Source organism: Helianthus annuus, chromosome 10 (genome assembly GCF_002127325.2).
Source record: "Helianthus annuus cultivar XRQ/B chromosome 10, HanXRQr2.0-SUNRISE, whole genome shotgun sequence".
NCBI lineage: Eukaryota > Viridiplantae > Streptophyta > Magnoliopsida > Asterales > Asteraceae > Helianthus > Helianthus annuus.
In genome coordinates this window covers 161,330,162-161,402,250 of record NC_035442.2, presented here as the reverse complement: position 1 = coordinate 161,402,250, position 72,089 = coordinate 161,330,162, and the positions used below count along the sequence as shown (strand labels likewise).

At 35.2% G+C, this 72,089-nt stretch overlaps 5 protein-coding genes, 2 long non-coding RNA genes and 1 other non-coding gene across 10 annotated transcripts; 5 read left to right on the top strand and 3 right to left on the bottom strand.

Annotated features, from left to right (window-relative positions):
* Positions 1-1,134: 1,134 nt before the first annotated feature.
* On the top strand, positions 1,135-4,004 carry LOC110886265. Its single transcript, XM_022134040.2, has 7 exons — positions 1,135-1,406; positions 1,554-1,590; positions 1,959-2,029; positions 2,265-2,359; positions 2,491-2,558; positions 2,636-2,746; positions 3,600-4,004. Exons 1-7 carry the CDS (start codon positions 1,211-1,213, stop codon positions 3,730-3,732), a joined length of 711 nt encoding a protein of 236 aa, XP_021989732.1. The 5' UTR covers positions 1,135-1,210; the 3' UTR covers positions 3,733-4,004.
* Positions 4,005-5,882: 1,878 nt separating this feature from the next.
* On the top strand, positions 5,883-5,964 carry TRNAS-GCU. The gene has a single exon. It is a non-coding gene; the product is annotated as a tRNA-Ser (tRNA).
* A 13,014-nt stretch (positions 5,965-18,978) lies between these two features.
* LOC110883197 lies at positions 18,979-19,802 on the top strand. The gene is made up of 3 exons (XR_002560399.2): positions 18,979-19,202; positions 19,289-19,507; positions 19,622-19,802. It is a non-coding gene; the product is annotated as an uncharacterized LOC110883197 (long non-coding RNA).
* A 1,603-nt stretch (positions 19,803-21,405) lies between these two features.
* On the bottom strand, positions 21,406-22,542 carry LOC110883198. 2 transcript variants are annotated; one of them, XR_002560400.2, is made up of 4 exons: positions 22,471-22,542; positions 21,967-22,018; positions 21,839-21,881; positions 21,406-21,693 (listed from the first exon to the last, which is right to left on the bottom strand). It is a non-coding gene; the product is annotated as an uncharacterized LOC110883198 (long non-coding RNA). The 2 variants fall into 2 exon arrangements; XR_004869861.1 differs by having other exon boundaries at positions 21,425-21,693; positions 21,839-21,878.
* A 12,773-nt stretch (positions 22,543-35,315) lies between these two features.
* Positions 35,316-37,669, bottom strand: LOC110883199. 2 transcript variants are annotated; one of them, XM_022131014.2, is made up of 4 exons: positions 37,202-37,669; positions 36,794-36,868; positions 36,286-36,717; positions 35,316-35,975 (listed from the first exon to the last, which is right to left on the bottom strand). In XM_022131014.2, the coding sequence occupies exons 3-4, from the start codon at positions 36,608-36,610 to the stop codon at positions 35,713-35,715; spliced, it is 588 nt and encodes a 195-aa protein (XP_021986706.1). In that variant the 5' UTR covers positions 36,611-36,717; positions 36,794-36,868; positions 37,202-37,669; the 3' UTR covers positions 35,316-35,712. The 2 variants fall into 2 exon arrangements, with proteins under 2 accessions (XP_021986706.1, XP_021986705.1); XM_022131013.2 differs by having other exon boundaries at positions 37,231-37,666.
* A 281-nt stretch (positions 37,670-37,950) lies between these two features.
* Positions 37,951-43,881, top strand: LOC110883200 (guanine nucleotide-binding protein alpha-1 subunit). Its single transcript, XM_035978729.1, has 14 exons — positions 37,951-38,096; positions 39,003-39,173; positions 39,261-39,333; positions 39,430-39,467; positions 39,563-39,652; positions 40,390-40,467; positions 41,144-41,251; positions 41,319-41,420; positions 41,555-41,610; positions 41,851-41,985; positions 42,539-42,632; positions 42,726-42,785; positions 42,869-42,948; positions 43,445-43,881. Exons 2-14 carry the CDS (start codon positions 39,087-39,089, stop codon positions 43,620-43,622), a joined length of 1,179 nt encoding a protein of 392 aa, XP_035834622.1. The 5' UTR covers positions 37,951-38,096; positions 39,003-39,086; the 3' UTR covers positions 43,623-43,881.
* Positions 43,882-55,261: 11,380 nt separating this feature from the next.
* LOC110886255 lies at positions 55,262-57,226 on the top strand. Its single transcript, XM_035978728.1, has 3 exons — positions 55,262-55,978; positions 56,060-56,240; positions 56,403-57,226. The coding sequence occupies exons 1-3, from the start codon at positions 55,620-55,622 to the stop codon at positions 56,694-56,696; spliced, it is 834 nt and encodes a 277-aa protein (XP_035834621.1). The 5' UTR covers positions 55,262-55,619; the 3' UTR covers positions 56,697-57,226.
* A 549-nt stretch (positions 57,227-57,775) lies between these two features.
* Positions 57,776-59,832, bottom strand: LOC110883083 (protein FAR1-RELATED SEQUENCE 5-like). The gene is made up of 4 exons (XM_022130935.1): positions 59,552-59,832; positions 59,207-59,465; positions 58,520-59,083; positions 57,776-58,381 (listed from the first exon to the last, which is right to left on the bottom strand). Exons 1-4 carry the CDS (start codon positions 59,830-59,832, stop codon positions 57,776-57,778), a joined length of 1,710 nt encoding a protein of 569 aa, XP_021986627.1.
* Positions 59,833-72,089: the final 12,257 nt, after the last annotated feature.

The window sequence follows — 72,089 nt, the reverse complement described above, 5'->3', positions numbered from 1 at the left end:
ATTTCAAACTAAAATAAAATAAACAAGCCCAAAACCGTTACATATTCTATCTTGCTCTCTTTATCGTCCTTGCACGCCAGCGATCAGAACATCAACAGCGATAACAGTGAACAGTCAGCAGCCGCATACCACCATAATCAGCCACGGTTAAGTTTCTTTGTTATTTTTGATGATTTTTGGTTGGTTTTTGGTTTATATTATCCACCTCCAGCGGCCTATTATAGCCGCATACTAACCATAGTAGACATGTGCTTCGTTTTGTTTTCATTATGTTATGGTGGGTTATATAAATTAAGTTCTTTTGTTTTACATGACCCGACTCGACCCGAACCGACCCGATACGAACCGATTTTTTATTTATATAAATTGGGGCCTAAAATTTTTAAAAATGTTACGCACCCCCATGGAAAAATTCCTGGGTCCGCCACTGAATACGACACGGAAAAAACACAGGTCTTGGGTCGGCAAACACGACCTGTTTTATTAAGCAGATCAACCCGAACACGACTTATTTAATTAACAAATTGACCCGTGCATAACCAGTCTAATAGGTAGGTTAACTTATCAACTCGTTAAAGGTATTTTTTTAAAGTTATATATTTGGCTAAGCTTTTTAAAATAACTTATTGACTTATTGGCTTGAAAAAGTTAGTATGGAGTGACTTTTTGGAAAAAGTCATTTTTCCCCTCACATACAAGCTCATTGCCAAACATCAATAAATTGTTTCAAAGAAAAATTGTTAATAGTTAAACTTATATATTTTAAATTACTAAGGCTTTCAGTAGTGGGGCGGCATAGTTGGGCGGTATGCCCTCATAGCGCCGGTATAGCGCCGGCACACCGCCCCCCGGGGCGCCATCAATCGATTTTTTGGAGGTGGCGTGATAATTTTCGCGGCGCCATGCATTTGGTTTGTGTTCTCTCCACTCTCACATATATATATACATACATATATATATGTATAATTTAAGGGTTTATTAAATAATTGGGTAATGATGAGGTAGGGGCGTTATGACTACGGGCTTAAAATGCATAAGGCCCCATAACGCCCACACGCTGACGTGGAGTGCCACATGTCGCATAACGCCCCTTTGAGGGCTTTATCACTACACATGGCCTAATAAATAGCGAATAGAAGTAGAAGGGGTTGCTGCTATGCAACTCTTAAAGGGATAAGAGAATCCCTCCCGCGAAAAGTAAGAGAACGAGATGGGGACAACAACCACCAATGCGCAAGTTAGCACCAGCCACTTCAACTCCAGGTTTCGCCTGAATAGTGTGCCGCAGTTAACGCCGGGGAGAAGGTTAACGGTAAGGTGCGCAGTGTTCCCCCATGAACAGAGGCAAAGCAGGCGATTGGTCTCCATCTCTCTCGTCCTCTTTCATTGTCTATCTATCCCTAAAGGTACGCAATATATTATTGCTAATTTGCGCACATCTTTCCTCAATTAGCACAAGAAACTATACTAATTTGACATTTTCTTGTTGCAATATGCAATATGATCGTTTTTACCTAGAATTTTTAATTGATTGAGTTTGAATTTGGGTGCAGATGCTGTTGCCAGCCCATTTGATAAATACGTGAAAAGGTAAATGATTTTGACTTTTGGTCAAATACCTTTATCAATAGTAACTACTATGAAGTAAATTGCAATATTGCATAGATGACATGACATAGCACCTTCTACTTTAATCAGGGCTTTTTGGTGTTTGGATATTTGGTTATAATCTTTTAAGTTGTTAAACAGGTTAAGCCAAAAGATTAACTAAAATGAATACGGGTCAAACGGGTCAAGAGTCATATGATGTTTATGCAAATGCATAAAACCTCCAAACTATCTTGATTAAAAAAATAGATCATTACTGCATTTAAATCATATTTAACCCATTAACTTTGTTGTATGTAATTGAATCATTGTGTTTGATCTTAATCATTTCACTGAAACGTGTCGAATAGGAAAAAGCTTGAACCTTTGGAGGCTTATGTGCCTGCTATTATCTTGACAGAAATGCAGATTAAAGAATTAGGTAATCTTAGTTTCTCTAGCTTCACCATTTTTTATTCAGTTGCTTATGAATGGGCCTTTTTCGAGTTATGTTTTTTCTCTTACACGTATCATGAGTTAATAAAGCAATTAGCTTTATAAATATAATACGGTTTCTGTAATCATATATGACACACTAAAGGTTCACTGAACTTTTTGACAAAAAATGGTTTGCTTCAACCCAAATAAATCAATTAGCCTTATTGAATTCTTTATAGGTAAAACACTGGAAGCAGACCAGCCTCAGTATGCTGCATGCAGGAGTCTTTTACGTGCGGGCCCAGCAGCATCACTACGTATGAACATTCGAGCCGTGAGTCCAGACCCTTGTGAATCTTCATAATAGTTTAACAAATAAATCTAAATAGTCGTGAACGATATGTGAATGATTACGTATTCATGTAAGAATTTGTGTATATATGAGGTTTTGAAATGAATGTGCAGGTAGCACAGTATGCAAATGAAGTTGGCAATGATCAAAAGGCTTCCGATGATGTGGATCAATGTCTCAGGTACCACTTTCGTCACAAATTTAGTATTTATATATTCTTCACATTTTATTTCTGACTAATGGATTTCTTCCTTTAAGAGCTTTGGAAGAACTTGACTCACTGTTGCTACATGCATCAAGAAATGAACCAGGAGCTTCGGTTAAGTCAATGAAGTCAAATATCGGCATAGCTGTTAATGCGTTAAACAGGTTTGTTTTTTTGAACTATGCAACTGAATCAATCTGTGATCTTTTGTTATACTTTAAAGTAGATAATATCTACTTAAAAATAAAGTCAAATATAATTTTGTATATGTTTATTATAGGCAAATTGGAAAATAATAATCCCATCTTTCTGAAATTGGCTGATAATAATCCCAAGTCAGTTATTAGCCAATAATAATCCGACCTCGTCCAATTTTTTTGTAAAATAGACCACCGTTAAAATAAGCTTAACAGAGTTAAGTTTTTTTTCCGAATTACAAACCGATATTTTAGGGCTTTTGATCAGAACGAGGATACGAGTCGATTGATGTAAAACTTACCTCGAAATTGTGTTCGAAATGGCTTGAATTTTGTTATTTGGAAGTTAAACACACGAATTGAAGCACCGTTTTCGTGGGTTGGGGGCAGTATTTTGAGGTAAGTTTTACATCAATCGACTCGTATCCTCGTTCTGATCAAAAGCCCTAAAACATCAGTTTGTAATTCGGAAAAAAACTTAACTCCGTTAAGCTATTTTAACAGCGGACTATTTTACAAAAAAAATTGGACGAGGTCGGATTATTATTGGCTAATAACTGACTTGGGATTATTATCGGCCAATTTCAGAAAGATGGGATTATTATTTTCTAATTTGCGTTTATTATATTGGTTGTTTACTTGTTTATGGAAATCGAAAAGACCGTAAAGAAAGAGTGACAATTAACAAGTCATTTGATACTTTCTTTCCTAAAATGACCTGTTTTGACCCGAACCCAGTATGATCTGTTATCCGTCCCGACTGTTATGCCGGTTTTTGTAAATATGCAACTGTCTGATCGACCATATTTTAAAAATGCAGCCTGCTTCAAACTGTTCCGACTGATGTACTGGAAAAGGGAAAGGCTATAGCTGATGCATACAACACTCCTGAAGAAGATTATCCACCAGAAAATTTAGATCCAAAGTTGAAGCAGCTGGAGTCGATACTGTGATGACGTCAACTGAATTTGGTGTGTACCGTTTGTGATTACAGCCATGCAGCCACCGTATTTTTGTAATTACGGTTGGGATCAATAATATGTTGAGGCGAAATAGGTACATATGTAACTGTACTAGCACACTTAAAAATACGTCGATTACGTGTTTGTAATTTCATGATGATATATCTTCTAACATTGTAAGTTTTATTGATGTTCAATCACTTAATTTCCATCATAAACTATTGTGTGAGAAGTTCTATTACTGAATATTGTTTTGAAGCACATTTCTTATTCTTTATAGACAAACAACTAGTTGGAAGTTCCCGCCGCGTTGCGGTTCGGGGCTTACAAAGTTAAGACTGCGACTCGGGCGTTGCGGTTCGGGGCTTACAAAGTTAAGGCTGCGACTCGGGCTTACAAATTAAGACGTGACATATATAAATTTATAAGCATGTTGCTCCACTTTATGTATGGAGATCAAAATTAAGACGTAATATAATGTCAATATTATGTGATAACATCCAATGTATAATCTAGAGAGACTTCCAATAGATATTTGAAAGTGATATTTTTTATGAAACTTCACCATTTCTATACACATTATCAATTTTAGACTTGCATCAAATTAAAATTAGAGTAAATTTCCATTTTAGTCCCTGAGTTTTGGTCTAAATTGTCATTTTAGTCCAAATAGTTTTTTTTTCTTCTCTGGGTCCCTGACTTTTTCTTTTTCTTTCCATTTTGATCACATTGCCTAACTTAGTCAAAAAACCAGGTCATAATCAGGGGTATTTTTGGTATTAAATTATTATGAGGTTTATAAATTATGTTGTAAATTGCCCCTGGTTATTACTACACAACTGTTATGCCAAAAATACCCCTGGTTATAACCAGATTTTTAGACTGAGTTAGGCAATGTGATCAAAATGGCAAGAAAATGGAAAAGTCAGGGACCCATAGGAGAAAAAAAAACTATTTGGACTAAAATGGCAATTTGGACCAAACCTTAAGGTCATCATCATCGACAAAAACAAAAGCATAACCGATAAAACCCTAAATCGCAACAAACATCGCTGCCGATCTAAAAAACGGTGGAAAACCTCAGATGAGTGTTGCATCATCATCATCATCGGCTCAACCACAACAAACGTCGTCACCGTTAACATTGTCACAATGTAGAAGGCGTCTCAACTCCGTTGTCTTCGACGGCTAACATGAAGATCAGCCGGAGACAAAGAGGAAAACGCCTTAGATTTTGCCGTAAAAGACAATAAAGCTACCGGCGGTAAAAAACGGTTGTAAAACCCTAAATGGTATAATAGATCTTTACAAAGTAAAAAGGAGATAGAGCTTATGAGTTATGTGACGGTGGTGGGGTTATATACCCCTACAAAACCATCTATCAGAAAAGTAGACCACAGTTTCAATCAAAACCACCGTACAAGCATATATTACGCATTGTACAAACAGAAATGCACACAAATGTTGAAAATTAGAGTGTTATATAATTGAGTATACAATCAAGCTCACTTAGCGGCCCGCACAGATGATGGTTAAACCATATTGATCCATTGGTGCATAAGTAACTTATTAGATAAAGCATGTTCCTCATTGACAGTGTTAAGGTTTAAAGTTTAAACCCGGGTCGCTTCTTAAATTCTCAGTATCTAAAACCAACTCGGCTACACGAAGATGTTGACATAAACATAATAGTCAATGTGCATTTGTAGCAAAATGTAAACATATTAGGCCGAAACTCTTTTAGGCTCATAGAGCAAAAATGTATAGGCCCATTAGGTAAAAATGTGTTATGGGCCTCTGGCCATGTTTGAAACTTCATTAAACCCGAAACACAATCGACACAAAAATCTTATATGGTTCTGCTATTAGATTGTATGTTGATTGCTCAAAACGCAATCTACATGAAACCCGAACCAATCAACATCCTTAAGTCCCAATGTAGACCTTAACCGAGGTAGGCCACACGAACCCGGTTCATTTCCACCAAATACACAAGTTCAAAAGTTTCAACAAATAAGGAATTGTCTATATTTATCCATAATGAAATAATTAGGCCAATTTAATACTGTAATATGTTTGACGTAAATATAAATAACACAGAAACATGATATATCTATTATTTATTAGTTGACGACAACAACGACGCTTTGGCCGAGTGGTTAAGGCGTGTGCCTGCTAAGTACATGGGGTTTCCCCGCGAGAGTTCGAATCTCTCAGGCGTCGTTTATTTTTTTTATTATATATATCATTTGCTTTTCTAACTGGATTTTTATTATATTTAAATCAAACATAATAAATCGTAAACTATAAAATTCCTAGCACAGGTCCAATGGTTTTTTTTTTTTTTTTTTTCTAAGAAAAAAAAAAGGTCAAGTTTAATTTTATTAGGATTTGAATTTAATTTTGTCAACAGCTTCTTGTCACGTTTTTATCGATAAACATTTTAGGTATTTGTTAAAGGTTCAAGATGTTATTTTAGTGATAATACGTTAATCCAATAATGTATTAAAAAAATATCACATAAAATCCCATTTGTTGATTCATTTAGCACTTAAGACTCCAGGTGAAATGTATTTAAGATTTTCTATTGTGTTAACAAGTTCTCATCCTATTTTTTTTTAAGATTTCACACACACGCATATATATACAAACAAACGTACCTAGTAAAATCTCACCACGAAGGAAGTAGGGTATGGAGATGGTGAAATAGAGGCAAACCTCTACCCAAAAGAAAAGAATCATCTTTAATCTTATCCACCATTGCACGAGACGATTATTAAGATGGGCTTTTAAGCTCGCAAAGAGATATACTTTTAAGATGGGCCGTATAAGATTGTGGTTTAGAAGATTCTAACAAGAAAGATTTGGTCAAAAAAGAAAGAAATGCATATGGGTCCTAATAATCTAAAAATGCTTTAGATCCAAGTAAATTTTAACCTTTTTTTATCATATAATACTTAATTATATATATGAACTGGCCGAGTTACATCAATATCGCAGGTAAGCGAGCAACACGCTGCGCCGCTAGTCCGCTACCCCTTTCTGACCGAGTTACATCAATTTTAACCTGAAACCAAAGTGGGTTTTTCCATTATTTTTAATTTTCTTACAGCAACAACGTATAACTTACTACTAATAAAGATGATCGATGATAGGATATGATAATTAGTTAGTAAGAAAAAAACCAATATTGTATAAATTATGAATACTTTATGATGGTCAATTAAAATTTTTGAATACTTTACAATATAGTCAATTAAAAGACCAATACGTATATGCGAAGTCCACAAATGAGTTGGTGATTAGAATTTGGGACCATGTTTGAACATGTTACTACACCTTATGTATTCAATGTAATCAACTGATTTTAGGTATGTTTGTGCTTTGGTTCAACTTGTTTTGATGAAGATTTTATGTTAGAACTACTAATTATGATTCTAGAAAACGAAAAGACAAACTGGTCATGCTGATTGATCGGTAAGACACAAAAAACGAAAAGACCAACTGGTCATGCTGATTGATCGGTAAGACGCAAATTAGTTATATAGTTTTCATCTTAAGTTAGTTATAACAAGAACAACAATAACAAAACAACAAAAAATATATTTTTATTAATGTTTACAATGTTTTTAAATCTAAGACAGGCTTCAATAAAATACACTACATTACAAATTTACAATAAGTCAATAAAAAGGAAAGTGGTTAGTTGGTTATTGCCATGTGTTAGATTAAAAAAATTAGTAAAGTTGGATTTTTTAATTTATCACTTTTAACCGGTGATCGGTGCATCCGGTAAAACAATACTAAACAATTAACGCATCTGCCCTTTCGTTTTAATTGATGGAAGTTCATGTAACCCACAGCCGACTGAAGGGCCAGCCAACTAAAGCCTTTCCTTTAGGCCACCCTCTAAAGGCCTCCAATTTGAAAAAAAAAAAAATTATGTATTCATTTTGTATTTTTGGTTTATATAAGTAACCACTCACCACAGCAAGGAGTTTTAAGGAGGAGAGAAACTTATTTTTTTAATAAAATAAATATTTCATTTCAATCACCAGAGCAAATTACATAAGGATAACAGGTAGACGAGCAACAAACTGTGCCGTCATCTAGGGTTGTAAACGAACCAAACGTTTAGCAAACAATTCATGAACCGTTCGGCGGGAAGTTAGTTTATGTTCGTTCGTTTAAAACGAACGAACATGAACCAGAAATTCCGTTCGATTAGTTAAATGAACGAACATGAACAGAGGTCTCGTTCGTTCGATTGTGTTCGTGAACGTTCGGTAAGATGTTCGTGAATATTCGTTCATTTGCGTTCGTTTATGTTCGTATGTTTGTGTTTAAATTAAAGATTTTTGTATTTTCATATATTTTATCTATAATTTTTACATTATTAAACTCAGTGGCGGACCCAGGAATTTTTCCATGGGGGTGCGGAACATTTTTAAAAATTTTAGGCCCCTAGGTATATAAGTAAAAAATCGGTCGTATCGGTCGGGTCATGTAAAATAAACGAACATCAAACTAAATTTATATAATCATCAAAAACATGTCAAACCTTGTTACAAACATAATTAAAACGTCGGCGCCCTACGGGTTTCATTTTTTGAAATCTATCCAAAATATCATTTAAAACAAATTTCTTAAGCAATTCTTTCTTTATATAACATAAATTCATCGCTCCATAACATAATATTTCAATTTTAACTTTCAACTATTCAAGCCCTAGAAATCATAACGTAAGTTGTAATCACCCTAAAAATATATAAACAACATAATCAACCTAAAAATATATAAACAACATAATCACCCTAAAAATCATCTAAACAACCATAAACAGCGTCAAAACACATAAAATTTCAAACCTATTTAACAACTTTATTACCATTTTTTCTCCTATAATATCAACCAAAATCATCAAAATAACAAAGAAACTTACCCGTGTTCGGATTCCGGTTAGATTTGGTGTCAAACGACGGTGGTATGGTGGCTGATTACGGTGGTTGTCGGCTGCTGGACTGTTGTCGCTGGGTGATGTTGTTCGTTGGCAGTGCAGGGACGCAAGAGAGAGAGAGAGAGAGCGGGAGATAATTTTTAAAGGTTTTGGGCTTTAATTATTTTATTATAGTTTGAAATATTGTTGGGTTTGGTTAATGGGCTAAGACTTAGTGGGCTAGCTAGTTAGGAATTATAAGTAGGTAAAGGTATGGGTATTTGGGTTTAAAATATAAATTGATAACACTTTTTACCTAAGGGGTGCGGACGAAAAATTTCAAGGTTGCGGTCGAAAAATTCCATGGGGTGCGGACGAAAAATTCCAAGGGGTGCGGACGGGATTTTCGACGGAATTTAGCACTAATTTTTTTTTCCCCGGGGGTGCGCCCGCCCACCTTGGGTTGACTTTAGGTCCGCCCTTGATTAAACTTTTATTTATTTTGTTACTCTAACAATTAAACTAGGAAACACTCTTTCACATTGTTTATACATCACTAGGTTATAACCCGTGAATACTCACGGGTTGTTAATCTATCTTTCTAAACAAATAAATATATACATATATATTAATAAACGAAAAATTCTATGATGAATAAGGTGTATGAATAAATGATAAAACGGTATGTGGCTAATTAACCTACAAACACATGTAACGTAGACAAAACAATTAAGAATATATATATTATAAATTATCAAATTAATTAAATTAATTTTTAATTTCAGTCATAATATATGTTGATTACTTGAAAAACATATATGAAATAAAATCAATTGTAATAATATATGCTTATCAATCATGTGATAATATATGATTACTTCAAAAACATAAATGAAAACACATACCGAAACCTTATCAACCATGTGATAATATATGCTTATTAGTTTAAAAACATGTTACATAATCCATGCTAATTAGTTACATAAACAACAATGTGATGGAGAATATATATATAGATTGGTGACATATAGTAAAATAGAACAAATAAATGTTATTACAAATCTTTTAAAAATTTATATAATAATTATATATTTCCAAATATGTATTGATAGAAATCAATTTTAATTGTTTCCTTATAATTTGTTACAATTATGTGGAACATTCCAAAAATATCATATCAATACGAAAATAAAACGATTGTTGAAGAATCATAATAAAAGTCAAATGTTAAGGAATTTGAAAAAAAAAAACATATTTCTTCATAATCAACAATATATTTAGGTTTTAGTTATTTATTTTCTATTATATAGGTTATATGGTAACAAAAATTGAATTTCACACTAACCACATCATAAGCATATCAACAACAAATACATATTACCAAAAGTCTTGTCTAACAAACCATCAATACTATCCCCAAGTATCAAAACAAACCAACCATAAAACGACAGTTAATATTCATGCTTAACCATCTAACTAAACATAATAACCAACACTCACGAACGGCGTCTTTTCTTTGTGATCTTGGGTACGACTTTGGTCAACATCAAACGCTGAGAAGACTTCACGTACGTAAAGAAAAGAGTAGAGCCGAAGTCGATGTAATTCAATTTCAAGAAAGCTGGCCACTTTTTAAAACCATACCTGAAACCCTTCCCAGACTTCTCGCCTCTAGTGCCCAACTTAAGGAGTTCACATTTTTGGTTCTGAACTGTAACATGGTGCAAGTTGTCAAGAGAAAGACACAGATGGCTTGAAACATCAGTCGGTAAACGCTGAGAAAAAAATAAAAGGATTAATTACCTTTTTGATTAATAAGTTATGTGTCTTGTATTATGTGCTATTAGAAGGAAAAAATATTATAAAGTATACCAGTCTGCTTTCGGCTTTCTTGGTGAATTTAATTACATCAGTTTTTTTAACTTTTTTGATGTAGAGCATTTACGGCCAACTTGAAGGGCGGTTGATGTCGTGGATCTGAATGACTTAGACTTTGGTTTAGCCTACATAATTGAATAAGACACAATAAGTGTAAAAACCATATACATAAAATTGTACAACAATAAGATACACGGTCCTTTACATAATAAAAGTAACCATTCATGGTTACGGTATCTTACTTGAGAGACAACGTGAGAAGACAGATTTTGCTCAGAAACAAAATCAGTTGATTTTTCTTTTCGTTCAACCTAAAGAAAATAAAACACTTAACATATTGATACAGAATGAAATAATTAAATGGATTATATACTAATTAAGCATGTTTTTATACATGTAATGTGTTGTTTGGTATGAAAAAAGTATTCAAAACAACATCAAACTGGATTTTCACATTAACAAAAATGAATCTTCAAAATATTAATTATTTTTATAGAAAAAAAAACATCAAACTATATTATCGAATCATAAACAACCTTTGTCGAAAGCCCTTTATCTCCAACATAAAACTTTGATTTGACCTTAGGATGAACCTACAAAACCATAAAAGATTTAACATATTACAATTAAAAAAAGTATTCATTAAAAGGATTACATATTGGAAAAGAAAAAAACCGAATAGAATAAAAAGTTTATTATATGTATTGAAAATAAGTATTAAATTAAATTAGTATATAACAAACAACCTTTGGAGATACAGTCTCGTGACCAAATACAATCTTTGACTTTCCTTTTGGGTCATTCTACATAATAATGAACGATAAACATATAAGTATAGAAGAAAGTAGTTAGAAGCATTATATATAATATATATAAGGCACATTGTGAAACACTTACATGATACTTGTAGGTCCCTCGGAGGTTGAGGATAAACCTATTCCTTGTTATGTTCAACACTCTAGCAAGTGCGGAATCCAAGCTAGAGTGCAAACCGTAGTTTAGATGAAAGCAAAGATTACAAAGAGAAAGAGTAGACAAGCAAGTATCAAAGTTTTCTCTTGTATTTCAGTGGACACGGTTACAGACCTTGACCAAACTGAAAATGCTCTCTTACAAGACTTGGGTTCACACACAAAAGCTCTCAACAACTTACACACACTTACACAGAACTTCTACTTGAAGTGAAACCCTCATGGGATATATATACCCATAACAGACAACCATGCACGAAGGATCAGGTATTCTGGTCGAAGGATCATCTATCGACCAGAAATACCATCGAAGGATATCGAAGGATCCAAACATACTTCGAAGGATTGTAAATCCTTCGAGGTCCATAAAGATCCATAGAAAGACATCTTTCGAAGTCATCGAAGGATACATAACATCCTTCGATGACATCCTTCGAAACACATTATCTTTCAAACACTAAGTGTGGATGTTTGGCCAAGTCAAACCAGGAGGATGGTTGACTTGGTCAAACACACATTCCAACACATAAACAACATAACAAAGACGTAAACACAACAGACAAAAGACATCGTTTTATACATTACAAAATACAGACAAAGTACAGACACAAAGTGCACCAACAATACTGATAGGCATCAAAGGAAGATGAAAGGCGGGTAGATTTACCAAGTATATAACCACCAAGATCTTCATCAACATCACTTTCGTTGGTAATCACCTTCTCTTTGTGTTCCGACTAAAAAAACATAATATTCAAAAACACCGACAATGTTAACTTCAAGATTAACTAATTAGCTCGTATTATGAAAAAAAAAAAAATATATTATAAGGATAATAACACTAACCGCAAGCAGTAAATCAAATCCATCATCTCCGTAAATAGGATCATCCAACACAACAACGTCAACCTTTTTGAAATACATTTGAGTACCAGTTTCATGATTAAAAACGGACAACTCAAAAGTCTCATATATAGCCATTGTAAAAATAAAAGTAATCCGGGAATCTAATGCAAGATCCCTAATCAAATTAGACCATCCATCAGTGAAAGCACATTTGTCGGACAACGCCTCCATCTTCACATTCCAAAACCTATCACCGACATAAAGACTTGCTGATCCACCTTTATAACTGTTGCCGTAAAACTGTCCCCAAAATTTGTCCGCCATAAGCTGTATTTTTGTTAACAATTATGTTAAAGAAAATATGCACACAAAAAAATTTGACATAAAAAAGTAATTATTTTATAAATAGCACTTACAATAAAATCATCATCAACTCTAATGAAAGTGAAAAAAGAGTTATCCAAAACACATGACTTAAAGATATCAAGATACCATGTAGATGGTCCAAGACTGTTGAACAACAGATAGTCATTTTTTTGTAAACCACTGTCCGTAACGACTTTACCAAACCCATCACCTAAAACAGGACCCAACCCATATTTTTCAATTTCAACAATCCATAAGTTGTCAGCAGCAAAAATTTTAATACGATCACCATATGGGAATTGTTCTCCCCACAGTAATGTGGCAAAATCATACGGTATTTCCTATAATTTGAAACAATAGACATATAAGTATCAACATAATTTTGAGTAAACATAATAAAAAAAATACATACCACTTTTGTAGGATGATGAACATCGACTAACTTCAAGAAAGAACAACTACTTCTTTTTGGATCCATATCTGTAAAATTACCATCAACATTTTTTAGAGCAAAAAATAAATTGATAACATCACAAAATAAACACATTCAAAACAAAGAAAATATTTTATTCTTCCAATTAACAATGACTAAAGTTGGAAAATTATTACTGATAAAAAAAGAAAGTATACATATAAATCAAAAGTACAAACAACAACCAAATTTCACTAACCTATTATCTGTGAACATAAATTTTAATCACATTGTTATCCAATAATTACGGTTTAACATGAAAAAGGAAATTAAAAAACATAAATAAGTGGGAAAATCTTGTAAAGATAACATCAAAATCGGAATCGGATTGTTATTAAAGAAAAATGTGTATAACAGTTGATTGAACATAAAAACATTGGATATTCATTTGTATTGCAAAACAATAAGAAGAAAACTTCTCAATATCCGGATTCAAGATCAACAACATACCTTCTTCGGTTGATTGTAGTGTAGAAGATGAGAATAATGAAGATTGAAACCCTATAACAATGGTGGTGAGGAAGCGAGAACCGAGAGAAGAGGTGAAGGATTTCTTGATGGGTAATGATGTTGCAGGTGATATGATGGTTTTGTTTTGAGTTGCATCAATTTTGAAGTAAATAGAATACAATTACATATTCACCCCTTATAGATTTCTAACTGTTACAAAAGTTTATAAATACTTACACTAACAACTTAATATAAAATAAGAGTTTATCAAAAGTTTATAAATTGTAATATTTATATTTCAAAAATATTTTACAAATTCTTTAAACAAATAAAAAATATGGTAGGTATACTTAAATAATTTAATTTAAAAGTAAATTACAATTATAATAAATCAAGATGTAAAATCAAATCAACACTTTATATATAAAAATAAACTTCAAAACTTACAATTTGAAAATAAACTTTAAATTTTCAACTATAATTTTTCAAATATTTCTTTGTAAACAACATTTGCAGTTGTATTCGTTGGCCTTCCATCTTTGTCAAATATTAAAAGCTTCACGCCATCTCTGGTCTTTAGTCTCGACAACGCAACATAAAGCTGACCATGTGAGAAAACGGGGTCTCTTACGTACACCGTCAACATAACATGAAAGTTCAAACACATCATGTCGAATAGGTTTGAAAAGCAACAGTGAATCCTTTGACAATTGAAGGCCTTTAACAACTGCTGCCCAACCATCAGCCAAAGCCGGTCTAGACTCTAATGTTTTCATCGTTATGGTCCAAGACTTACCACATTCATGACGGATCTGGAGATCAATACGTGGCCATGGTCGACCCCAATGGTTATAAACAAAAGTGAGAGGTAACTCCTGAATACAAAGATAGTACTATTAAGTATATAATGAATATTATATGAATTAGGCTATTAAACATCAGATTATTCAGTCAAACATAAATAAAATCATACCAACTTTAAAGATTTTGGGTCTTCTAGAATCTTCACAAACGATAAATTCATGATTTCACCTAAATTAATAACATAGATATATTAGATCTTACATTAAATAACATACCCAATCGAACTGAAAGGTTAAGAATCAAAAAAATTACAGATTCTTGAATTATTATTCATATATCAAACAAATAACACATCTACAAATCAAAAAATACTTTCAGCTTCATGGTGGAAAATAATATTAAATATATTTATAAACTATAATGGATATCAAAATCGGCCTAAAACACCAACGAAATTCCATGTGGGGAAGTACACAAACTCTTATTGAACATAGAAACTACACAAACTCTTCAAAGAAAGAAACATGGAATTATACAACATTCATACTTGTGGAAGTAAAATTAAAGATAAATATGGTTCATTTACTTTGTCTATCTATTACAGCTTACAGTTAGTATATATACATGTTGATTTATAAATGTAATATGGCAATAAGGATAGAATTGTTAATTATTATCAAATTTGGATAAAAATATATATCATAAATAACATAAGATGATGGGTAATAAAAGTGATAGTAAATAAAAATGTTACATATTAAATCACAATAAATTTGATACGAAAAACATATTAATGCTAAACTGTAGGTGACACAACGGTCTCTTCAAAAGATGCTACGTTATATAGTCCTTGAAAGGTCTCAGCGTCTTGTAAGTATTGAAAATCTTTGGTGCTAATTTTTATTTCAATCATACTACTCCAGTCGGACATAAAAGACCAAGTTTCTCCTCCTTTCTCAACTAACTTCTTAAGCCATGACTCAAATGAAATTGATTTTAGCTTTGTAAAAGAAGACACTTCTGACCATCCTTGATCTTGAAATTTAAATAGCTTCACATTTATAGCATGGGTCTTTACGACAACAAACATATGAAGTGTGTTGCGGATTTTGAAAAACCTGCTTTGGCGAGCAACAACAAGAGTACATTGTGGTATTGAAACCTTTGAGAAAGTTTCATAAACCACATCAAAAGCAATCATATAACTTTTAGCAGGCGCCCAATAGTGTGGAGATGCAAAATATAAAACATTTTTGCATAAAGTGCCGGGAGACCACAAATATAACCTTGAAGCGTAATCTGGTCCTGTGAAAAAAGTTAAAGTTTTCCATTGATGTGTATTCCGAGAATACACACGAGGTACCACATCATCCATACGATGTTGGAGATGTAATATTTTAACATCGTTAAATGAGTCTAGATAAATCCCAACTGCATCTGCCTTGATATCGAAATAACTTTTAGGTTTATTATGACACAAATTCAAAAATTTATTGGTGGTTGGATTCCATAGAATCAATTGGTCTGAAGGACCTTGGATGCACATCAGTAAAAGACCATATTGAGAAGCAAGAATCGTTAGATTGGAAATAGGGGTATCAACGGGGAAGGAAATAAAGTTCCTTTCAGAAATGTCTACCTTTCCTCCAATCAAGTTGTCAATATAAATCGATGACATACTCAACGTGATTAGCTTACGATGTTCACAATTAGACATACGGTGAGAGTGAATAATAGAAAACATAGGTGAAGACAATTCATAACGCCATTGCTTGCAAACTGATTTAAATCGTCCAACACATTTACTTGGTAGCCTTGATAGAATTTCATGAGCAAACATTTCAAACTCAAGAGGTTCCATCCTAAAAAAAATCATATGAAACAATTAATGATATGATTTATGTATATGAAGTTGTGAAGCAAGCAACCAAGAAACATTAATGATCTACAAACATATAACAGAGAAATAATGAATCGTATAAAGATGAATGACAATTTAAACAAAAATACCACAATAATAGATACAAAAGCAAACCGAAATTCCGAGTTGGAGATAATAACCTCTTGTGTAAACACATCTAATCTGACCCACTAACAAATGCTTTATTTATAATTCCATTTGAAGGTAAATATTTATAATTAGTGAAGATATTTTATTTTAAGCATGAGATGTCAAGGATTATATAAAATTTAATTAAAATGTTGACTCCATAATTAGATAAAACGGCCATACATCTATTTCATTTTATAATAATTTATAAGTAATTAGGATACTCTATTTTTAGCATGAGATGTAAAAGATTATATAATTTTTTATAAAAATAGTGACACGAAATTTGAATTTTGAAATATTTATAATTAATGAGAATATTTTCTTTTAAGCATCATATGTAACCGATTATATAAATTTGAATGACAATATTCAATCCATAATTAGATAAACTGAACATAAATCTATTTCAATTTGATATGATTGATAATTGATAATATTGATAATAATAAATATAAATAATAAATAATAAAGAAGAATGAATAAAAACGGTCAACAGTGTGCTTGATTAAAGGAAACAAATAAGAAGATTGATAATTGATTTATTATTCGTAAACTTAAAAAATAGTCAATCATAGCAAAATACAAAATAGATGAAGAAAATGAACGCCCATGCAGGTTCTCAAATGTCAAACGGAAACGGATCTGGAAACATGCCTTGTTCCAATAGTTCATCCTGTAACAGATATGAGAATAATATAAATGGAATGTTCTTTTATGTTGTAATTTATATAAAATGATATTATAAATGGAATATTCTTTTATGAAGGGAAATTTAAATTAATTTTAGTAAACCGGTTGGGATTCACATATGATAAGCACATTCTTGTATAAATGTAAAGAATTGTTAAAAATTAATACATATAATACTATCTGTAAGTATACACTCACTGGTGATTTAATTATTTATTTAAAAAACCCAAAAAAAGTTGACTAAAATAATTTATATACTAAGAATGTTATTATAATGTTAGGTTTATAACGTTATATTTGGATTGTACATTGTTAATTTTTATGAATAAATAAATAACACAATTAAAAACATTTGTACATAAAATTTAAAATATGCAAAGAATAATTAATAATAAGTCTTTATTTATATTCAATATCAAGAACTACAATCTATATATATTTAAAAATTTAGTTATATGAACTTTTTTACAACCTTCATTATGAGCCTCTTAAATACATTTTTTAAGGTTCATTAATTTAGATATATCAACTTTTTTACAACCTTCATTTTTTAAGGTTCATTAATGATACTATATTTAGGTTAGCCACACAACTCTAAAATATGTATTTAAATCAAATTAAAAGAATTAAACTTTTTATAAATCATGTGGTGTCCAAAGCCATATAAATGAACCATCACATTCATAATTAATAGTGTACAAGTGGTAGGTTATAAAACATTTCCCAAGGATACTTGCAATAATTAAGTAATTACAATTTATAGTGCTTATGGTACAACACTTAATTACCTTAGTCAGGGGGCATAATTGTCCTTCTCATTATCTTCTTTAAGGGCCATAAGTCCAAGTAATTCAAATAATTCACATAATAGTAGTTCATTAATAATTCAATTAATAAAGGATGATTTATCTAATCCAAATAATAAAGACAATGACATCAACCATCGTAACCGAACCTTCAAACAATACTTCATTATCCAAATAATAAAGACAGTGACATCAATCATCTTCTTCATTAATGGTAACCGATACTTAATAGGTTGATTAATGGCTTCAGCTGATAAATCGGTATAAAATGCCACTCCGTAACAAACACGGGAACCTTTTCACACTCATACCCACTCACGAGTTCGCTTCTTGACTCGCATGTGTTTCATCAGAATCTAATCGGACTTCAGAAGTTACGACTGAATTCAAATAGTCCATTCTCTTTTCTAAAGCAGGTACCATTTTTTTCCCTTAGATCGTTCCATGTTCAATTTTTAGTGCTTTTGATTTATACTATATTATAAAGCATTTCATAAGGATGACATTAAAATTTAAGTATTTGCAAGTTTTTATGCTTATAGTACAATACTAAATGAGGTTAATTTTTGGGTAAAATGGTCATTTGACGTGAATACTATTTTAATTTTTTACAATTTATTATAAATTTAAGTTAACACAAATGAGTTAATTAAAATAATGGAATTAAAAGAGTTAATTGAATTAAGACGCCAGAGAGTCACACCTTTGAACTTCATTCCTCTTCATATTCCCCCATGGTTTATGAAGCCAATTAAACCAAAATTGATTACAATCATCCTACATATAAAAACCAATTCAAAAAACTCTAACTACAAGCTAGGAGACCAAAAGTCGCTTTAAAATTAATTAAATTGTATTGTTTTATTTTGCCTCTTTGAATATCCCTGTCATTTAATATCATTCATTAGGATATGATTAATTTGTAGACAGTTGAACGGTCTTTGGTTATGTTATAAGATTGCCGGCTTTGTTATGTTTGTAGGTTCATAGTTTCCTTTCCTCCTCTATTGCCATGGCCAGCCCCCTTAGTTTGCAAACGTCCGACGGTGGTACAAGCAGTCATATGTTCCTTAGTGAACTCCGTGAAGGGAGCACCGAACCTATCATGATAATGATTTGTAGAAAATGGGACGTGACACGTGTTAACGGCAAGTACATGAGCACCGACTATATTGTCACTGACATAAAGGTAGTTTTTTACGCTCTGCTATCCCACATTCTTACGCTTTTCTACTTTTGATTCTAAAACAAAAATCTTCGTCTTTATTTACGCAGGGAGGTGTGATGCATTGCACCGCAAGGAATAACATTGCCCACTATTTCTTTGACAAACTCAAAGAGGGCGGTGTATATTTGGTCAACGGTTTCGCCGTGTAATTGTGCATATTTATTTTTGGATAACCGTCTACATAAATGTTTCGTGTTTTTCCTTCGCAGGCCTGCTTATGCATATTCGGATTCAGAAGAAACAGTTGACAGTGACCCACATGAAAGGTATACCGTCTGCACTTAGTGTTAGTAATGAAAACCCGTACTACTTTCCGATGCATATATACGTAAACATAGTATACCATTTTTAATAGTTTTCTTTAAGTTATTTCACTGCAGTCAGTTGGCTGGTGATGGGATTGGGGATGACGGTGGCATGCGTTAGCTAAAGTTTGGTCTATGTGTTATCCAATAAGATAGGAAGGCGTGCGAGACTTTATGCGTTTTTCCTTTTTTCTGTTTCATGTTTTTTTTTTCTTGGAAGACATCTTTTTTCACTTCTTTTTGGCCGGCAAGTTTTGTCAAGGAAACAACTTATGGTCCATGGTTTAATAAAATTTAAGCACGCCCCTTTGTAGGCGTATTTTCTTACATGTTATGCACCGGCCGTGTCAAACGTCTTACCACAAACAAACAATAGCTATTATGCATGCCGTGCATCGCACGGGCTTTCTCCCTAGTAACTATAAACATAATTACATACAAAAAATGCAAAGCCTGATAAATACTATCATCTTCTATGGATATATAGATCACAAACCACAATAAAGTGATTAACAATAATTTCATGCTATTGATATGACAATGCAAAACCACAATAAAAATAAAACAACATCGATGTTGGGTAACAAACTAACATGACGTCAACGCATTAAAGTATTGAATTTCAATGTAATAAAAATAAAAGTTTTTAATGCTAATGTAATAAAAAACGGCGTATAATAAATATAACATGATGTACAAAAAAAATACAAATGCTAATTAATAATAGCATCTCTTATTGATATAACGATAATAAACGAAAATCAAGATAAATCGCAACAAACATTGAGTAAAAAGCAACATCAAGTACTGACACAAATGTTCTGAATACGATTGAACGAAAAAAAACATTGAAAAGTTGTTTGAAGACACTGAGATGACTATTAGATTCTGCGACTACTTTTCCAGTTTTGGATTCAAAAGACCAACCTTCACATTCAAACCTTCATTGTTCTCACAATCACCCTTACGCGGTTAATTGAAGACTGAGATGAACATAAATCCACATCATAACCGGCATCCAAATTACGCTTAAGTTCATTCTCCAGCATCTTCGAAGAACAACAATTATCCGCTCCAGAGAGTGTAGTAAACATGCTATTGTTCAAATTGGACATCGGCGTGTCGTCATCACCGTTACGGGAAACATAATCCTGTAAAATAAAATTAAAAAGGTAAAAAAACAGTTAAAAAAATAAGGTGAATGACGAAATATTGAAGCATTAGAGGACTAAAGAATTTGTTTCACAGACCCGGATTTGGATGTTAACAGTTGGATTTGAATCAAAAGGAACAGCATTTAAAGGTTCATCATGAGCAGGCTGTATTTATTTCATATGTTTCAATAAATATTGTAATGTACTCTAAGTTTTTTATAACAAAAAGTAAAGCTAACGTATAGAATAATTTTCAAACCTGGAAAGCATCAAAAATATGTCTTTTATAAAAAGTAATGAATCTTCTAATACCAAACCATGTTAATATTTAGGTAAGATAATTGATTAACAACTGAACCGACGAACTTGTAACCCAAATCTGCAACAAACAACGAATAAAGGGAACAATTGCCAAATGTTAACCTACTTCGACAAAAAAAAAAAACACACACAAAGAATGAGAATATCATATTACCGATGAAAGAAAATCAATGATTCGGAGCATATCTTAGAAACCCTAACAACACAGGCAGCCACAACCAGAACCATTGCTAATATGATATTCTCATTCTTTCACACAAACCCAATTCCATCAATCCGTTCAAAACTATACAACATCACATAACAATAATGAAACTCGAAACCCCAAATGTGCAGAAATAAACGAAAAATAGAGCAAAGATTATAACTGAAAATACAAAAGAATGTATGAACATTCCATATAATAATGTGAGTTTCTTTTAAAGAAAGTTCTATATTACATGCCTTAAAGTTAAAACCATGTCTATATTCCACGCATAGTTCTTGAGGTAAACTTCTATCCTCATGTGTGGTAATACTTTTTCTTGCAGCTGGAGTGAAAAGTAGAATCTTTTACTTATAATCGCTCGTACCAGCAACAATGGTTGCTTCATGAACCACAACATCAATTTCATCAGTGGTCACACCAGGGCTCACAACATGTGCACTTGCATCCTAAACTTCTATTGCAATCTGTAAAAATATGTGTCATTACTAATAGTAAAATGATATAAAGTATTGTATTTCTATACATATTTCAATAGAAATAAATGAATTAAAAAAAAAGATAAAGTCGGTTAGTTTATCTAATTCTCGTAATTTTATCTGTAGATTTTACCTTCAGAAGCAAAGTACTTGAAAAGCGAACTAATTCACAACTCCTCAAAAAAGAGAAAAAAAAATCCAGCATAGTTAATAAGAATATCTTAATATCTTGAAGTAAAAATAAAAATTTAAAAAGCTTACTGAGGACTCAAGAGAACTTGAACCATGTGGCATACTCGTACATATAACATACCTATAACAAACAAAACAAAAAATAGGCTTAAAATAAAAAAAATTACATTTTTTAAACATCTATGAAATTCTTTAAATGGCTAGAAATAATGTGATTGTTTGTTTTCAATAATTGTGTGTTCAATAGGCTTGTGCGTCAACAACCGAACCTAGTTTGACATACAGAGAGGTCATTTAGGTTTAAAACAAATGCTATATAGCTTTCCAAATTCTGAGAAACTTGAAAAATGATGTGATTGTCGAAAATTATGGAAACTAACACAAAATTTGGAAGCAATTAAAACTTTAATATAAGTTATCTTGATAAATTTGGAAATACGTTACAATTTAGACAATTTTGATAAGTATCCATAATTGCTATCTATTTCAAAAATTCAAATTTTGAAATAATCAGTCAATGTGATCCATAATTACTTAAAATATGATTAGTAATTAGAAAACCAATAAACGTACCAAAAATATTGGGTCATCTTCCTCAATAAGCTTTAAAAATGAAGGACTGTTGTTAATGTGATCCATATCTGAAAATTAAAAAACACAATCAATATCAATATTCCTGAATAAGCTTTAAAACTTAATGTAGTCATGGGAGAAACTTCAAAAACCAAAAATAAAAAGGAACGGTTTCAAAAAAATTTAAAAACTATTTATTTTTAGAAACACAATCAATATTCCGAAAACACAACATTATACCGGATGAAAAAATATCAAAACACTGTAAATCATCATCAACAACAAACTAAAAGACTTTAAATAAAAATCTCAGTAACATGATAACACAATCAAGACATCAACAAAATATCAACAATAAAAAAATCAACACTGGAATATTAGTTTGGACCATACTCAGACTCATCCACAAATCACTTACGAACTCGAATTAAGAATTAATTTGACGAACAATAAAAAAATGCAAACAAAATAAACGGTTAACACTTACAATATTATTGAATATGAATGTTATATTCACTAATTTCAAAGTGTCATGTTCTGCAATTTGTCAAGATAATCAAGCTTGAATATACCTGTGAGGCCATATCTTCAAATCTTCTTCGGTCGGCTTTAGTAACAAATCAACAAAAACCCAATTGGTGACCTTGAATGTATCTTGAGATGGTTTATTGTCTATGGTCCAGAATCTGTTCCTAGCAAATCCATGTGATTGAAGTGAGCCAAGATTTGAGAACTGCATACAAATTTATGTCAATAACTATAATAAATGAATAAAAAACCAGTGAATTAACCAACTGGAAAGATGATGAAACTGTTGATCTGGTATCAATTCAAACCCTAATTTTGTTACTTTGTTTCTTGTTTTATCATAATCGATTGCATACAATGATGAATCGATGAGAACAGATGAAACAGGTTTGCGATTTTGGGATTTAGGGTTTGAGAGAAGTGAGTTTGTGATTTATGATACGAACCTTGGATGATCAAACCTGAGATTGAACCAGAAATCAAGTTTTGCGATTTATGGAAGATGATTTCCTCATAAACGCCCGGAGGTAATCAGAATCAAGGGAACAACGAAGAAGAAATTAAAAAAAAACAACGAAAAGATACGCGTACCTTGATCTTTAGACACGAACAAGCTAAGCTTGAAGAATTAATGTTTCCGATGTATCATGGAGAAGGAGCATGTTCTACAATCGGGTTCACACATTGATGGAGGAGCGCATAGAGATTCAATAAGAAACCCTAATTGTGTTTGTGTTCTGAAGTGTGTAAAGCCATATAAAAAAATTAATTTATAGTAGATCCAAATTCATAGACCCGACCCAACTGCATTCGGATCCCGCCTCTTTTTTATTGAAATCGTGATTGTAGAAGGCATATGTGATTTCCCTCCTAAACTCAACACAATTAGTTGCCACATCAGCAAAAATGGCCAAATTCAAATGCCACCTAGCCCACATCACATCTCATATATATATATATATATATATATATATATATATATATATATATATATATATATATATATATATATATATATATATATAGAGAGAGAGAGAGAGAGAGAGAGAGAGAGAGATTTCCCTTTCCTTTCTCATTGTTTACATCGGCGAATACGATTGACCTCCGTACCACAATAAGGGATTCAAGTTCCAGTGCTACTCTATGGGCCATCTACCTTTATCCTTCGTCGCGTTCGCCAAATTTATTTGTGTTCGTGAACCGTTCGCGAACACGCTCATTTCCTTAATGAACGAACACGAACATAACATCTCGTTCGGTAAGTGTTCATGAACCATTCGTGAACACATTTATTTCCTTAACGAGCAAACACGAACAAGGCCTTGTTCGTGTTCGTTCGGTTCGTTTACAGCCCTACCGCCATCCCTTTCTGAATAGAAAACCCTAATCTACTAAAAACAAAGCCTCGCCACTGAGGGGTCAAAAGGTTAATTTGAAAATAAAATAATTCATATAATAATATCAACATAATTCAGTTCTTTTTATAAAACATCACCATAAAATATAACAATATCACCATATATTTAAAACAATACAAAATAATATCAGTTAAAAACTAGAAAGGGCCTCACATTTAGAGTTCGCTTTAGGCCTCAAGAAACATTGAGCCGCCCCTGATGTAACCATACATGATCTAAAAGTTATACGACAAAAGTCAAAAATCGAATGTGTTGTTTGAACATTTCTTCATCACAAATAAAGTAAATGTGTTCATGATTTGAGATGGCTCGATTGATTAAAAAAAATATGTGAAATTGTTAGTTATAGTTTGAGGAAACGATAAAATCAAACCAGTCGAATTCGTTGGATTAATCAGCCGGATTAAAACGGCCTCGTCACATGGTTTGAATCACAGACTGTGCCATATAAATCTCAAATTGACTGAACTAATTGATCGCTTCATCTTAATCAATTTAACTGGTGAGGAAACACCGGTTCTAATCCCCATGGGACAGAACTATAATGGACCTATGGTAGTCTTGATATGGGGTTATCTTCTAAATCTCTTCTTCGATCGATACATCTTGGAAATGATCTGCAAAACTAAAATCATTGTTAGCTCGTTAAGAGGAGAAGGTGGGTTCTTCTCTTAACCAGACTCCAACGTGAGAATAAGTCACCGTTTTAAGGGAACAAAACAGTATGTGTGTTAAGAGTAAGAGAGTGAGAAATTGGATCTTTGAACATTTGGTAGAGATTGGTATTTATAGTTGAAGAATCAGAAAAGGAGATGGACCGATGGCTCATGGGTCAAACGTCGCCATCAAGGAATATCCACGACATATAGTGTCTGCAGAGGAGGAGGGATGTTGGCGCATCGTGATTGGTTACATGTAGCCTGCCAAATGTTCTTATCTTCACATCTATCATTAGCTATGAGTGGAGATTATAGAGCAGCGAGTGGCGCAAGCTGATTGGTTACACGTCACTGTCCTTTTGTATTGTTTGTCCCCTGCCCGATTAATCATAGTGGGGATTGACTGTGACATGACGTGGCGCATGCTAATTGGCTGTAGGTTGCTGCTACTTGTACTGGTTGTTCTTTTATGAGTTGTCATGGCTATGCGTGCGCGAGTGGCCCCGCGCATGAACCCTGGTACCAGCTAAGTGTTTTAGGAATTAAGTGTGGGTATGATCCTCCGCACATAGCTTGTCCGGCATTTCAAACCATACCCCTTCGATTGATTTCAACAAAACAACAATCAAAAGCAAGTACAATAAAAAGGATACGCAAGTGTTTTGATTTATATTTACCAAGAAAAAGTGATTGTTAAAACCACTAGACACATTACGGGTCAATTGTGTTTGCTTTACGTTGATTTAGAATTAATGAAAAAGCAATAAATGTTATTGAGTTGTCTTGTTAAATTTGGGAAATGACTTGTTGAAGAGTCTTGAGATTCCTTCAAAACCGAGACTAAGGAAATACATAACAAATATCTTTTTTAAGTGTTGAACTTAAAAATAATAATCTACTTTCATTTCGTGTAAAATTGATTTTAACTCATAGACCACACGAAACCAAAGAGGATTAGGGAGTATTTGTTTTTCAGTCATTAAATGTTGTATGGATACGTCTGTATCAAAATAAATAAGGTTTACATAAATTTATTATTACGTGATGAATTAAATAATGCTACTAAATGTAATAGTAACAAATGATTATTACATGATGAATTAAATAATGCTACTAAATGTAATAGTAACAAATATTCATTTCGGAATAGCCCAATGGTGTTGGTGAGTGTTGGTGAGTTTAGATAGAGATTAGGATAGAAGAGGTCAGGGGTTCAATCTTCATGGTGTGCAAATTTAGCCATTAAAAAAAATGTAATAGTAACAAATGAAATTTGTAGCTAATGGGGTGATGGTCAATTAGTAAAGGCGAAGCCTTTAAATACCTTAGGGGATGGAGGTATTAGGTTCAAGTCCCATATATAACATGAATAAAAGAAATTTGCCTTAAAAAAACTTGTTTAGAATTCCAACATCCAACTAGTAAAATATAAAGGCATAGTCAAGTTTTACAAGTGTTTTGCTAAAGTCATTTGTTTTTTTTTCTAAAATCACTCAATTTTCATTAGATCTTTAAATCTTCTGTATTTTTATAAATGTTTTTATCAAAAATAAATAAGCTAAATGTTGGTTACTAATAACTTATATTTTTTTTCCAATTAACTTGAAGTAGAGGGTATTGGTGAACAAACAATATTCACTAAATAGTAATAAGTCCTCATAATTGTTAAATTTAAGTCAAACTAGAAAGAGAATTACTAAATTTAACCAAATTATATATGTTTCATTTGCCTCATCTAACTTAATTTTTTTTAACACTTGTTAGAAAATAGATAGGTTTGGAACGTATAATGAAAATTGAACGACTTTAGAATAATCAAAAAAACTTACTTTAGTGAGACTATTAAAAAACTTGTTTATAATTATATAAAAATCACTTCAAATGTTGTTTTATATAATATGTTTGGAATTGAGTTTGGAAATAACTTATTGACATATTAGCCTTTTTAAAAAAACTAATAAGATAAAAAAATGTTTGGCAATGCTAAAAGTGTTTTTAATTTTGGTTTTTTTATTAGAAGTAAAAAGTTGTACTTCAAAGGCTACAAAATCCTGAATTTTTAAATGGTTTTTTTATCATTAAATTACCAATCTACCCCCTTTGAAATAGCAACTAAACACGGAAATTTATTATATTCTTTTTAGTCATTTTACTTTTCTCATCACAAAAGCTAAACCAAACACTTTTTATTTATTTATTTATTTTTTTTTTGAAAAAGACATAAGTTAATAAGCAAATTTAAAAAAAAAACACACTTTTGGAGTTAAATAAGCAATCCCAAATACCCTAAAACTTCTGTTTGGTATAGGGTAATAGAATGGACGGAGGAATGGAATGGAAGAGGTAATGGAATGGATGAGGTAATGGAATTGATCATTACCATTCAATGTCTTGTTTGGTTACCATGTGTGAATGGAATGAACAATTACTTTTTGTTGTTTGGTATGCGAAAAAGACGAAGGAATAAAATCAGATGGCGACGGTCAGTAATTGGCGATAATGGGGCGTGGTGCTAGGTGTCAGTTGTAGTGGCGGCGGTGGTGGTGGGTGGAGACGACGGAGGATGGTGACAACAGTGGTGGTGGTGGATGACGGTGGAGGTAGGTGGCGGTGGTGGCGATGGTGGTGGCAGGGGTGGTCGGAGGTGGTAGCAGCGGCGATGGTGGTCGGAGGTGGTAGCGGTGGTGGTGGTGGGTGGTGACGATTGACAGCGGTGGCGGCGGTGATAGGAGCTGGCAGTGGCAATGGTGGCGGCGATGATCGAAGGTGGGTGGTGGTGATGATCGGAGGTGGCAGTGTCGACGGTGGGTGGCGGCGACGGCGGTGGCGAGGACGGAGGTGGGTGGCGGCAGTAGGTCGTGACAGCGGCGGTGGCGGATGGCGGCGGAGGTGGGTGATGGCAGCGGATGACGGTGGTGGTGGTGTGTGGTAGCAACGGTGGTGGGTTGTGGTGTTGTTAATGAATGGGCAAAAGGGAATGGAATGGAAAAAAAACAGGGGGGACGAATAGAATAATTTTGAAGGAATGGAATGCATTTTAGAATTGACGATTCCTTTCCGTCGACCAACCAAACACTCTTTTCATCATTCTATCACAATGATTCATTTCATTTCACCTCTTATGCTTGGATACCAAACGCTAGCTAAGTTTGTTAATTTGTTTTAGGTGAGTTATTTTATTTTTTTTAAATGAAATTGTGCGCATAGATATTATTTTTAACTTGTATTTGTTTATTTTTGTTTGACTTGTATTTTGTCTTGTTGAATCATTCGCTTACATACATTTTCAAGACACTTGACCAGATTATCCGTACCCTACACACAAGAACAAAAGAATTTGGGTTTAAACAGAATACTTATAGATTTTGTCCACATTACTACAATTTGGTTTTTATATGGGTAATAAAAAAAATTCACGAGGAGTAGCTAATGTTATATTTTTATTTTGGAATTTGGAACTAGTAATAACAACTGAACGCGTTGCGGCGCGGGTACTTCGTAAATATCGAACGGATTAGTCCAACCGTTATGTGATGTGTTAACCATATGAAAGCGCACGTTATGTGATGGATAGGAAGGTAGTTTAAAACGGTAGCATCATAATAATGCCTACCGGGTAATTGATGAGATTGCCTAAATGAGTTATTGGACACAAATGTGTATTCCATACGATTAAGGGTAATTGACTTTTAAAAGTCAAATTAACCAATGATAAGGTCGAATAATAATTTCGACGTAAAACACGTAAGATGAAATAGTCGTAATTAGAGATGACTAACCTAACCGTCTTACGAATTATGATGCTAGTTTGACGCTTGACAAGCTAGGTGGAAGCTTGGAAAGGAAGCGGGTCAAACAAATCAAGTATGGAAGCAAAGCGCAGTTTGGATGCAAGGTAAGTAAAACTTACACCTTTTTGTAGAATACGTGTTTAATCTATAAGTTATAAATACGATAAAGATAATATTCGAAATATGGTTTTCGATGCGAAATGATATGGGTCGGAACCAATATAAATGATAAGAACCATATTTAATGGTAAAAGTGGTGAAAAGGTAAATTTAGTCATGAAAAGACTAAGATAAAATGAGTTTTCGAACGACTATTTTATAAGTAAGCCTAAACGAATAAAAAGGGAAAACCGTGATTTACTCACTTACAAATAGATAAAAGTTGAATAGTAAACTGCCATTTTGGTCCCTGTGAGTTTTCGAACAGCTATTTTATAAGTAAGCCTAAACGAATAAAAAGGGAAAACCGTGATTTACTCACGTACAAATAGATAAAAGTTGAACAGTAAACTGCCATTTTGGTCCCTGTGGTTTGGGCACTTTTGACATTTTAGTCCAAATCTCAAACTTTTTAAATCTGGGTCCCTGTGGTTTCATTTTTATTGTCATTTTAGTCCAAAATTCAAAAACTTCATTTTTTGACTATTGCAACCCCCTATTTTGTCTTTTTGTGCAGGGGTATTTTTGTCCAACTGATTTTCATTTAACATATTCTTAATTAAAAAACTAAATTAAATACATTATTAATTCCTTTAAATACCCATATTAATATTCATTTCCCCATTTACAGAGATCATCTTCAACCCCCAAATAAAACCCTAACCCACAGGAGATCGAAGCACATCATCTTCCGGCAAAGAAACCATGTCCAGCTTGCAGTTGTTTCAGCCTCCACCACTGCATTAATCTAATCGCCGATTCTGACCGTCAGTTCGAGTTGTTTCAGATCACACAAAATCACGTAGGGTTTTGAGAGATTTTGCAATACACATGAGCTGCTTGTGGAATCTGTCCTGTAATTCGTCTAATTCGAATCACTTCATCACTTGTTTGCTTCTGTTTGTTATTCATTACTCGCCTCAATTGACCTCTGCTTCCAATTTTCAATTTAACAAACCCTTGGATTACAGAATTCGTGTTGATCGCTTGTTGTTGTTGTTACTGTTTTGTTGCGATCGTTTGGTGTTGATCGCCTCAATTGACATCTGCTTCCAATTTTCACTTCATCACCGTACACCCACACCATCGTCTTCCCTCCACCATCGTACACCCACCACCACCGTCTCCCCTCTACCATCGTACACCCACGCCACTGTACACCTACACCACCGTCTCCCCTCCACCACCGTACACCCACACCACCGTCTCCCTTTCACCACCACCGATCTTGCTGCGACCACTTCAACACCATTCATCAAAACCAACCACCACTACCGAACCCGTTGTGTCGTTTCTTAGAGAGACATAGAAAGATGAGAGGAATGGGGGAAGGGATACGGATTGGTGGTGTGTGGTAGGGTTTTTGAAGTAAAGAGAAAGAAGAGGGGTGGGATCTGTGTTATGTTTCGAGAAGATGCGAGTGTTTGGAGAAGGTTAGGGTTTGGTGTTGGTGTTGGGGAAGATGAATATTTGCTGCTTATATGGGGATTATTTAGTTTTATTATTTTAATTAGTTAATATGTTATAATAAAATTAAAATGATCAAAATGCACCTGAACAAAAGAACAAAACAATCAGCTTTTAACACTCAAAATAGGGGTTTTATGGATTTTGGAATAAAATGGCAATAAAAGTGAAACCACAGGGACCCAGATTTAAAAAGTTTGAGATTTGGACTAAAATGACAAAAGTGTACAAACCACAGGGACCAAAATGGCAGTTTACTCAAAGTTGAAATATAAAACGACACCAAGTGGCATAAGTCATGTCGGGCTAAACACATAAGAAAAGGGTTTAAGAGACATACCAAAGGGTGAGAAATCCGAATTGAGATATTTAATGAAATGGTAAATAAATACCATTCAAATATAAGTGCTAAATGTTTGGTCGTTTAGACCAAACGGGTCAAATGGTAATGTAAATACCATTTGACAAATAATGACTAATAAGTGCTTGTCGAGTCTTATACGCACTGGATAGAACGGCTATGAATTAGCATATTATGGAGGCAAGGTATGTAAACGGGTCAATGCTATGACCTGAGCCAGATACGCATATTTAGATTTATAGTTAAAAGTGATATTTTGGTCAAATATTAGTAAAAGTCCTTCGTCGTAAAATGAGGGACTAAAGTTGACCAAAAAGCCCTTGATGGGTAAATTGGGCAAACGACCCATATGGGTTGTTTAGGAACTTGCATGATGATTATGTGATATAGGTAGATACTTTGAATGTGGAAATGTAAAGTGCGAAAAGAGAAGAGTGAGATTAATGCATAAGACCCTCTAAACGGGTCAAAACGGGTTACGAACATAACTTAGATATTGACCGTGTAATTCACAAATGTTATGAATCCGGGAAAAAGAAATTGAGTTAATTACATGGGCGTATGCCCCATGACTATTTTGAAACAAGTTTGTGGTTTTAAATATAAACGGGTCAAAATGTTGAATTTGAATAATAAGCCAAAGGCTTAAAAATTTAGAATTTTATTAGTTCGTGTCACACCCCAACCGATGGCGGAATCATCGGGGCATGGCACTGAGCGAAACAGATTGTCCAGAAGTTTCCATAACAATTATCATTACTATTCAATTTATATAATACGTCCCATACCGTACCTCAAATAGCAAACAAATTATTACAGATAAAATCTAGTCAAATATTCTGTTCCGACAACTCAGATTTAAATATAAAAATTGTTCAACTGCTCCTAGAGACTCAATCTGCAAGATCTACAGACAACTATGCTCTAGACGCTTATTCTAAGCTCGCCTTCCTAGCAGATAAGCATCTTAAACACCTGTCACATACGTTAAAATAAAGTCAATACATAAAATGTAAAGGTGAGCATACAAGTTTGATAATAGCATATAGAGTCCGAAATAGTTTACGCATAACCAGCACGTACACAGAGGAAAACAAAGCATGTTAATTATCGACAAGGATCTATCGATACCAATGACTGCGGGTTGACTGCCCGAGGTAGTTCGCAATACATGATTACCACCGTAATCCATGCAAGTAATTGTCCTTAACAACCCCCGCGTGAACGGGTGCTGAGTCCAAACTTAGTACTATCGTCGTTAAGGCAGGTAGACAGCATTCCACGTGTAAACATAACAACAAGCATTCATATAGTCACGTAATACATGCGGTAACGGTTAGCGTTTAAAGTAACTGAGTAGTGTGCTCGATTGTGATTTAGAATAAGTAACGTATGTAACACCCAAAAGTGCTAAAGCAAAAAGGGTTCGAGTATACTCACAGTGATTGATGAATTGAAGGGAGCACTTGAGAGTAGGGTTAGCCTGAATAGTTCGATGGCATAACGATAAGCAACGCGTAAAACGGAAAACAAGTGTCGGAGGGTCGGACAGCTGGTCGATCGGACGGTAGTCCGATTGGACGGCTGACCGTTCGGTTTGACAGTCCGTTCGGACAGCTGTGCGGTCGGTCGATAGGCCGATCGGATGGCTGTTCGAGTGGATTGTTTCTTCCTTTGAGGAGGATGTGTTTGTGTATGATGGTTTGAATTTTGAAGTTTTCGTTGTAGCATTTGAAAATATTGAAGTATCTTTACCTTTCAGGTCGGTCGATCGACGGTAGTTCGATTGGTCGGCAGCCCGATCGGTTAGGTACTTCTAGCAAGACAAGTTCTCAGCAGGGTGTCACCTGATCGGACGGCTGTTCGATCGGGTGGCACTCCTAGTGCATTGAACATGTTGAAAATCGACTAAGTGTTGAAGTATAGTATCTCATGATCCGAAGAGTAATCCGATCGGACAATAGTCCGATCGAACAGTTGTTCGCTCAATACTAGTCTTCAAAAATAATTGATTTAGTGTGGGACCTTGTGCTAGCCGATCGGCTGGCCTGGTCGATCGGCTGACTGTCCGATCGGCTGGCTGTCCGTTCGGACAGCAGTCCGATCGGTCAGCATCCTGACCTGATCAGCCTGTTCGTCTAACACTCGGCTGTTCTGATTGTTTGTCGTTATATCGAGGTGTTTTAACAACAAGTTGAACCATAGAGCCCTCGTTCTTACTTGTTTCTCCTACTCAGACAGGAATCACCCAAATCCGGCCGGTGAACTGTTCGGAACAGAGTTTAACGTTTAACCCGAAATCGGTGAACCTCGTGGATAGAATCCAGATCTTGAGTCATGCAACCACCGGAATGATTTGCAAGTCGGCACAAGCTCCGTTTCTATCGGTTTTGAAGGCATTGAGTGTAAAAGAGTTGAAAGAAAGTTGGAAAACCGTCTTTCAATCATTTTCACCGTGCAAATGTTTAGATATATGAAAGATCCTTGTTTGTTTATGTGGAAATCGGCTAGATCCAAGTGATTCTTGGTGGATTGGAGCCAAAACATGAAGTTCTTCAAGAACACCATGATGACATCATCCTAGAACACTTGAATCTTGATGATTTCACGGTTAGAAATCAAGATTTGAAAGATAAAAAGGTGTAGGAGTGCGTGTAGATTAAGAAAGTACAAGATTTAGGATGAAATCTTATCGGAATCGGAAGGAATATGAGAAAAAGAGGGGAGCACGAGCTGGTCGGTCAGAGGTTCCAAAAGTAGAAAGTTTGAGAGTGACAAGGGGTATTTATAGGATGACATAAGGGGAAAGTGCTGGCCGATCGGCCAGGCAGCTCGATCGGACAGCCTGTCCGATCGGACAGCAGTCCGATCGGCGGGCTGTTCGATCGGCTGGTAGCCTGATCGTTCAGCTGCACGATTCGAATGTTCGGTGCGATGATTTTCGGTATTTCGATCTTGATTGAGGACGATGCGAGTACGATAGAGTTTCCTATTCAAATTACTTTTAATCCCAACCACTATATCTAACATACAATCATTTATATCTCGCGCTATCTCTTCTCCACCAATTATCATGATTCGATTTTGATTGAGTTCGATTGAGTTTCGATTCGAGTTTCGATTGATTACCACTCATAACATAAAGTAAACATGCACAAGTAACACATAAGGCACACACACACGTATAATAACATCAAGGTTGCACAATTCGAGTTTCGAGTTCGATGATGATTAGATTAGTTTGATTACTGGTTAATTGACTTTATCGCATTGTTACTTCCTATTATTCACAGTCGTAAGGCGGTTCACATCGATAAATAAACTTCGATTAATTCGATTGTAATTAATTATTCCACATAATACAACTAACGTAAACATAAACATAGAATAGACTAACTACGGTCAAAGGAGTCAATCTTGACTTTGACTTTTGACTTTCGGTAACAAGGGGTGTTACAGTTCGAATGTTGAATTTTAACTCCATATGATGGAGAATCAAATTATGAACGCGTAGGAAAAAGAATCACGCGAATCGGACATTTAGATCAAAAGATATGAAGTTTCAAAGTTAGAATTTTGGTAAAATTCGGAGCTGGGCATTTGCAGCTCAAAGAAACAAAACCTTCTGTGAAAAAGTGGCTGTTGCGCCCCGCGACGGAGAAAGGAAAGTTTGTCGCGGCCTGCCACGGGCTGTCGCGACCCGCGAAGGCCAAGGCCAAATTTGTCGTGGCCCGCGACAGACATTCAGAGCTGGAAAAATTTATATTTTGTTTATTTTGAACTCCAGACTCGTTTAAACTTGTTATTTAACTATCAAAACTAACTTTCGTGTTGGTTTTGATCATAGGTGAACATCATGAATACCCGGATGAAGATCATGCTCAACGAAGAACCGAACACGTTGCAGTTACAAGCTTCCGCACATAGTTTCATCGTTATTTTTAAACGACGAATTTTTACCAATCAAGATGTAATGTTTTAAAATATAGAAAAGTTTTAGTTAACATGTATTTTCATTGTATATGTAATTAGAATTATATGTTTGTTTTCGTATCCTGTACGAAAACCGTAAAATAATAGCGAGGGTCTTACACATTTCTTTAATACACAACTTTTCTTTTAATATAATATCACATAAATCTATTTTTTTTTAAATAGTAATTTCTGAATTTTCTAAAATAAATACATCATAACCTGTATTTTACAAAATTTAAACCCTTAATCTTTCGGTTATAAGACATACACTTCAACCACTAAAATGTTCCCTTAATAAATCTGTATAAAATATTCAAAGGCTCATTTTATTCTCACATCCCTATATCTTATTTTTACACATATCTATATATCTATGTACTAGGTTATAACCCGGGAACTTCCCGGGCAGGAAAAATTAATTTATATTGTTATATTGTTTTTATGTAATCAATAGCTTAAATAATATAATATAACATACCAGCTCAAGTTTTTTTTGGATAAATGAGCATTTGCTCGGTAAATATATTCCAAAAGAAGGCGTGTTACAGGCTTTTGGGGGGCATACCCCCCTAGACTCCTAAAAGAGGACACCCCAAAACAGGCTTTGGGAACCTCACAACCGAGAGAGCTTTATAAGACCCGACTAAGCTATCAAAAAAGATAACTTAGTAGGGAAAAATAAAACAAACTACCTCAAACACATAATATAAAACTACATAGGGAACCAAAACAAAATACAAATAAACACAAGCTAAACACAACCCAAACGGGATGGGCCTTCAACAAAAAAAACCCAGCACAAAGCTAGGCCTTCAGTTGGATCCGAGAGCAAGGTGGGCCGAGAGAAGCAAAAGCCCAGCGCATAGCCTGGCAAACAGAAGGATTTAAAAGGCAGAAGCCCAACACCCCATCACCTCTGAACTTGGGCCTAAGGAGATGAAGCCCATTCGAACAAACATAAGCAGGCTGCCCAAATAGCCAGCAGCAAAAATACCCACCTGGGCCTTTAAATGGAACGGCCAGACCAACCAAAACAATAGGAATTTACCCACTGTCCATCTCATACGGCCATACAAGCCTGGTATCAGAAACACCTGGACCTGGGTGACGTCTGGGGCCGTAGTGAAACCCGGAACAGGGACCAATTCTGGAATAATAATGCAGAACCAAAGTTAAAACCCGAGCATGAAGGCTAGATAACGAAACTGGATTGAAGTAGCAGCCATGTAACAAAGCCGTAGTCCACAAATCTGAACCAAAATCACGGACCGTTTTTGTACCCATCAAACAAATACCCAGCTGATGTACTGAATTATTACCCAATCCAAAGCAATGAGACTCGATGAAAACGGTGGCAAGCCAAATGAGCCACCACCAACCAAACACAACAGAATCTAAACTAAAACACCACCTCAAAAACGACGACACGGACATGACGACATCCATAAATTACTTACGAGAGATGGGTTTCGCAACCACCGGGTCTTTTTGAAGCCTCGAAAAGAACCGCGCCGTCTCACTAACATCTTCAGCCACATCTTCGATGCAAAAATCCGGATCCAAACCCAATTCCATGCAAAGGTCCTCAAAATAGTCCCTTTCACCCGGTTCCCAATTGTTTGCAACCTCCGCTAAAACAGTTTGGGACTTGGAAGTAAGTCTTTTGCGGATGGCATCTTTTTGAGCTTGAGAAATACCATAGTCATACCCATTATCGTCATCCGAATCCTCCATGTCTTCTATCTCTCCATCTCGATTAGACATTGAGTTCGAAGCAGCCATATTCCATTTCGGAAGGACCCGACCCGAAGTAGAAGTGCCCGCAGCAGAAGAATTATTCTGAGCTTGGTTAAACGGATCATTGGGATATAAATCTGAGTCCTCTTCAACTAAAAACCCACATTTAGCACTTGCTTCCACATAGTCAAGAAAGGTGTATGTATCTTATAAGGAATCAAAATTTACCTCTTTGAATCTGATAATATTTGGATGTCTCAAAGATCTATGATTCAGTATTTCCCTCTCTACATGTTCATCAATCTACAAAATTCCAAAAATCTTAATCAATCCCACAAAGCACTTTGCCTTAATCATGAAGAAATGCAAATTAATATGAAGATAGTCACAACTCACAAATAACTCCTCTTGAAGAAAATTAAAACTTCATGAAAAAATGCAAATTTTCATAAATCTTGATCAAACCCATAAAGTGTTTAGCATCAACCAGTACACAAAGTTCATAAAAACATGAAAAAAATATCAGAAATTCAAGAAGAAACGCAAAATTTCAAAAATATTGATCTAACCCACAAAGTATTTTTTAAGAACATTTAAAATACTGACTACAAATTGAAAAATAAACAATATAATTACCGTATGAGAGAGGAAATGTTGGTACTCACCAAGATCTGGATCTTGAGAACGGATGAAGAAACAGAGAGAATGAGATGAAAATGAGAGAGCTGAACCTGAGATGAGACGAAAATGAGAGAGGGTCGATGAAGATCTGAAATCATTTGGATCTCAAATCAATTGGATCTTGTGAAATCTTCATAGATCTGGTGAAATCGCTTTGATGTTCTTGAATCGCCAGAGAGAGAAAGGGGCGCAGATTTTGAAAACGTGAGATCTAGAGAATGAATCTAAAAAACCCTAGATGTGTATCCGTCTCTTCTCTCTCTTTTTCTCTGGGTTTTGGAATTTGGTTTGGTGACAATGAATTTGAATTTTGAATGAGTAAAGTTGTTTGAGGAAAGGTGGAATGACAGAGAGAGGAATCAGATATGAAGAAGGTGAGGAAAGGGAAAGAGCGACCGTGGAGCGCGTGTAGGGTTAGAAGAAGGCAGAATTTGCCATGTAGGAAAGAGAAGAAGAGGGGTGCTTGTGGTGTTGACACCTCATCAAAACCTAGTTCTTTTATTAGAGATAGAAATATAGAGAGAAATAGATGAAAGAAGTGTATCAATATTAACACCTATAAATCCATAGTGTAAAAACACCAAATTAGGACACAAGAAAAAAAAAAAGCTGAAAATAATAGTCAAAATGGAGTCCAGCAGCCTGAGCCAAAATTTGGACTTTTGTCACAAGTAATTTCTCAGTTCCACACATTAACCTAACCATAGTTCCACACAAACCCCAGTTAAGTCTACAACTCCCAACCCTCTTTCTTTCTTTCTCTCTTTCTTTCTTTCAAGAACAACAACAAACAGATCACTGCCTCTTCTCTTTCATCTCTGCCGGTGGTGGATCCTACACTCTCATATCGGTTAGCATCTTTACTCACATGTTACAATCTACATAATAATAATAATGCTTCATTCTCTTCACAAATCGGTTGTTTTCAACTTGTTAAACAGTTAAAGTTTAAATCTTTTTGTGTTGGGTATCCTTTGATTCAGCTTTTTAATTCGTGGGTTGCTTTAATTTGATGAATCTTGAAGAGTAATTTTTGCATTTAAATGTGTTTGTTGTGAAGTGGCATTGTTGTTCATATATATATGTTTATGAGATGTGGTTTCTTAGGGTTTGTGACCTTTGTTAGTGTGTGACTGTTTGATTGGGATTCTGCATTTTTGAGGATTCAAAAAAAAAAAAAAAAATCTCTTGTGTTCTTGTGGTTTGATTGAGGGTTTCTTGATTTGAAGTGTCTTTTTTGCATGGTGAATTACTAAATTGCATTTGATTTGGTCTGTAATGTTACTTGAATTTGAATGATTATGTTAGTTAGGGATGTTCAAAGAGTGAGTTCGAGCCGAGCCCGTGCCAGTTACGGCTCGGGTCAATAATAATAATACGAGTCGTGCTCGTATCGCAATTTATGATAATTTTTAATTGCAATTTGCAGTTTTGCACCAAGTATTTTAGATATTTATCTGCTAGAAAACTGTTTTATGTATCGTTTTGTTTGAAGATTCTTAACTTCGTTTTGAACGTCTTAAGTTAACTCAAACTTACCGTAGCAAGGATATTCTCGGGCCCCATGGATTATTATGTTAATAGTGTACATATTTGAGTATATGTTGAAGAAGCTTGTTGGTTTATTAGTTCTCACTATTTACAAGTATTTACAAGTACCAAACTTGTCTCTAATTATTTGCATAATAAGAAAACAATCGTTACGAACGATCACCGAAACCGAACTTCGCTTAAACAGTTAAACCCTTGTTTTCAGGTGAGATCTATATTCTAAAAGCATATATTCCACAAGATTCTCTTGATGAATATGCATCTCGAATCTCGGTTGGTATAAAGTTCCATGCTAGATATCGTAGTTCAAAACATGGGCTTGCTCTGCAGTAGACACAAGCGTGGTAATAAAGCTACCACGGAAGAAAACGATCATGTAATCCGCACAACATTTAATTATATTCTGATTTTGCCCTTTCGTTCACGTATTCGACAATCTGACATTCGTGCACATGGTTTTCAGGCAGCAGAAATAGAAAGGCGGATCGAACAAGAAACAAAGGCTGAAAAACATATTCAGAAACTTTTATTACTTGGTATATAACACGTTCACGAGTAACATATTCAGCGTTTATGGTTTAAACCTTTAAATATCTAACAAATACGTCAACTGAAATAAATTAATTTTTCAGGTGCCGGAGAGTCAGGAAAATCAACCATTTTCAAACAGGTAGCATCATGATGCGAATCTATTTCTTAATATTACCGGTAAATATGAATTTTTTTTTTAATTTTTATAGAGCGAAATGTGATTATTGTGCGCAGATAAAACTACTATTTCAAACCGGCTTTGATGAGAGAGAGCTTCAGAGCTATACATCAGTCATCCATGCAAATGTTTATCAGACAATAAAAGTATGCAATACTTGAAAGGGTGTGTTTAGATTATTATATTACTTTGATTTCACGCCACCTGGAAAATTGTAAAAAAAAAATGTAAACTATAAAGAAAGTGATCTAAAAATTTAAAAATTGCCTGAATCATTTGATGTTGAGAATAGGGCTGCAAACGAACCGAACGAACACGAACAGGTTCGTTTGTTAAGAAATATATGTGTTCGCGAAACGTTCACGAACACTTATCGAACGAGATTTTATGTTTGTGTTCGTTTGTTAAGGAAATTAACCTGTTCGTGTTTGTTTGTTAATTTTAGGCAACGAACAAAAACAAACATTGACGAACACAAGTGAGCACAAACTAATGTTCATGAACACAAACGGAAACAAACGAACACGGACAATTTTTCATGAACAAAATATATAATACACTGACACTTATTAGATATTTAAATTGTTGGATTTTTGAAGTATTTAATACATATAAAAACTAAAAACACTGATTAACTGTCAAACACGTTACCGAACGTTCACGAACATAAACGAACGAACACGACCTTTGTTCATGTTTGTTCATTTTACTAAACGAACGAAATTTCTTGTTCGTGTTCGGTTGTTTAATAAACGAACGAACACAAACGAACTTCCCGCCGAACGGTTCACGAACTGTTCGCCGAACGTTTGGTTCGTTTACAGCCCTAGTTGAGAATGCCAAGGTGATTTTCTTCATTATAACCTTTATAATGTTTTTATAGATATTACATGACGGGGCGAAGGAGTTGGCCTTAAGTGAAGCTGGTTCATCAAAGTATGGATTGTCAGATGACAATAAGGTAGTCTTATAATTTGTATTATTGCAACCTCAAATCACAATAATCAGTTACAAAACACAAATGCAAACATGTTTTCGATGAATAAAAGATTTGCGCTTTTGAGATTATTAATTGGCCTCGATACTTCTTTTGTAAGATTACGCCCCGCTTGCGGTATGCGCATATAATGTATATATGTGTGGGCCATCGGGTGGCAAAAGTGAAAGTGCACTAATTTTAACGTTATTTTACTAATTTCGTGAAAATAACGTTAAAAGCTGAGGACGGTTAATCATGCATCATGTGGTGGCGTTGATAGCTGAAAGACAAAAGGGTACATGCACTAATCGGTCTTTGTCCCGATTGCTGAGTCTTATGTGCCTTATGTCCAAGGCTTGATGCAAAGCTACTATCAAGCCGGGGGTCTCACTGGAAGCAGCCTCTCTATTCCTACGGGGTAGAGGTAAGACTGTCTACATCTTACCCTCCTCAGACCCTACCTTTGCTTTGCTATTGGTGGGATTTACCGAGTATGATGATGATGATGACTTCTTTTGTAAGATTATTAATGAATTTGTATCTTTACCCCCTACACAGTATTATAAAAGAAAGTAAACAGGAAATTCTTGGATTTATTAGTTGCATTTATTCATTTGGAAGTTGCAAATTTATTAAGATCTAAATATTTATGTACTAGGAAATTGGAGAGAAATTATCAGAAATTGGAGGTAGGTTGGATTATCCCCGCCTTACCGAAGAGCTTGTTCAAGACATCTTAAAAATTTGGAACGATCCAGCTATACAGGTACGAGGCAGATTATTTCATGCAGGAAACATATGCTCGTGCTTTATATCGTGCGTATTGCATGCAGGAAACGTATGCGCGTGGGAACGAGCTCCAAGTGCCAGACTGTGCCGATTATTTCATGGAAAACTTGCAGAGATTGTCAGAGGCAGATTATATTCCTACAAAGGTATGCAATTTAAAATTACTTGGTACATGGTGACATCGCGTGATTTATTTAGTAATGTATTTTGCGTAGAAGGCTTTTATTCCTTTGAAACAAAATCTAATACTTCATACTTGTCTTCTTACTTTCATTATCAGGAGGATGTTCTCCATGCTCGTGTTCGTACAACAGGTGTAGTAGAAATCCAGTTCAGGTAAAACATATTTCTGAGAAAAAAATGTTTATCTTCTTACTTTCCCAGTTGCTCGTTTTCTAAATATAAAAATTTATCACCTCTTAATGATTAGATTCCATTTGTTTATACCATTTTCCTATAAAACCAATTCGGCAATATGTGGGTCCCATCTATATTTCTCTCCATATCGAGTAAACGGGCCCCCTTTAGTATTTATTTCTTCTCGCATCAAGAACATAAATGTTTGTTTGCATGCAGCCCTGTGGGGGAAAACAAAAAAAGCGGTGAAGTATATAGACTCTATGATGTTGGAGGCCAGAGAAACGAGCGAAGGAAATGGATTCATTTATTTGACGGTGTTACAGCTGTCATATTTTGTGCTGCTATTAGCGAGTAAGATTATTTATACCAGATGCATTTAATTAAATATCTAACAGCGCTTAACTGTAATATGAGCATAGTTATTAAAGGTGCTAGGCGCACTCAAGGCGCATAGGTTTCGCCTGGGGCTTAGGCGCAAAACGCAAAAAAAAACGAGGGCCTGAGAAAAATAAAGCGCATAATGAAAAAAAATTAAAAATATATTGTATTAGAAAAAAAATACTATTCTTCAAATAAAATAAAAGAGTCTATTATGTAACACTTTATATCATCTAATTAGTACCAAAAAATTAGTGTAGAAAAGTAGTTTTCCTTGAATAAAAGTAGAAATCTAGCTAGAATCTTGTCGGAATTTAGAGAATTTGGCCGGAAACTCTCCGGAATCTAGGAATCTCGCCGGAATGTGCGCCTGAACCATCACCTGGAGAATTAAAGCGCAATTTCGTCGAGTTAAAGCGCAACTGCCTCGCCTCGCCTGAAAAATGGGCCTAGGCGCAAGAGGCGATGGCTTTTAACAACTATGAATATGAGTATACAATTTGATGTTTTTTCATCTGTTTTACAGGTATGATCAAACCTTATTTGAAGATGAAAACAAGAACCGAATGATGGAGACGAAAGAACTCTTTGAATGGGTCCTAAAACAAAAATGTTTCGAGGTGAAGAAATATCATATTTCTTGCCGTGCATTGTATTTATAAAATGTGTAACGTCAATAATAATCGTCTTCTTTATTTTTTTGGCAAATGCAGAAAACGTCCTTCATGCTGTTTCTAAACAAGTTTGACATTTTTGAGAAAAAAGTTTCAAAAGTAAGTGGTAGTTTGGAAGTTTGATAACTAATTTCTTAAATTATTGCGTATCTTGTAGTCTAAGATTACAGTTGATTTCTTAGGTCCCGCTAAATGTATGTGAGTGGTTTAAAGATTATCAACCCGTTTCAACAGGAAAACAAGAAGTTGAGCATGCATACGAGTAAGCGTTTATTTCATTAATAAGCTAAACGGATAATTTGTTGCTATTTTTTTACCTGTTACAGATAAACCACAACCAAAATCGACCCGTTGGGCAAATCGTTTCTCAAAAAAAAGCGGTCCGGTTTTTTAACCGAGCCGGTTTTTTTTGGGCCGGTTTGGTTTTTAAACCGGTTTTATATGATGAGAACCTGAATTGGTACGGACCGGGTTTAAACCCGGTTTGGGCCAAAAAACCGGTTTTAACTTTTTTTTTTTTTTACAACCGGTTCGGTTTTTAAACCGGTTACAAAGATCGCGAATATGAACAGGTCTACAACCGCGGGTCGGGTTGAGTCCGAGCTGGTTTCTGAAAAACCAATTTCGGTTTTTTTATCGGTTTCAAATCTAAAACCGGTTTTTTGCCCATGTCTACGTTTAATGGGTCTGAATTGCCCCTTCTACTGAATACGATTCAGATTTTGAGTACCGTTTTGATAAATTTATTATGTTTTCAGGTTTGTGAAAAAGAAATTCGAAGAGTTATACTATCAAAACGTGACATGCGATCACCAGGACCGTGTGTTCAAGATCTACCGAACGACTGCTCTTGACCAGAAACTTGTGAAGAAAACATTCAAACTGGTAGATGAAACCCTAAGAAGGAGACACCTCTTTGAAGCTGGTTTATTGTGACAAAGACCGCAATTTCGCATGCTACAAATGTCAATATTTCAGTAAAAGCTTCATCAAATTTAATTTTTTTTTTTTTGACAATGAGATCTACAAAATCAATCAGTATGGTATTTCACAGGTTTTAAAATATGATTTTATTTCTTATTATCCCGTTTCGGCTGTTACCCGCGACTGTTTTACATATGTTTTCTCCATGTATGTAGCTTTCTTGGTGAAAGATGAATGTTGAATTTATGATTATACATCTCTTTTAACTTTATAAGTTTCTTTTGGGTCTCCTAAAGTTGCACAAAAAGCCCATTTAGGTTATTTGATGATCTTATGAGGTGTTCAAGAAAATGTTCTGAAAAGCGGTCTGGCAAGTTGAAACGGGAAGAGAGCGGTGCTATCGGTTCAGTTACAAGCTAATGGACCGGAGACTAGACGGTTGAATATGTGAATCATGGTTCGGGTTTAATTACATTGAGCAAATGCGGCATAAGAAAGTTGCAATCGGAACGAATTTGTAGGTACCTACAAAGAAAAGTTGTGGAGTCGGAATGGTTAATTACAGATGTAAATGAGTCGAGCCGTTCGGGGAGATCAAATCGCTTAAAGCTCAATCAGTAAATTTAAACAAGCTCGAGATTCAAATATCGAGCTTGACTAGGCTCGCGCCCCTGTTATTTATATAACGTTTATTTAAATGTATATAAACTAGAAGTACCACCCGCCGACGGGGATCTGTTAGTTATATATCATATTAGATGAAAGCCAAATGTTTCTTACATGACCGCGAGCCTGTGTGTAAAACATAGAAAATAATAACTAAGTCGATCTATGACCCGCGTGTTGCGACAGACCTATCAAACGGGAAAAAATAGACGCATTGTGACGTGCCTGTTAAACAGGAAAAATTAGGTGAAAAAACGTAGAACCTCACACGCACGTTGCGGCGTGTTAACTTGGAAAATCTAGAACGAAACGTTAAGCAGAAAACTTGCGAAAGATGAAAAGTATAAGGGAACAAAGTTGCAAAAGATGAAAAACTTTGGGTTACAAGTAAAAAAATTCAAAAGGGTTCCGTTGTAAAAGATGGAAACTATTGAATTAGAGTTAGAAATAAAAATTTCATTTTTTTTAAAAAAAACTCTCTTAAAAGTACAACAATAATAACCACAAATATATTCCTTATTTATAGGTTTATAATTATTTATAGGTTTATAATAATTTAATTTAATAATTAATAATTGAGCATGAGTTCAAGTTCAAAAAACTATTTACTAGACGTGCTCAAACTTAGACGAGCTCACTCGTTTCCACCACTGATTATTTTTATTTATTTATAAATATTTTGACAGTCTCATCTTTGATTATTTCAGGAAGACTCATAGATAATCATTCCTATTCCTATTTATATATTTATGAAACAAATAGAAAATGACATAGTTAAATGACAACTAAGGGTCAATTTCGACAACTTTAGTTGCAACAAGGGACCGTCCAATTTTGTCGAAAGATTGATGTCTACAAGCAACATAATAATCGAATAAAAAGAAATGGATGATAAATTTAATCATTCAATTTGATTGTATCTTATCGAATTATCAATCATAGTATCTTGGTATAATTGAGATGTGACTTTAACACTAAACGTTCACGCTTGAATATCTCATGTAAACGTGAAGGCATCATATTGTTTGTCAAATAAAAACATAATTTAAGAAATAATTATTATTACTTTAAATTTTAATTTGATTGTTTATTTTTTACATTTTTATTAATTATAATATGTTCTGTTGAGTTTTACCAATATTAAAAGATATAGACAACTAATTTAGGATATACCAAGATAATAAGATAAAAAAAATAAATAAATAAACAAAGATAGCACAAAATTATTGATGTTAATAAAATGATATGATATATCGGGCAGTGCCGTCTCCGAGAAATCTCAAAACGTTTTGGGCCTGGAGCCACTAAAATAAATCGGGCCCATATAATTTAAACACAATAATCATATATAAAAAAAAACTATAATATGACACTAATTGTTAAAACAATCATCAAAATAAAAGTATTGTACCAAAATGATCTAAATTTACCTACTTAAGCGAATCATGCGGCTCTCCTAGCGTTTCTGGAAGCAAAGCTTTCGACCAAGAATTCATACAAAACCGAACCGACCTGTAACCTGCTCTCCGTTTATTGCTCAGGTCGGACACACATACGTGATTCGTGGGCGCTGCACGCTGGTACCCGATTTGAATCGTTGGCTTTTGATCGCTGGGTCTTTGGCTTGTGTTGTGTGTGACGCTGCTTGTTACGCAATGACGCTTCGTTCTCTTTTCCCGCTCATCATATCGTTCAGTGTTCACAAATCACAATTGAAGGGAAAATTATAATTAGTTTAAAACAATAAAGGCCCAAAAACAAACGTATAGTATAGGGATTTTTTTTTAAACTTTGGGCCCTTAAGAGCTTTGGGCCTGGATCAGCAGCCCTACCTGCCCCTACTTGTCACCGGGCTTGATATCGGGTCTTGTATGTATGTTGGTCTTTCTAAGCTTGAGTATAGGTTGCAACATGTAGACCATATGTTAAAATGGGTCTCAAGGCCTTAGCCTCAAGGACCACTTGATGAATTACCAAGTGATTGACACAACTCACAACCGAAACACAAATAACACATAATCATGATTGAACAATTTGTTTGACTCTTTTCTTATTAATAAAACTGAGAATTACAATGCCTTAGATAGGCTAACAACTTGACCCACAAGATAACACCATTAAACCAATCCTATTATAATTTGAAAGCTACTTCTAATCTTATTCGAATTTTAAACATACAATTTACTAACAAGTTTAAACTATATTAATACTACTAGTCTAAGTTCCCGTGTAATACACGGGTGACTAAACAACAAAAAAAATATACTTTAATACGTAAATACTTTATTACATCCTGATGATATTGAGCTATAAGAGAGTAACTGAGTGCTTCTCTTTGACATCCTAAAGTTATGTATATTGATCGTAAACATAATTTTTCCATAGATATAAAATAAATAATGATCCAACCTCGAATTAGTGTTGAAGGCCTTCCACATTACATAAGCAATGATTCCCCTAAGAGTATAAACAAAAAGGCCCCAACATTGTATCTAGTTGAAATATCCGATGATCGGAGTTGTGTTTGCGTGTCAACCCAACCCGACTCATCCCATACCATAAAAAAAATCAAGGAAGCCTATTTACAAAGAAAACCTCAAATTAGGCATGCAACTAAAGTAATTAATTCAATCTTTTGTTTTTCTAAACGAGGACGACACCCCGTCAAAACTTTATTAATAAAATTAAAAAATAATAGTTACACCTAAAGAGCATTGGGTCTTCCAAGACATACCCCAAGAACACCAACCTCAAAAACGCCTAAGGCCTTACAGAACGGGTTTTAACAAACCCCTACCCCAACCACTCTAACAAATAACAATTACTACTTCTAACTCTACTCACGACCACACACAACCCAAGTATTACAAACATAAAACCTATTCAAAATCCAACAAAAAATAAACGAAAACAACCAAAATCAAGACTAAATACAGTTCAAACAAAAAACATCAATCTTCAAAACTCTATCGGCTTTCATACGCATCAGCAACAAACTTCAAGCTTCTAGCCATCATTCAAGTCAAACCCAAGTCCAATAACCTGCATTTACCACCAAACCCAACAATACCTATCAGCAAATAAACAGTCAATAAACATTCAATGTGAGTTTAATCCCAAGTCCACAAATTTCATGCCAAAAACTAAAAAACTGGTTGAAACTTTAAGTGAATTCATTTACAAAATAAATCATGAATCAAAGTAGAAAGCTTTAACACACTATATGTGTTTGTCCAATTTTGTTCTTAATAAGTATTTATTGTGTTAAATAGTATTACAAAAACCATATTAATACAATAATAATCTTAACATTTGAATTAAACAATTTTAGAAATTGTGTGCATTAAAACAGACTTCGTCAACTTTCAACTGTTTGACACTTTGACGCATTCAAACCGTCTTCTTTTAACCGATTAAAAGGTTCTAGGTTTTATAATATGAAAATGGGTGACTTTTAACTCATTTGGCCTAAACCTATTTAGCCTTTTTTTATAAACAAATTACCCCTTTGATGTGTTGTAAGCTGACCCACTTATAAGTAAATATGTCAAGTTTAAAATCATAATCATCAGGGAGTATTTGAATAATCCTGAAATGCAGCTGGCATAATCTGAATGTTGAATTCTTCTATAAATTATATTTTCGGGTTCCTATAAAACTGAAGGAACAGAACCCATGAAATCGAATCAACGCCCAATTGTAAAAACCAAATAACATCGAAAAAAGATATAAAATCACCTTAATTGGCAGAGACTTGTCTTGGAGTTCTTCTACTCGTTAGCGACCAACAATTCATCACCGATTATAGCCAAGTTAGATTTAAAAGCTGAAAAACTTAGTCCAAGGTCCAAGGCTTCGATTTACTTCCTAAACCAGATAAAAATGACTCCAAGTCTGTTTTAAGTAAGTCGTTGTCAATTTCCCTCAAAGTTTACAACTTTGTTTCAGTAAACAATCACTTTCATTCAATTGGAACTGGATATAATTATAATAATAATGACGATGAACATTGGCAAGCTCGTTTCGACAACAGTTGCTCACATAGGCATAGGCACGATAGGTTAGAAGTTGAGAAAATAGAATAACACGTATATGAAAGATGGTTGTCTAAAAGTTTATGTTCTTTCCCATATGAATTCACCTAATAATTTTCTAATTTCGTAATTATTGTAGTTAAGTTACAATAAAATTGGATTAGAACATACCTACCTACAACATAATATGTGAGCCTAACCTTAAGACCATATTTCGGCAACTCATGAGCTATCATTAGCAACTAAATAATCACTCCAAACAAATATAGATCACAATAAATAAGAATCGTAACCTTTGAACAAAACGGTTGATGAGGTTGTTTGGATGAAGTTTGGTGACCCAAATCAACCCACATAAAAGTAAATGATCAAAAGTGACACCTTTGTTTAAAATTATCAACTGTTTCAAAATATAAATACACACTTGTAATTTATAGAAAGTAAAACAAACCACATTGGCCCTTTGAGTAGAACACAAAAACACACCTGAGTTCTTTAAATTTTGCAGCAAGATCTTCCAGAGGAACACATTTCTGTTTCTGCAAATTGAAGAGCATGTACGTGATATCATGAAATCATTTTATAACCCATTACCTTTAAGAAAACAATTTACACATTAAGTTAAATTATTTAATAAGACCAAAGACATACCTTAATGTACTCAACAAAATCAAAAAGCAAACCATGGTTGGCATATTGAACTTCATTTTCTATAGTACTTTCAGCATCTACTTTAAAATCCCTTTTTCCATTTCTCAAACTCTAAAGCTGCTGATTAGATTGAATTTAACCTATCAAATGTTCAACACTATATGGAAGTCGAAATTCGTGTCGACTCGCCAGCTTTTATATTAAGTTGAAATCAAAGAGAATTTTACATATATAATAAACTAAATTTTTATAAAAATAAAAAAACCATAAAATTTGGTATTCTTCAGCTATTTAGTCGCTAACCAGCGAATAACGCCAAAACCTCGCAACGCTACGGCACGCGCTATAGTGGGCGCTATTACCACTATTGACATCTATGAATCTAATATCTTTTAAATAGAACAATTTAGGACATTATACGAATTTTAATATAAGTTAGACTAATTTTGACCCGTTTAACTTGTACCCATTTTATATTTTGCTACGTTTTTTTAATATTTTACATATATCAAATAAAATTAAAGCCTGAATTGACCCGTTAAATGAGGTGCATATTGGTGACTTTGCAAAAGAAACGGAAATTACCTGGTCATAGTTAAGTTCCTCTGAAGGCAGCACCTTTCCCTGCAAAAAAAATATATTAAAAAACAACGTATTATCATCAGGTTTCTAGAAATTGACTGCGAGAAGTAACATCACCTAAAGGCAGCACCTTCCCCTAAAAAAAAAGAAAATAAAATCAAACTAATTGACACATAACTCCCGTTTTTAGATTAAAAAAAACTTATAGCAAAAAAACCACCAACTCCATTGCCAGCATCCACAATTATATGAAATCCTTCCAACGGCTTTTTTGTTATCCTGAAGCAGGTGACAAAATTAAAATGACAATGTTCCTTCAAGATTAGATAATACTCGGTTCCGATCATTTTACCTGTTATGATAATAGCTCCAGTTGTATAAAAATGTTCATATTTTTGTCAATGTAGTATTGAATACTACTAGTGTGGCCTGCCACATCGACTCGGCGAATGGGCAAGAAACAAAAAAAAGTTAGCTTGTTTCATTGTATTCACCACAAACAACACATGTTTTCGAGGGAACCTGGATTCTCCTTCTAAGCAGCAAAATTATAGTCAACATTCTCTCTTTCACAGCCCTCCATGCCACAATTCCTACCTTCTTTGGAACCCACGAATTCCACTCAAAAACATAATTAGGTCGAACCTTATTAACTGATTGCACCCATACTTTAATGCTCCTAACATAAGTTCCAATCCAGTTCAGCACTCCCAAACCCTACCCTAACTCAATTTAAACAAACAGAAACCTGAACCCTAACAACGTGTCACTTAAGACACTGATAATACATGCGGTAGCTATCATTAGCAACTAAATAATCACTCCAAATAAATATAGATCACAATAACACTTGAAAAAGATTAACAAAATGAACATAGAGAAACCTGATTGTAAGAGACTTGCCAATCTTTGACTTTTCAACCATAAACAATCTATAACCCTAGAAGATAAGATATCAACAATTGGTGTTTAGAAAGGCATAAAGGGTTTGATATGAGTTTCGGGCAACATTTGAATAAAGTGGAAACCTGTGTAGGAAGATGAGGTGAAGTTGTATAATGAAAGCTCTTTCCAGTGCTCTTTGCAAATTGAAGATTTCGAATGAAAATGATAATCTGCCGATGCTCTAATCGGATTACATCATAAATCCCCTCAAAGACTGATTTGGTAGAGTGTCTTTCTCACTCCCAATAAAGACAGTACGATCCAAAAGCACCGATGCATCACATCCCTACATCATGTTTCACTGTAATTCACTTAAAACAGAATTCTAAACATAACAAATGCATATAATACATCTATGTGTCTACATATGTATGTTCTTTACAATGGAAACATGTAACTAAGAACGTAAAGCGTTTGATGCTTAATAACGAAACACAACCCATATGAGAGCAATAGATGGTTCATGTACACCTTGAAGTACATACAAAAAGCTTTCTTAACTTTTTAACCCATCCATAGCTTCAAATCTCGATCCCGACCACCCGATGCAACTTTCTCACCATCTGGACTCCAATCCACAGCAAAAACATTAACAAATTGAAAGAAAAGAATGATAATAATTATCATCTTGTTGAAATGACCTTTATTCTTGTTAACCTTCTTTTTTTTAAGAAAAACAATATAAATTAAAAAAAATAATAACCTCATCTTCATGACCAGGAAGGTCTTGCTTCAATTTCTGTGTCCTCACATCCCAAACCTAAATATATAACATGTTTAAGATCATAACAAATTAAAACAGTACTTGTAAATTTATAGAATTGATCTGGATTATTCATTATTTATAATCAATTATGAACAAAATTAATGTTACCTTCAAGGTAGAGTCCTTGCTACCACTCAAGAGAAGCCTGCTGTCAGCAGACCAACTGCACAAAACCATACAACACTTGAGAAACGAATTCGTAATAGCATTTCATGGATTTCTATTACTTTATAACATCTAACAAAATAAAATTGGCAAATAAAGCAGAGTTCCTAACCAACTCAGATTTATACGGATCCGTCATATGAACCAGAAACCCAACTTCCATATCTGCAAGGAAAATAAGAATACACACACAAAAATTGAAATTAGAACAATATTATATTCAAATAAACAGAACAAAAAGTCTGTTTTATTAAATTTTCAAACTCCGTAACAACATGGCAACATAATAAATCTGTATACATAATCAAAATAAGCGATTAGGGTTTATGATGGAATGAATGAACTGGAAAACTAAGAAAAGAGGATTAACCAGAAACAAATAGAAATCCATTACGGTGTATTAGAACATCAATAAACAGACAAATTACAACAATCAACTGGTTAAAATCTCATATCAAAAACAATTAGCGGATCCGTTAACATCAACAACAACATCAACAACAAAATCAAAAAGCAAACCATGGTTGGCATATTGAACTTCATTTTCTATAGTACTTTCAGCATCTACTTTAAAATCCCTTTTTCCATTTCTCAAACTCTAAAGCTGCTGATTAGATTGAATTTAGCCTATCAAATGTTCAACACTATATGGAAGTCGAAATTCGTGTCGACTCGCTAGCTTTTATATTAAGTTGAAATCAAAGAGAATTTTACATATATAATAAACTAAATTTTTATAAATATAAAAAAACCATAAAATTTGGTATTCTTCAGCTATTTAGTAGCTAACCAGTGAATAACGCCAAAACCTCGCAACGCTACGGCACGCGCTATAGTGGGCGCTATTACCACTATTGACATCTATGAATCTAATCTCTTTTAAATAGAACAATTTAGGACATTATACGAATTTTAATATAAGTTAGACTAATTTTGACCCGTTTAACTTGTACCCATTTTATATTTTGCTACGTTTTTTTTAATATTTTACATATAACGGTTCCTGTACGAAATGTTGTTATCATAAAAAAACATGAGAAATGATCCTGACCATCAATATACTAAATCAAAGGCTGGTAATTAGGGGATGGCAAAATAGTAAATAGGATACTGATTAGAAATTAATAAAAGGGTATAATGGGCAATTTACCTCAATTTATCCCTTTATCTTACCCATCTTACCCTCAATTTATCCCTATATCTCCGTTCCCAAATCTTTTTGTTCAACATATTTCTACAATCTAGGAACTTGAAATTCAAAATTAAGATGGCGTATATTAAAAAAAGCAGCCTTCCAAATCGCAAAGTGTTAGTTGTAACATTTGATTTTATTTTTCCAGTTCTGATATACGATTATTCGGAGAAGGAGTGGCTGCGATCAGAGAAATTAGAGAACGGAAGAGGAATATGGGAAAATTGCAACAGCTAGATCCTAGCACCAAGAAAAATGGTAGCAGTACATTCATTTTGTGCATTTTTTACAAATAATATGTTTTTTCATGTGTTGTTATGTCTTTGAAAGTGCTAGTTGTACGTGATTTTGTAAATGAGAGTTGCTTTTGGTTACCATTTTATGTTGCTATTCTTGGATTACATATAACGTTAATAGCAGAATTTTGACAATCCATTTATTTCTAAGTCGGGCGATGTTAAGTGTACTAAGTGTACGAAAGCGAGGGTAGCGGGTTGTGTGTTATGAGCGCCAAATTCATAAGTTGGGTGCTGTTAAGTGTACTAACATCTACTGATTTGGTATTTCATAAGTTCATATAATGTGTTCTGTTGTTGAAGTAATTGTGTTAGATTCGGCATCAACCAAGAAGAGGACACAGGCTGATTATGATGACGATAAGTGTCGTAAAGGTAAAATTTTGAACCTCATTAAACTCCAAATCATCATGTTTGTTTCAAAAGATTATAATAATTTTTTTGTAGCTGTAGGTGATAAGCTAAAGAGCACGAAACCACTAGTAGGGGCACCCAAAAAAGCGATACAACTACAATCAACCAAAAAAACAGGTAAAAATAATGGTGGTATAAAAAAATCAACACACATGGCTGTACGTTGATACAGTTGTGCTATTACTAGGCGCCAAGTGTTGTTACAGTTGGTGCTATAACAAGGTGCCAAGTGTTGTTATAATATGTGATATCATCTCTTAATAAGTGTGTTGGCTTGTGAAGTAATTGTTTTAGGTTCTTCGTCGACAAAGTGTAGGACGAAACATGACTCTGATGACGATTTTGAAACACCCATGCGAAAAGGTAAAATGTTTAACTTCTTTTAAACTAACAAAGGTAACACAACACCTCAATTTCAAATTTTTTTATTCGTATATATTAGTTGTAGCTGATAAGGTAAGGAGCATGCAAGCAGTGGAAGTGGCAAGTAGAAAAAGGAAGCAACCAGAACAACCAAAAATAACAGGTAAAAACAACGGGGATAAAAAATAAAAATACTAAGGGTTGCATGGGTTTTACAAGTTTTATTATATTCTTGTTTGCTACCTTTGTATGCAGCCTCACATAGTAACAACAAAGGAAAGGGGCGTTCTGTTAATAAAGGTCAATCTGGAAAGGATGCAAGCAACAACAAATCCAATGAACCTCAAATTTACAAAGATATCACAAGAAAACGAATAAGGACAAGGAGCAATCCATTAAAGCTTTTTACCTTAATGAAAGAATTAAATGAGCCTCAGTTGTTGGCAGTTGAACAGATGGGGTTTGGAAGTTTGAGACACCTTAGTGTACATAGAATCCCAACACGTTTGGGTTTGTGGCTGGTAACAAATTATGATCACCAAAACAACTGCCTAAACGTTGGGACACACACAATTCAAATAACACGAGAGCTGATCGCAGACGTACTTGGAATCCCAATGGGCGATGTCCGAGTAAATTATGTGAAAAAGCCTAGTAAGAAGGATCCTGTTATACTAAGATGGAGAAATCAATTTGGGCCTGGTTCAAATCTTAAAACTGTGAAAGATGTAATTGATTTCATTAAAGCTTCTGATGATAGTGGAAGAATGTTCATGTTGAACTACTTAGTGGTTTTCAACACAATTATGGGCGTGACCACGAAAGGCGGACATGTGAATATGAAATTCTTACCATCAGTGACTCCTAATGCTGATATCAACAAGATGGATTGGTGTAGTTACCTTATTGAATGTTTGCGAAAAACCAAAAGAAAGTGGAGTGGTCTAGAACATTATAATGGCCCACTAACTTTGTTGGCAGTAAGTATGCTAATTTACAGTAATTTATAAAATGTACGCTTGGTTTTTTATTTAATCTCGGACAATAGATTTAATGTGTTTATTGTTTCAGTTATTGTATGCTCATGACAAAGGGAAGGCAGTACTAACGACGGTACCAACAATAAAACACTACGGGACTGGTTCACTTAAGGAGCTTGAGGATGATTTAACAGCTAAGACTGATACGTTCCTTACTAATTTGGCAGCATCCGTTGCAGCAAAGCAAGTTAATAATGTGGATGACGTAACTATGATGGAAAAACAAAACGAAGATGTTGAAACAAATAACAATGTAAGCAACACTGTAGATGGTGCTAATTCTTTTATAGACGAGTTAAACGCATATCATGTCAGCCTCGCGGATTGTGTAACCCCGACTCCTGAAGAACAAATAGAAGGGTTGATTAGAACAGAAAAAGACGGTCATTTTTTTAGTGTTCCGAGTAATGAATCATTTCAAAGGCAATCAGAACCTTACCACACAACAAATGCAATTGTAAGTTATCCATTTTAAAATAATATGTGGAATGTGATATACTTATTAATTTAATATGAAATATATTTTGTTGGCTTCAGGAATTGAAATGTTCAATAGAGAAGAAGGTGTGTGCACTTAATACAATAATAACAGACATTGAGGGTTTGATCAAGGAAGGAGAAAAGAGGTTTCCTAACGATGATGGGATAAAAGAAACAAAACTTGAATGGGAGTCTATTCTTAGAAAATTCACATACAACACATAGGAAGAAACAAGGGGCATTGGTGATGATAGCAAAAAAAGCGACAGTCAAGACAGCACGTCCTGGTTTGATTTAACACCGATCAGAATTAAGCACATTCGCAGAACAAATAGAAAGGGACATATTCAGCAAGTTAGAAAGTGGTGAACAATCAAATAATCTAAAAAATAGTCGCAAGGCACAACCTAATAGCATGCCAAGTTTTGATTTGATATCACAACTTACCCCTACTGACCAACGCACTTCACCAAATGAAGTTAAAACCCATCCTCAAGAAGATGTTCGATTTCAAACTCCAATTATGTATGGAAAAAGTGCCTCAAGTGAAGAAGATGCTCCATATCAAACACCAATATGTGACCTTAAAGAACCAGCACCCTTAAGTGTGGATAAACATAAGCCACAAGAAAACCAACACCGTAGACGTACTATAAAATTGCCTGATATAATGTGTTCACCTTATGCGCATAAAAAAGTTAGACTATTTAAGAGCCTCTCAAGGGAAGAGAATAAAATTGCGGACACCATATTTGCTGCTGTGAAAAATGAGTGGTAAGATATATTCCATTAAATTTTCAATGTTTTAGGTTTCGAATTTGTAAACTATTTTTTTATATTTTGCATAATAATCAGGAATGAAGTGTTTCAAACCCAACATGGGGCTGCTGTGCCTAGGGTATCTTTTGAGTCACTATACCCTAACGTGGAGGTACACATAAGTGTGTTGAAATGCTGGGCTTCTGTCCTAAACAGTGAGGACAAATTCAGAAACAAAAGAGATCCAACCAGGTTTTTTTGCTCATGCAACATGTTGGTAAGTCTCAACACGACATTTTATATTCTAATAATCATCAACACATAATTATTAGAATATTAGTTAAAACACGACACATTAACATCAATCGTTGAATGGTTTGCATTTCATCCTAAACGTTGATATCAGATGTATTTAGCACAGTCTGATGGTTTTTTTAAGGGTGACAAAGACTTTGAAAAAAGCGTTGAGGAGTCAAGCAGAATCACTACGTTCAATGCTAATATGGAGAGTTGTCTACGTGAAGCAAATATGGACACCCTTATTGGTATTGACTTAGTTTTTATACCAATTTTGCATTCTAAGCATTACTACTTGATATGTTACAATTTGAAAAAAGCACTGGTAGATGTCATTGACAATCTTGGGCGTAATGTCGAGTTTGATTCAAAATATGCGTTTCGACCTCAGATAATGGTAAGTATGTGTCTTACTTTTTTAGGTTATAACATATAGTAAATTAAATTCGCAGCAAAATATAAACTTGATCCCCTTATATTATAACAAATATTAATTTAAATTTCAGCAAAATACTTTGTGCAACTATCTGGAAATGACTTCTCACCCAATTGCATCTAAACTAAGAAAGTGTGAACCGAAAATACTGGAAATGCCTTGGAGAACTGTTAACAACTCAGTAGATTGTGGAATTTTTGTGATGCGCCACATGGAGACGTATAAATGCACAACAATCAAGGACTGGAAACCGAAATGTGGACTAGCTGGAGAATCCGAGTATCAGAAGACACAACTTGTGGATCTGAGAATGAAGTATCTTGCAAAAATACTGTTGTCTGACATAAACATACGTAAGGGTGTGGTTATATCCGAGGTTCGTGAATATTCCAAAAGACCAACTGAAGAAAGGGAAGCAATGAAGGCAAATATGTTTGAAAGGATAACAACAAGGGTTAATAATGCTCTTTAATTAGTATTGGGTTTGTTTAAGACATTATTTGGTTGAGTAGATTTCTATCTTTGTTTGATACGGGTTTGTTTACTGGTATGTTTTTTTAAGACTATTTAATGGTTTATCCAACCTTGATTTTAATCATTACATGTAGTTGTGAAGTTGTTGATGGCACCATCATAAGATATGTTTATAAATTCGCAATTAGTTCCAGCTGACCAAACTCAAGATCATAAACTCAACATTAGTTCCGTCTGACCAAACTCAAGATCATAAAAAATGATGTTATATAAAACTACGAGAACAATTATAACAAAGTACCAGTACAGCACTGGTAGACCAATATCAGCACAAGCATAACAGTATCAGCACTTGTATAACAGTTTCAGCACCGTCAAACCAATATAAGCACTAGTATAAAATGAGTTAAGAACATAAGCATATAAAGAAAATAAGAGACAAGTATAAAATGAAAGCAAACTTAGGCATATAATATGCTCAGAAACAAATGTCTTAACATTACACGGAAATCAAAGTGAAAAGATCCAAACATTCCAAAAGTTAAAACAAACAATCATGAAATGTAAAAAAGTTTCCCCAGCACAACCTACCTAAAATGAAAAACTTAAACTTTTTGCTTCCCTTTGCCCAAAGTAGTGCAAGTACGCTTGTCATGCTCTATCGAACCGCATATTCCGCATGACCTTGTTTTCCTAGCAGGTTTGTTGGCGATTTGCTCACTGATAGGTTTAAATCGTTTTTTGGATCCACATCCCTTAGTTCGAATCCCAACTGGAACCAGTACAGTGTCTTCTGAAGGTTGATTAAACCCGAGAAGAGTTGCCACCCTATCCTTTTTGGATACGGGTTGGGAAACACCAGAAATTTCATCCGCCTTTACCATTTGTTCTTTAACATAATCCCTATACAACGATAGATGGTCCATATTGTTTACCAAGCGATTCACAATGTGGTCGTTTGCAGACATGATCTCACGTACAACACTTTGAACAGCGTCAACATCCTTATTCACAATATTCTTGTTCGATATGCCTTCAGACGGTTTGCTGGTGACAACCTCTCTAGTCCATCTCTTCTTCACATAGTTTTTGGGGAACACCTGTACTTGACATAGCCAAAAAACACAAAATATATGCCTGCATAGGAGACCATATTGCTCGTACCTGTGGCAACTACATAAAACATCCATATCCTCTTCCCTGAACATAACCTAGTTACAAATAAAAACAATACAATATATAAATAGCACATATAAACATAATGTTCAGCACATACTACTAACAGTACATTATATAAATGACTTGTGCTAATAATTAAAAAATATAAAAGCTATAAAAGCTAATGGTACCTCATACAATCCTGAGCGTTCAACCACTAACTCCTTTATTTCAAACTTTATAAAGTCATCAACTTCGCTAGAAGACCTTGAGGTACATTTGTTTATGCCATTGTAAATCTCCTCTTGTACGTCTTTAAATATATTCCTTGTATAAATTTGCTCAGCTTCCTTCTCAAGATCATAATCAGTAACCCAATCAGGGGTTGTGTACCTTGTAAAATGGTCATTCTTACGATGTGTGTATCTTTGGGATTCGATAGCCGTATCGAAATGGCTGAGAAATTCAACCAATGTGAGACTACTGTTTGCAACTTGTCCAAAAAAATGATTCTCGCTCTCAGAATGGGAAGTTGTTCGCATGAGCCCAGACATGTGTTCGTGATGGTAATAAGCAGGTATCCAGTCATTTCGTATAGCATACATGTCAGTCAACCATTTGTTGCCAGTCAAATTAAAATCTCTAATAATTTCCATCCATTTACTTTCAAAATAAATAGGCTCAATGGAATCAGTCCATACGATGTCACATAAACGACGTTTAAAGGTCTTGTCTCTACGAATGGTAACACCCACCTATATGTGAGAAAAACGCATAAGGGACATCTGAACCAACTACGAAAATAAACATATAATCTAAAAATATGATGCACTTAAGTTAAATATATAAACACAAAATTTTTAAATATCGGTACTAACCTTTTCAGCTAATTTTTTCATTATGTGCCACATACATAACCGATGTCTGCTGGTGGTAAAAACGTCTCGTATAGCCTTTTTCATAGCCAAGTCTTGGTCTGTGACAACAACTCGAGGAACAGCACCAAAAGCTTTTTTGAATGCTTTTAACAACCATGTGTATGCCTCAGCTGTTTCTGATCCTAACAAAGCAGCACCGAGTGTGACATTACGATGGTGATTGTCAATGCCCGTAAATGGAACAAAAACCATGTCATACCTATAAACATCAACAAAACAATTTTTAGACACATAATAGGATTATCCTTTATACAAATAATAAATTATATATAAAAAAAAACTTACTTATTAGACCGATATGTAGCATCAAATGCCACAACATCCCCAAACATAATGAAGTTGTGTTTCATAACTTCGTCAGCCCAGAAAAGCCCACCAAGATTACCTTCGTCTGTTGTAAAATAATCACATGAGAAATCAGGGTTGTACTTCTTTTTTAAAGTCAGACGTTGAACCACCATTTCAGCATCATGCTTTCCAATATAGAGATTAAGATCTCTCTTGAAGTTCTTGCAGTCAACAGCCGTCATCCCAACTTCTTCAAACCCACCACAGTGTGTTCTCATTATATTAAAAGCCTTTACTGGTCCAATATTCAATTTTGACAAACTGTAAATTAGATTTTCATCATTGTATGACAACTTCCTAGCAGCACATAGCATGTGGTAATCATCAGCATCTACAAATGCATGGTTATGGTCTTCAAAAAAGCCATAAACCTTGTACTTGTTATTGTCACATATTTGAAAACGAATATGTGCTGGACATCCGGTTCGAATTTGTAACACCCCAACCCGCAACAGGCTGGCATGTCACTATTACAGATATCAAAATCCAAACAGTTTCAAATAACAGCAAGGATCCAAGAAACAAAAGTCTCAAAACCACCAGAAAACCTAAGTCTTATATTATTCAATACTGAAATGAATAGAAAACGAAAAACTTAAAACTTGAACTTCATATTACTCTCACTCATCCCTGTTTCCCCTGATTACCTGTAAACACATAAGACAAACACCAGAAAGAAAATACGGCTGAGCCAAAAAGTTGCCCAGTAACGGAGAAATCAACAGCAAAAGTAAGGCGGACATGCGGACAGAAACATGAACGATACTAACGTCAAACAAATCTAGATTTTGATACTGAAACAGATACTTATAACTTGAATCCCAAAACTTACACTGAACAGATAACATATACTGAACATAAACAAACGCATATAATCATATCACACATATCATAACAGAGACAAGACATACGTGACATCATATAATAGTAAAACAAGTCACGTAATATAGAAGCACCCACGAGCCTAAACAGAGGGGTACACAGCTATAGTCCATGTACCGAGACGGTGCGTGTAGGCGTACACACATTATTCCATCTCAACAGGAGTCAGGAGTCAGGAGTCAGAGCTAAGATCGATCTATTCGCCTCTAGGGGCCATGTGCTACACAAGCACAAACTAGAAACGCCGTGAACTTTAGTTACGCACCGTCACGATGAGTGCCATGTCGTTGACGCCCCAACGACAAGTCTAAACGTATAATTGCTCGGGTGACAGAGTACAAAGCGTATCAGAAATAAAAGTATTTTGACATAAGTCTAAAGGGAACATGCAATAATGAGCACAAGGTCTAAGGTCTATTGCATGCTACAATACATACTAGTCATAGAACAATACGAAACAGAACTACTGACGAAAACATCCGTACTACAAAGTAACGGACTTGAATAAAATACTATGATGTCAAGAAAAGGAATCCGTACCTTAGTCAAATCAAAGCAAACAAAACCAATACAAAACGTCCTCAACAATTGTGCAAACCTATATTTTCAAATATATCGGATCACATTAACGAAGCACAAAGTTGTTTATCTAGCCCATTGGCTCTTTGATTTCCGGTGACATAGACTTTTACAACTCCATTAATTATTATAATAGAAATGGGTTCATAGTTGTATACTCATCTTTAAAGTTTAGAACTATGAATTTTAGTCGACACACTTCCAGTAACTAATGACATTATAAATAACACATAACTTCAACTTCCAAGTCAATTTCTTATTTACGTATTTAATTTGAAGCTATGTAATTGTATAACTTATGAAAATTCACTAAAATAATTATCTATCTCATAAAACTACTATCAAAGTTAAATGCTTATATATCCGGTACAATGACAAAAAGAACAAACATTTTACACCGTTTTCATTTAATAAACTTTGTAAATATATATATATATATATATATATATAAATACTTTGAATAATAGCATTGTATATGTGCATTGAAAATTGGTTTTAATATTGCCAGTTTTAATGGGTATATTGTTACCTCATTTTGTGATGTTTCCAAAATCATATTTTTAATTTTGATTGGTGATTTTTTATGTAGCCAATAATACTTAACGTAAATCAGTTTCGAGGACTAAATTATAGACTAAAAAGATTAGAGGTAGCCTGGGAGTATTAATTCCATAAAAATTAAATAGCTTTTGTGATTTGTATTCCAATCGAAAATAACAGTGACATGCATGGACTTTAAATCAAAAACTCATTCATCATAACAGGTTCATAGTCACCGGAGTCATCAAAACGAAACCACAATTTACTTATCGGAAAAATGGTTCGGTTTACTTACAACTAGCTCAGCAATCAGAAGTCTTATAAATCAAACAACGACGGCTATGTGCGGCGAGACAGAACACTCCGATGAACAAAGATTTACGGCAGGGTGCGACGGCGACGGTATAACGGTTCGGATTAGCGGCTGGCCGGAATCAAACAACCACATAAGAAACAGAGTTCAAAACAAAAGGAGCAAGAGTCGACTAATGATTACCTCGATAGTCGAACGGAGCTAACCGGAGGCACGCGATTCGCTCTTCGGGTGGTCACACAACTGCGCTAAGGTGAGTGGCTATGGTGGTTTTACGTTATACGTACCTACGGAGACTGGTTCAGACATATATATTTAGATTGAGAAAGTCGAAACCGAAACTGAATCTAATATAAAGGAACGAGTAAATTCGGTACCTGAATCGTGAGTCGAAGGTCCGATCGCAGCAGCGAGGAGTTGTGGTGGCTGCTCGGAGGTATTATGACGGTGGTGCAGTTGTGGTTCGGGCGGAACAAAGATGACCAGATGACGACGAAACGGAATAGTTTGAAAGGGCGATGAATATTAAAAGCAAAAGATAGATTGCAAGGTTTAAATGAGCAGTTGTGATCCAAGATTTTCGGCCAATTTGGTTTGAGTGATGATAGCATGATAAAATTATGAAGAACATGGCCAGAGATAAGCACGATTTGCCGCAAAAACCGACTTCGAAACAAGGGTTTTGACAATTGCTTTATGCATGCATTACCAATAGTATATACTATCTTTTTTTTTTTTTACGTGGTATAACATAAGGATTTTTTTCTTTTTCTTTTTATTTCTATTATAAATGGATGTATTCTAGATATGTATATTATAATTCCACTCCCCTAAAAAAAAATTTTCGTCCTCGAAAATGCTAAGCACGGATACGGAAGATCTCAATCATAACAAACATGGGAAAGACTTAACACATAGCAAGCATTTAGACATCACACATACTACGGTACGGAGTTTCAAATAAACGGATACTAAACAATCAGAAATTTAAACTAAGTCAGAATCACTAACCTTAAATACGGAATACTAAGATGAGAATAAATTTGGGTACTGAGAACGAATGGTGTCTTCCATTTCCCAAGTAGCCTCGCGTTCAGAATGGTTCTTCCAAAGAACTTTTACAAAAGGAATCGTCTTCTTTCGCATAATCCGCTCATGGCGGTCTAGAATAGCTTCGGGTTCCTCTTCACAAGATAAGTCTTCCCGAATAAGATGAAATGGATAATTCACAACATGCAACGGAGGATAGTTGTATCCCCTAAGAAGAGACACGTGGAAGACATTATGGACGTGGGATAACTGAGGAGGCAGTGCCAGGCGATAAGAAACTTCACCGACTTTTTCAAGGATTTCAAACGGACCAATGAATCTAGGGCTAAGCTTCCCTTTGATTCCAAAACGGCGAATGCCTTTACAAGGCGAAACTCGCAAGAAAACCCGATCACCCACATTGAATTCCAATGCACGACGATGTCTGTCTGCGTAGCTCTTTTGACGACTCTGAGCTTCCTTTAACTTTTCTCGAGCAACAGCAACCTTTTCACTCGTGATCTGCACTAATTCAGGACCTTCAATGATTTTCTCGCCAACTTCTTCCCAACATATAGGAGCTCTACACTTCCTACCATAAAGAAGCTCAAATGGTGCCATACCAATACTAGCTTGCCAACTATTGTTGTAGGCAAACTCTACCAAACACAAATACTCGTCCCAATTCCCGCTCCACTCTAAGGCACAAGCTCGAAGCATATCTTCGAGTGTCTGAATAGTACGCTCAGACTGACCATCGGTCTGAGGATGAAATGCTGTGCGGAATCTTAGTCTTGTACTCCAAGCGGCTTGTAAACCTTTCCAAAAGCGTGAAGTGTAACGTGGGTCTCGATCAGAAACAATTGAGACCGGGGTACCATGAAGTCTAATAATCTCTTGAGTAAAAATCTCAGATAATTTACTGACTGAGAAACCCTGCTGAATTGGAAGGAAATGAGCCGACTTAGACAAACGGTCAACTACCACCCAGATAGTATCATTCTTCTTGAAAGTCCTCGGTAAACCGGTAACAAAATCCATCGAAATATCATCCCACTTCCAAACTGGAATATCTAGTGGTTGAAGCAAACCACCAGCTCTTTGATGCTCAGTCTTAACTTGTTGACAAGTAAGACATCTACCAACATATCTAGCTACGTCCTCCTTCATAGCGCTCCACCAAAAGTGCTGGCGAAGATCCCGATACATCTTTGTAGATCCAGGGTGAATAGAGAATGGTGAACTATGAGCCTCAGCTAATAATGACTCACGTAGGGTGGAATCATTAGGCACACATAAGCGTTTCCCACACCAGACTACTCCACTCTCGTCAATTCTAAATTCTGACTGCTTGCCAACCTCCAAATTCTGAATAATAGCCCAAAGTTCTCCGTCTTCTTGTTGGGCGCTCTTGATTCGAGAGATCAAATCAGGTTCAATCTGGAATCTAGCTAGATAACCGTTTGTATCACCAAAATGGATACCAATTCCCAAACTGTCGAGATCAGTGAGAATGTGTGGTTGCAACTGAAGAGAAGAGATCGATCCAGAATTCTTCCGACTAAGAGCATCGGCCACAACATTGGCCTTCCCTGGGTGATACTGAATGTTGGCGTCATAATCTTTCAACAACTCTAACCAACGTCTCTGCCTCATATTCAACTCCTTTTGCGTAAAAATATACTTCAAGCTCTTGTGATCCGTGAAGATATCACAAGTCTCTCCGTACAGATAATGTCGCCAGATCTTTAGAGCGAAGATAACAGCGGCAAGCTCCAGATCATGTGTCGGATAATTAACCTCATATGGTTTCAACTGACGTGAGGCATACGCAATAACCCTATTGTGCTGCATCAAAACACAACCCAAACCTTTCTTCGAAGCGTCACTGTAAATCTGATATCCACCTGTACCTGATGGAAGTGTGAGAATTGGGGCAGACACCAACCTTTTCTTTAACTCCTGAAAACTCTTCTCCCTGTCTTCGTTCCAAGAGTACTTAACCCCCTTTCTCAAAAGCTGCGTGAGAGGTAAGGCAATAGTCGAAAATCCTTCAACAAATCTGCGATAATAACCTGCGAGACCCAGAAAACTACGAACTTCGGTGACCGAGGTAGGGGTAGGCCATTTAGTGATTGCCTCCACCTTAGTAGGATCCATAGAAATACCATCAGCAGAAACTATATGACCAAGAAAAGCTACTTGGTCTAACCAGAACTCGCATTTCGAGAATTTTGCATAAAGCTTCTTCTGTCGCAAAATCTCAAGTACCGTACGAAGATGGTCGTCATGCTCTTCCTTGCTCTTAGAATATATCAGAATATCGTCGATGAAGACTATGACAAACTTATCGAGAAACTCATGAAAGACTCGATTCATTAGGTCCATGAAAACAGCTGGAGCATTAGTTAAACCAAAAGGCATAACCAAAAACTCATAGTGACCATATCGAGTACGAAAAGCTGACTTAGGCACGTCCGAATCTTTGATCTTCAGCTGGTGATAACCAGACCTCAGATCAATTTTAGAAAAACATTTGGCACCCTGAAGCTGATCAAACAAATCATCTATGCGAGGCAGCGGATAACGATTCCGAATGGTGATTTTATTTAGCTCTCGATAATCAATGCAAAGCCTTAGGGAGCCGTCCTTCTTTTTCACAAATAAAACAGGTGCACCCCAAGGTGAGACGCTTGGTCTGATGAAACCAAGTTCCAACAACTCTTGTAGCTGTTCTTTGAGCTCTTTTAGCTCTAGAGGTGCCATACGATACGGGGCCTTAGAAATCGGTTCAGCACCAGGAATAAGATCAATTGTGAACTCCACCTCACGATCTGGTGGGAGTCCAGGCAACTCCTTAGGAAAAACATCTGGAAAATCACAGACCGTAGGATAATCATCAATATTAGGCTCTTCAGAAGATGTGGCTTTCACCGAAGCTAAAAATCCTGCACAACCATGCGATAGAAACTTTTGAGCCTTTAGTGCAGAGATAATCTTCAGAGATTTGCGAGGCTGAGTCCCATGAAAAATAAGTTCAGGGCATTGAGGATCCCCAAACAGAACGCGGCGATTCTGACAATCGATTGAAACACTATGCTGCGATAGCCAGTCCATACCAAGAATAACATCAAAATCACTCATGTGAATAGGATACAAGTCTGCTGTACGGATGATAGAATCGATTCGGATCAGACAATCTCTATAAACATGAGATATAACAGTAGCTTCCCTCAAAGGAGTAGATATAACTAAAGGGTACTCTAAAGCAGTAGGCATAGACTTCAAATACTTAGCAAACAAAAGTGATACCACTGAATGTGTCGCACCAGTATCAAAAAGAGCATACATATCACATTCACCAATATGCACATAACCGGAAAGCGTACCTGAGGCATTAGCTGCATCCTTAGCTGTGAGTGAGAAAACTCGACCTCCACCAGTAGTCTTGGTGTTTCCACTAGTATTAGCCCGCTGCTCAGGCCGAGTGCAATCCTTAATCAAGTGGTTTGAATCTCCACATCTGAAACAACGACCTTCAGCAAGGCGACATGCACCACCATGACGCTTCCCACAATGAGTACAAGGAGGAATATTAGCGCGGTTCTGATTCGGGTTTTGCTGGTTATGCTGCTGTGCTCTGGAGGCCTGATTCTGTTGCTTCGAATTCTGAGCAGACCTGTGATTCTGATATCGATTTCTTTCATAACGCGACTTATTGTTGTAGTACCTGTCAGAACGATCCCTTCGGTCTTGGGATTGATCATTACCACCCCGATTGTCAGAATTATTCTGGTCGCTTTCCCTAGACCGCTTGCGATTACCATCCGATTTCTTCTCTCGTTGCTTCTTCTCATTATCCAAATTCTTGACAGCATCAACTACCTCAGTAATGTCAGTGAAACGAAGGTTCAGGATGAACTTCCTATCTCGATCGCATATAGCCCATCTGAAATTATCAGTCTGCTGCTGTGGTGTACCTGCTGCAGGGCCCAGAAAATTAACCAAACGACTAAAACGAGCCTTGAACTCCATAATAGGCTCATCATCCCCCTGCCTGATAGAAGCATACTCTCTCAAATACTCACTTCTATCAGCATCAGTGAAGTACTGCTGATAAAACAAAGTGCGAAATTCAGCCCGAGGAAGTGTTGCTGCATACTGATCTCCTCCACGAGCTTCTTTCAAAGTCTTCCACCACCTATGAGCATCGTCCTCCAGTTTATAACTAGCAAGCCTAACTTTGAACTCATCACCCACGCCCATCACTTCAAACAACTTTTCGATATGAGCAATCCAGTTTTCCGCCTCAACTGGTGTAGCAGCAGTACTAAACGATTTTGGCTTTTCCTTTCTGAAGCGCTCAAGCCAATCAAGGATAGTAACAGGACCGTTATTGTTACCATTATTGTTTCCCCCAGGTGGTTGTACATTATTGTTGTTCTGCTGCAACTGTTGTAGAAGGTTGGGAACCAAACCCGCAATAGCTGTATTGACAGCATTAGCAATCAGAGTTTCAATAGGGACGTTGTTGTTGTTGTTGTTCATATTTCTTCGAGGAGGCATCTGAAAGGAAGATATACATGTAAGAAGATAGGAGTTTTCATATTATGCGGAAGATGACACGGATGGAATCCTAACCCAACGTCTACCCATTAACTCACATGTTTAATTATTATTGTTTAAGTTTTCTACAAGAAAGAGCTTGGGCTCTGATACCATAACTGTAACACCCCAACCCGCAACAGGCTGGCATGTCACTATTACAGATATCAAAATCCAAACAGTTTCAAATAACAGCAAGGATCCAAGAAACAAAAGTCTCAAAACCACCAGAAAACCTAAGTCTTATATTATTCAATACTGAAATGAATAGAAAACGAAAAACTTAAAACTTGAACTTCATATTACTCTCACTCATCCCTGTTTCCCCTGATTACCTGTAAACACATAAGACAAACACCAGAAAGAAAATACGGCTGAGCCAAAAAGTTGCCCAGTAACGGAGAAATCAACAGCAAAAGTAAGGCGGACATGCGGACAGAAACATGAACGATACTAACGTCAAACAAATCTAGATTTTGATACTGAAACAGATACTTATAACTTGAATCCCAAAACTTACACTGAACAGATAACATATACTGAACATAAACAGACGCATATACTCATATCACACATATCATAACAGAGACAAGACATACGTGACATCATTTAATAGTAAAACAAGTCACGTAATATAGAAGCACCGACGAGCCTAAACAGAGGGGTACACAGCTATAGTCCATGTACCGAGACGGTGCGTGTAGGCGTACACACATTATTCCATCTCAACAGGAGTCAGGAGTCAGGAGTCAGAGCTAAGATCGATCTATTCGCCTCTAGGGGCCATGTGCTACACAAGCACAAACTAGAAACGTCGTGAACTTTAGTTACGCACCGTCACGATGAGTGCCATGTCGTTGACGCCCCAACGACAAGTCTAAACGTATAATTGCTCGGGTGACAGAGTACAAAGCGTATCAGAAATAAAAGTATTTTGACATAAGTCTAAAGGGAACATGCAATAATGAGCACAAGGTCTAAGGTCTATTGCATGCTACAATACATACTAGTCATAGAACAATACGAAACAGAACTACTGACGAAAACATCCGTACTACAAAGTAACGGACTTGAATAAAATACTATGATGTCAAGAAAAGGAATCCGTACCTTAGTCAAATCAAAGCAAACAAAACCAATACAAAACGTCCTCAACAATTGTGCAAACCTATATTTTCAAATATATCGGATCACATTAACGAAGCACAAAGTTGTTTATCTAGCCCATTGGCTCTTTGATTTCCGGTGACATAGACTTTTACAACTCCATTAATTATTATAATAGAAATGGGTTCATAGTTGTATACTCATCTTTAAAGTTTAGAACTATGAATTTTAGTCGACACACTTCCAGTAACTAATGACATTATAAATAACACATAACTTCAACTTCCAAGTCAATTTCTTATTTACGTATTTAATTTGAAGCTATGTAATTGTATAACTTATGAAAATTCACTAAAATAATTATCTATCTCATAAAACTACTATCAAAGTTAAATGCTTATATATCCGGTACAATGACAAAAAGAACAAACATTTTACACCGTTTTCATTTAATAAACTTTGTAAATATATATATATATATATATATATATATATATATATATATATATATATATATATATATAAATACTTTGAATAATAGCATTGTATATGTGCATTGAAAATTGGTTTTAATATTGCCAGTTTTAATGGGTATATTGTTACCTCATTTTGTGATGTTTCCAAAATCATATTTTTAATTTTGATTGGTGATTTTTTATGTAGCCAATAATACTTAACGTAAATCAGTTTCGAGGACTAAATTATAGACTAAAAAGATTAGAGGTAGCCTGGGAGTATTAATTCCATAAAAATTAAATAGCTTTTGTGATTTGTATTCCAATCGAAAATAACAGTGACATGCATGGACTTTAAATCAAAAACTCATTCATCATAACAGGTTCATAGTCACCGGAGTCATCAAAACGAAACCACAATTTACTTATCGGAAAAATGGTTCGGTTTACTTACAACTAGCTCAGCAATCAGAAGTCTTATAAATCAAACAACGACGGCTATGTGCGGCGAGACAGAACACTCCGATGAACAAAGATTTACGGCAGGGTGCGACGGCGACGGTATAACGGTTCGGATTAGCGGCTGGCCGGAATCAAACAACCACATAAGAAACAGAGTTCAAAACAAAAGGAGCAAGAGTCGACTAATGATTACCTCGATAGTCGAACGGAGCTAACCGGAGGCACGCGATTCGCTCTTCGGGTGGTCACACAACTGCGCTAAGGTGAGTGGCTATGGTGGTTTTACGTTATACGTACCTACGGAGACTGGTTCAGACATATATATTTAGATTGAGAAAGTCGAAACCGAAACTGAATCTAATATAAAGGAACGAGTAAATTCGGTACCTGAATCGTGAGTCGAAGGTCCGATCGCAGCAGCGAGGAGTTGTGGTGGCTGCTCGGAGGTATTATGACGGTGGTACAGTTGTGGTTCGGGCGGAACAAAGATGACCAGATGACGACGAAACGGAATAGTTTGAAAGGGCGATGAATATTAAAAGCAAAAGATAGATTGCAAGGTTTAAATGAGCAGTTGTGATCCAAGATTTTCGGCCAATTTGGTTTGAGTGATGATAGCATGATAAAATTATGAAGAACATGGCCAGAGATAAGCACGATTTGCCGCAAAAACCGACTTCGAAACAAGGGTTTTGACAATTGCTTTATGCATGCATTACCAATAGTATATACTATCTTTTTTTTTTTTACGTGGTATAACATAAGGATTTTTTTCTTTTTCTTTTTATTTCTATTATAAATGGATGTATTCTAGATATGTATATTATAATTCCACTCCCCTAAAAAAAAATTTTCGTCCTCGAAAATGCTAAGCACGGATACGGAAGATCTCAATCATAACAAACATGGGAAAGACTTAACACATAGCAAGCATTTAGACATCACACATACTACGGTACGGAGTTTCAAATAAACGGATACTAAACAATCAGAAATTTAAACTAAGTCAGAATCACTAACCTTAAATACGGAATACTAAGATGAGAATAAATTTGGGTACTGAGAACGAATGGTGTCTTCCATTTCCCAAGTAGCCTCGCGTTCAGAATGGTTCTTCCAAAGAACTTTTACAAAAGGAATCGTCTTCTTTCGCATAATCCGCTCATGGCGGTCTAGAATAGCTTCGGGTTCCTCTTCACAAGATAAGTCTTCCCGAATAAGATGAAATGGATAATTCACAACATGCAACGGAGGATAGTTGTATCCCCTAAGAAGAGACACGTGGAAGACATTATGGACGTGGGATAACTGAGGAGGCAGTGCCAGGCGATAAGAAACTTCACCGACTTTTTCAAGGATTTCAAACGGACCAATGAATCTAGGGCTAAGCTTCCCTTTGATTCCAAAACGGCGAATGCCTTTACAAGGCGAAACTCGCAAGAAAACCCGATCACCCACATTGAATTCCAATGCACGACGATGTCTGTCTGCGTAGCTCTTTTGACGACTCTGAGCTTCCTTTAACTTTTCTCGAGCAACAGCAACCTTTTCACTCGTGATCTGCACTAATTCAGGACCTTCAATGATTTTCTCGCCAACTTCTTCCCAACATATAGGAGCTCTACACTTCCTACCATAAAGAAGCTCAAATGGTGCCATACCAATACTAGCTTGCCAACTATTGTTGTAGGCAAACTCTACCAAACACAAATACTCGTCCCAATTCCCGCTCCACTCTAAGGCACAAGCTCGAAGCATATCTTCGAGTGTCTGAATAGTACGCTCAGACTGACCATCGGTCTGAGGATGAAATGCTGTGCGGAATCTTAGTCTTGTACTCCAAGCGGCTTGTAAACCTTTCCAAAAGCGTGAAGTGTAACGTGGGTCTCGATCAGAAACAATTGAGACCGGGGTACCATGAAGTCTAATAATCTCTTGAGTAAAAATCTCAGATAATTTACTGACTGAGAAACCCTGCTGAATTGGAAGGAAATGAGCCGACTTAGACAAACGGTCAACTACCACCCAGATAGTATCATTCTTCTTGAAAGTCCTCGGTAAACCGGTAACAAAATCCATCGAAATATCATCCCACTTCCAAACTGGAATATCTAGTGGTTGAAGCAAACCACCAGCTCTTTGATGCTCAGTCTTAACTTGTTGACAAGTAAGACATCTACCAACATATCTAGCTACGTCCTCCTTCATAGCGCTCCACCAAAAGTGCTGGCGAAGATCCCGATACATCTTTGTAGATCCAGGGTGAATAGAGAATGGTGAACTATGAGCCTCAGCTAATAATGACTCACGTAGGGTGGAATCATTAGGCACACATAAGCGTTTCCCACACCAGACTACTCCACTCTCGTCAATTCTAAATTCTGACTGCTTGCCAACCTCCAAATTCTGAATAATAGCCCAAAGTTCTCCGTCTTCTTGTTGGGCGCTCTTGATTCGAGAGATCAAATCAGGTTCAATCTGGAATCTAGCTAGATAACCGTTT

What these genes read in the sequence shown, in the direction of transcription:
- LOC110886265 (XM_022134040.2), top strand. Translation starts at nt 1,211, where the DNA reads ATGGGGACAACAACCACCAATGCGCAAGTTAGCACCAGCCACTTCAAC. An exon ending in TACGTATGAACATTCGAGCC is followed by an intron (nt 2,360 to 2,490) that starts GTGAGTCCAGAC and finishes ATGAATGTGCAG; the next exon opens with GTAGCACAGTATGCAAATGA. An exon ending in GCTGTTAATGCGTTAAACAG is followed by an intron (nt 2,747 to 3,599) that starts GTTTGTTTTTTT and finishes TTAAAAATGCAG; the next exon opens with CCTGCTTCAAACTGTTCCGA.
- LOC110883199 (XM_022131014.2), bottom strand. Translation starts at nt 36,610, where the DNA reads ATGGCTGCTTCGAACTCAATGTCTAATCGAGATGGAGAGATAGAAGAC. An exon ending in GGTTGCGAAACCCATCTCTC is followed by an intron (nt 35,976 to 36,285) that starts GTAAGTAATTTA and finishes TTATTATTCCAG; the next exon opens with AATTGGTCCCTGTTCCGGGT.
- LOC110883200 (XM_035978729.1), top strand. Translation starts at nt 39,087, where the DNA reads ATGCTAGATATCGTAGTTCAAAACATGGGCTTGCTCTGCAGTAGACAC. An exon ending in GGAACGATCCAGCTATACAG is followed by an intron (nt 41,252 to 41,318) that starts GTACGAGGCAGA and finishes TATTGCATGCAG; the next exon opens with GAAACGTATGCGCGTGGGAA. An exon ending in GTAGTAGAAATCCAGTTCAG is followed by an intron (nt 41,611 to 41,850) that starts GTAAAACATATT and finishes GTTTGCATGCAG; the next exon opens with CCCTGTGGGGGAAAACAAAA.
- LOC110886255 (XM_035978728.1), top strand. Translation starts at nt 55,620, where the DNA reads ATGCCAAGTTTTGATTTGATATCACAACTTACCCCTACTGACCAACGC. An exon ending in GCTGCTGTGAAAAATGAGTG is followed by an intron (nt 55,979 to 56,059) that starts GTAAGATATATT and finishes CATAATAATCAG; the next exon opens with GAATGAAGTGTTTCAAACCC. An exon ending in TTTGCTCATGCAACATGTTG is followed by an intron (nt 56,241 to 56,402) that starts GTAAGTCTCAAC and finishes GGTTTTTTTAAG; the next exon opens with GGTGACAAAGACTTTGAAAA.
- LOC110883083 (XM_022130935.1), bottom strand. Translation starts at nt 59,832, where the DNA reads ATGAGAACACACTGTGGTGGGTTTGAAGAAGTTGGGATGACGGCTGTT. An exon ending in GCTACATATCGGTCTAATAA is followed by an intron (nt 59,466 to 59,551) that starts GTAAGTTTTTTT and finishes TGATGTTTATAG; the next exon opens with GTATGACATGGTTTTTGTTC. An exon ending in AACGCTCAGGATTGTATGAG is followed by an intron (nt 58,382 to 58,519) that starts GTACCATTAGCT and finishes ATTTGTAACTAG; the next exon opens with GTTATGTTCAGGGAAGAGGA.